This window comes from Pinus tabuliformis, chromosome 1_2 (genome assembly GCF_031772625.1).
Source record: "Pinus tabuliformis cultivar Carrire ecotype Pingquan chromosome 1_2, CPIR1, whole genome shotgun sequence".
Taxonomy (NCBI): Eukaryota; Viridiplantae; Streptophyta; class Pinopsida; order Pinales; family Pinaceae; genus Pinus; species Pinus tabuliformis.
Window position 1 is genome coordinate 1,063,334,111 of NC_142298.1, and position 72,089 is coordinate 1,063,406,199.

Below are 72,089 nucleotides of genomic sequence, written 5' to 3' on the forward strand. Positions count from 1 at the left end.
GAAAAAGAAATCTAATTGAAACAACAAGAAACTAAAAATGTCTTAAACTAACTCATTCATTCAAACAACCATCAATCGAGGATATAGTAGCAATAGCTCATTCCTCTAGAAATTGATGCAAAAGGAATTAGAGTATGGATCATGGTTCTGGGAGCATAATAGCGTCTGCTATGTCTCACAACAGCCTTGACCCTCCTCCCACACTAAAGCAACAAAGGCAAGTAAATCAATCAGCAGAAAGTAAAATGGAATAGCGAAATGGAAATAGAACAGCAGCAAATGAAACAGCAATCAAAAGAACTAAATCTTGCGAGTCAAAAGTAAACTTGAACCAAACTCACATTTTGCAATGAAATAAGAATCTTCAACAGCAATTTACTTTATGAGGCGATATTCACAAATGAATTATGGAACAGCAGTTATCATATATACAAAGCACACTAATATAGTAATCTGAGATGAGAACTACGTTTCCAAATACAACATTACTTCCGGATTCCAATAATCATAACTTCAAATAAATCTTGTGATGGTAACGTTTAATACAAAAGCTCTGTAATAGAAATACCCGATTCAGATTGATACCATGAAATCAATTCTGGAAAAGAATTAATAATATAACGCAGAATCGCCACAAGGAATTCAGAAAGAACATTAATGAATTAATGATCACATAGTATTCATGCATCAGATTACTGAACAATAAAGATAGCAAACCACGCATAAAACAAAAGAAGATACTATACAGTAGTAGCAGCGTATTCCGCCATAGGCTGGGCCCTTAGCCGCCAGCGGATGCTGCGGGATCACTTCAGAATAAGAAGAATGAACAGCAATTCCCAATTCATTTATTAATCAGCCAATTGGAATCATTACAACAGCAAAAGCTACAGCATGAATAATCCACCACCGTTGTCCATCATTTCTCTATCATTCTTCCATCATCACGTCTCCCCCCCATCTCCGATCTTGGGTTTCATTTAAATAAAGAAGATCAGAGCATGGATAATTACAATCATGATTTCTCTTACAAATTTAGGTTGATTCTAACCCATTGATCAACAAGAACAAGGCGGATTTAGGTTTGCAGCTAAGATTTGGAGGGCGGCCACAACAGCAAATCTCAGAAAATCGTGCTCAAAGAACCCTGCGTTTCTCCCTGTACAAGCCGAATTTGGGCAAACTGTTTTCCATGAAGATAATTGGGCCCGTTCTGGACAAAACCCATGTTCCGGATTTTCCAAATTCGTCTTCATTTGCTCAGAATCTTAACCGCAAAACTGTCACTCCTTAAACCAGCGAATTTCTGAGTTGGCTGATTTAAAAATCAAATCTTCAATCTGGAAGTTACCTTGTAGGCTAAAAATGGTGAATAAGGTTATAACCAACTTATTAGAACTATCATTGGTAAAATAATGCATAATAATCAATTTATTAAAAATAAAAGAGAATAAATAACATTCATCCATGAGAGCATAAATTAGTTATAAAATGGATTTAAATGATAAATTATAATAAATGTCATGATGAAGAATGGTGGAAATGGGTGGAATAAACCTTCTCAAGTGAGAATAATCATGGCATATTAACGACCCCACACACCCCCACACTCAATACGTTGCATGTCCTCATGCAACGAAAACTGAATATATTGCATGTCCTCATGCAACCCAAAGACAAAAACCATGTGTTAACCAAGCAATAAAAAATATGTTCCTCTCAGCTCATGAAATGGATAGAACAAATGAATTCTTCCTTCACTTTTAGTAATCTTGATGAAGGCATAACAATTTTTACATTGACATTCAACTATATGTATGAAGTTGCAGCAAAATATGATATAGATAACAGCAAACTTCATTAAGCATTTTCTCAAAACTACAAACCAGATTTTGTTGAAATGTTGCAAGTAAATTTACAATACATGAATGTCTCTATGATCCAAAAATCAAATCGTTTTGATGCACGGATCATGAGATATAAACAAAATGGCTGTAGGTGAGAGTGCATGATTTCCGAAATTTTATGAACCAATATTTCGTGAATTTGTGTGGTTTTGTATTAATGTGTTTTCCAAAAATTACAAGTTTTAAAAATATGGGAAATCAATTTCTGCACTGAAATTGTATGCCTTAAAGGAGAGAAAATAGAAAACATCCATCAAGCGTAGCAATTCCTCCCCCTCTCTGAAAAATTAGCATGTCCTCATGCGATGCTAGAAAACAAATAGAGGTGGTTGCTACCAGCTGTTGAATTCGATGCTTGGTGTAAAACAACATGAAATAAGGGAGGTGTTGAGAGTGAATAAGAATAGCAATGGATGATAAAGAAGATGAAAGAAATGAATAAAAGGAACACTCCCCCACACTCGAAAATGATATGCTGCTGAAAAAGGGGAAGTGGGAAAGATGTTGAATGAAAGATGACAAATAATGCTCAAGATGGATTTTCATTAGATTCTCCTAAATTTATAATAAATTAGAAAACTATGCAATTTTACCTCAAGTTTTACCTCCAAAAAATGTGGAATGACATATAAAGACTAGCAGTTGTTGAAGCTGATGTAGGCAGAGTTGGTGCTGAAAGTGATGCAAAAGGTGGAATCCAGGTAAGCACATAATGTCTGAAGAGTTGTTCATGTTCGCAAGTTGCTCGAGCCGCGTCTATTAGTTGCAATAGTGTGGTCATGCTGTGAATAGAATTTTGCCCATACTTGTTGTTCTCCTGTAAACAAAGCACTATTTTGCATACAATGTGCTTGAATCCATAGTGTTAGCTTTGAATAGCAACAGATAAGATGCATGCAAAATTGCAATTAGAAAAACTCAAATCAACAAGGTATGGCAAAGTGCAGTAATCATATCGCATGCAATCCCATAATGCATACATTCCCCCCTCCAATTGGAAAATGGGTTCCATAACCATAAAGCATATGAAAGGGGTGGTGCTGACGGCAAGGCAATGGAATGAACAATATATCAGTAAGGGAGGCAGAGTACACTTATCAATGATAGGACGGTGAAAGTTATGGTTATATTGAGAGCAAAGTGTGTAAATATAGTTATGAATAAGAGATAGGACGTTTTGGATTGATGATAGTTTATACAAAACGAAAAAGGACAACAATATGCAAAAAAAGATGCTTTGCTGACGGTATTCGAGCTGAAAATGATGTGATTGATCATAAAACAATTTCTCATGCATAAAGGTTCAAACAGGGAAAAAAGTTAAGGAAATAACTTCTCTGATAAAAAGAAAATAAGAAAAGGGTATTATAATAATAATTGACGAAAAGATATAACTTCAATACCATAAGCAGAGCCTCTGCTGCCAGCAGACGTCCATAGCCTCGGCAGGGTTGCTTTTTAACCCATATGAGCCAGGATCCTCAATTTAGAAATGGAGAGTTTTAGTGTTGTTCTACAGAAGAGATCAGTGTGCTGGCGTGGTAACCAGACAACCACACTGCCATTCACTAGGAGGTAGCAAAAGTGATCAGGCCGGCTCGTGATGAGACCTCCTGTTCCAAGGATAATTTGGCTATCCAATGGATCATAACCCTGGTGTGGTGGCCATAATGGGAATGTCACTTTGTTACAGCCTTATGAACATGGTAGGCTGGCTCGTAATGAGACCCCCTATCCTCCATCTGCGAACAAAATTTTGTTGTTATTTCACATTTTTATGATAAAAAGAGGGAGACTCAGTACTCCTTAAGAGCAGGGATGGCGGAAGAAGTTGAACATGTCAATATAAAAAATATACCCATAATCTCATTTATTACAGACAGAGAAGATTATAACCAGGAAGGGTGGAACCAGCATGGTATTAAGATGATCAATCAATATCATGTACAGCAGAAAACAATGCAGTAAAGGAATATATAAATAATTGTGTCCCTTTTAAAAAGAATCTATCATCAAGGAGCTGTCCTTTTAAAGATCATAACGTGAATAATATTAACTTTGCTTCAAAACAATCCATAATTCCTGTCCTCATAAAAGTAGTGTACTTCATGCCATGAAAGAGAATCAGGAGAATGTGGTTGAGCTGAACTATGAATAATCCCACAAGAGAAAGGAAAGGGTTACCCTCAAAAATATTCCCAAAGTGTTGCTCTTTTGAATGAACAGCAAAAACACTCAAAAAGTGGTGTTCCGTGTAGGGAACATCAAAGAAAATGCACACCAAAAAACAAAAATACACACAGAAAACGCGAAAATGCAAATGTCGTTTATTTTGAAAGAGAAGAATCCATGCAAGAAAAAAAACTCGAATTGCTGTTCCTTTTGAAAAAGGAACAGCAAAAACTCAAACTGATGTTCCTTTTGAAAAAGGAACAGCAAAAACACGAACTGTTGTTCCTTTTGAAAAAGGAACAACAAAAACTCAAACTGCTGTTCCTTTTGAAAAATGTGGTGCGATAAAAAGGTGTCTTATGAACTCCTAATTACCTCACATTAATTATCAACCCAGGGACGACTTTTTATTTCAAGAGTGTACTCTGTCTGAGGCGGCTATTTACTCAAGAGTAATGTTTCGCAGTATAATGCTTAAAACCCAAAAGTAAAGTAAATGAATGCTTGAAAAAGAAATCTAATTGAAACAACAAGAAACTAAAAATGTCTTAAACTAACTCATTCATTCAAACAACCATCAATCGAGGATATAGTAGCAATAGCTCATTCCTCTAGAAATTGATGCAAAAGGAATTAGAGTATGGATCATGGTTCTGGGAGCATAATAGCGTCTGCTGTGTCTCACAACAGCCTTGACCCTCCTCCCACACTAAAGCAACAAAGGCAAGTAAATCAATCAGCAGAAAGTAAAATGGAATAGAGAAATGGAAATAGAACAGCAGCAAATGAAACAACAATCAAAAGAACTAAATCTCGCGAGTCAAAAGTAAACTTGAACCAAACTCACATTTTGCAATGAAATAAGAATCTTCAACAGCAATTTACTTTATGAGGCGATATTCACAAATGAATTATGGAACAGCAGTTATCATATATACAAAGCACACTAATATAGTAATTTGAGATGAGAACTACGTTTCCAAATACAACATTACTTCCGGATTCCAATAATCATAACTTCAAATAAATCTTGTGATGGTAACGTTTAATACAAAAGCTCTGTAATAGAAATACCCGATTCAGATTGATACCATGAAATCAATTCTGGAAAAGAATTAATAATATAACGCAGAATCGCCACAAGGAATTCAGAAAGAACATTAATGAATTAATGATCACATAGTATTCATGCATCAGATTACTGAACAATAAAGATAGCAAACCACGCATAAAACAAAAGAAGATACTATACAGTAGTAGCAGCGTATTCCGCCATAGGCTGGGCCCTTAGCCGCCAGCGGATGCTGCGGGATCACTTCAGAATAAGAAGAATGAACAGCAATTCCCAATTCATTTATTAATCAGCCAATTGGAATCATTACAACAGCAAAAGCTACAGCATGAATAATCCACCACCGTTGTCCATCATTTCTCTATCATTCTTCCATCATCACGTCTCCCCCCCATCTCCGATCTTGGGTTTCATTTAAATAAAGAAGATCAGAGCATGGATAATTACAATCATGATTTCTCTTACAAATTTAGGTTGATTCTAACCCATTGATCAACAAGAACAAGGCGGATTTAGGTTTGCAGCTAAGATTTGGAGGACGGCCGCAACAGCAAATCTCAGAAAATCGTGCTCAAAGAACCCTGTGTTTCTCCCTGTACAAGCCGAATTTGGGCAAACTGTTCTACATGAAGATAATTGGGCCCGTTCTGGACAAAACCCATGTTCCGGATTTTCCAAATTCGTCTTCATTTGCTCAGAAGCTTAACCGCAAAACTGTCACTCCTTAAACCAGCGAATTTCTGAGTTGGCTGATTTAAAAATCAAATCTTCAATCTGGAAGTTACCTTGGAGGCTAAAAATGGTGAATAAGGTTATAACCAACTTATTAGAACTATCATTGGTAAAATAATGCATAATAATCAATTTATTAAAAATAAAAGAGAATAAATAACATTCATCCATGAGAGCATAAATTAGTTATAAAATGGATTTAAATGATAAATTATAATAAATGTCATGATGAAGAATGGTGGAAATGGGTGGAATAAACCTTCTCAAGTGAGAATAATCATGGCATATTAACGACCCCACAACGGGCCACCCTACAAAGGAACCTCCTGAAAGGTCCTGGGACCCCAATCACATAGTGTTGTAGCCTAAGAGGAGTGTCATCTATGCTGGTCTCTGGAATGTCTGTTGTCAATCGCTCTAATGACTCTCCAATTCAGCCAAGGTCTCTGCTGATTCGTCCTGTGGGACTGGTGCTGCTGCAGCTGGTTGTCTCCTCTCATAGGGCCGGAGAGTGGCTGTTCGCCTTGGACTTGCATTTGCATTTGAAACTTTTACTATCAATTTTTGGACGAGATAAAAATAAAACAAAATTTTAATTAGAAAATGTTGGAAATTATTTTACCTGAGTCATCCCATTGCTCTCCTGGTGGAAGAGCCATGTCTGGGTCACCACGAAAATCTACCCCAGCATAAGGAAAGTCATGAATATCAAAAACTTGGTTCTCCAACTAATGGAAATACTCAGGAGTGAATCGAACGACTTCTGCCCCCTCCTCAGGATGACGGGCCATAACTGCAACCCATCACATCAGTTCGGGCCCTCGAGGAAGTCCAGCTCCAACGTTAAGATGCTGTGGGACCAACATTGGAACTCTATCTAGACCAAAGCTCACGACTAAAGTGCCATATCCAAAGGTCTTCAGTTGTCCGTTCTTTGCTCTAGTCAGTTGGCCTTTTATATTAGCCAACACAGCATCGCACCAATTGAAGATGGTGCCTCGAAAAAAGTCTACTACCATCCGCATTTGGGATCTAGTGGCTATATGTAGTGTTGCGCTTCCGTAGAGCTTGGTAACAGTAAATGCAATCACTTTTAGTTCAGGAAGGGATATGGTGTTTATATCTATCCCTTTGTCTCTAGTCTAGTCATTGCAAAACTCTAGCTGGAGGCTATTGACAGACTGGCCACTTGGTCTAGTCCCGAATAGAGTCAAGTTTTCACCTCTCTTAGGCAAACCAGTGAAGAAGTAAATGTCTGCTGACTCCATTTCGAGCTGGTGACCACCAATGAAGAAGCACTGGTCCTGTATGCTCCACCTGTCTACCAGCCACTGCAAAAAGTCCACCTGGGCCCTCGTGCCAGGTATGGCCCAGAATTTGTATAAGCCGCATGCCTTCAATGCATCAATCGAAGGTTGATGATTTATCGCGGCAATATCTACATCCTCGTGCTCCCATTCTCACCAATCAAGCATGATATATACTCTACATTCAATAAAAAGGCGAATTAGAATATCTAAAAGCAAAATTTTTGGGTGAAATTTGAGAAATTTAGGTTTAAAAACCCTTGCTGCGGGACCGCACCCTCTCTGTTAGAGATAGTGCATGGGTCCGCACTTTGCCTTCATGGCAGGTGGGGAGCCCTGACTATTTTCCCTTTACGAAAAATTCGGGGTCCGCAGGTTACCTGTGCTGTGCCTGCGGACCCCCGCGCGCGGGTTCCTAACCTAAAAATCCCTTAAAAAATGAAATTAAAGTCTAAAAACAAATTTGAAACGGATGAAATGAAAGAGTAGGATGATGTAGATTACCTGGAGGAGACGACATTCGATTCCAACAGATGGATTTTCTGCAATATTCATGGGAATTTTCTGACCAAAAGCTCTATTTTCTCACCCAGAACTCAAACAGTAAAAATGAATTTACAAAAGCCCTTTTATAAGTTTTTTGAATAAATGAGTTTTTAATTTGTTTATGTTTCACTTTAAAGAGGTAACGTTTGAAGCATTTTTATCCATTTTAAACAGGTATGAGTAATGTTTGAGTTTTTGTTCAAGATAACGGATTTTTCAGGTGAAATTGGTCATTTTCAACGAAAAAATATTAGAGTCACCCTCTTTTCTGACTCCTAAAACATGAAAAGATCACCAAGTTTTTCTTTTTAAGCTCGTTAAAATGGAACTAAAAAGACGGTCCACTTACAGCTCTTTTCTAACCGTAAAAACATGAAAAGATTGTCGGATTTTTGTCGTTTCAAATTTGATATTGGTTATAAAACGACGTGTCATTGATCGCTTTTTTACTTTTTTGGATCAGAGGCACTAACTATGAAAAGTACTCCTTTGTCGTAATGATCAAGTGGTTCTATCAAGTATCATTTTATACTTTTTCGGGCTTGGGAGACACAAATTTACTAAAAAGGACAACCGTGGGGTTTTCTTAAGTTTTGTCAGACTCTCTAAAATTGAAAAACGCCAAGTTTCTCCTATACTGGACTTGTTAAAATTTAACAGTAAAGGACCTCTTCAATTACAAACAGGAACAGACCACTCCTTCTTAGGGTTCGAATTTAAACTAAGTTGGACTCATCCGAAGGATGAGCTTATAATCAAGCAAATGTTATCCTCCTCAAGCTTGTCAAAAATAAAGAGGTACTTGCTAGAAATGGTGGGGGAAAAGAGAGAAAAATGAGCCTGTTTGTCATACTTTGTAACCACTCTTGAACACGACACTTTTATTCACCTGGGTTGGGAAATCCTTTGCCTAACAGTTGATCAAACCAAATTGAAAGTCTTCAGCTAGTTTCTGGGTATTAACTTTGGGTCAATTGTCACCAAACCATGTGTTGTGTCATTATGTGTTCAAGAGGTCAATGCAAATAAGCCATTAATCTGCAAAATATCTGTCATCCATCTTGACCATCCCTGAGTTAGTCCTTGCAACTAAATTTCTTCAAACTTGATCTATGATTTCGTGTTGTGGGCTTGCCTACAACGGATCGCTTTCTATCGACTTCAGCTCATTATCTAGAAAGATGATCTAAAAATCATCAGTACCTTGGGATCTGCATGCCTCAATGGCAAGTTTCTCACCTTCGACGATAGGTTGCATCATTGACCTTCGATCAAAGGATTCCGTGACATGTTCGACATCAACGCATCTATTCACATCTCATGGATTGTACTGAGTACTTTGTGAGCCATTGACATTACTGGTGGTTTCTCTCACACTTGTTAACAGTTTAGAATCGTACTATTTCGGGAAGTAGAAATGAAGACCCTGGATCTAGTTTCCACTATCCATGCTACGAGGAATTTTGTATTCATTATAGAGTGGACTATTCATAAACAGATGGTTGCGTCCATACTGTGTCTACATGTGTCTATACTTATGATGTATTACAAGATCATTCCTATACCAGAGCAGTAGTTAGTTTTCTAGTCAGTTTTGATTTGAGTATGGGAATGCCTACCTCAGCGATGATATGATCTCATATATATATATATATATTGCATTGAATGTTTTTACAGGTTCCAAACAGGCTCTGCACAAGATGATCCTCGAAATGATAAAGTACTTCACTCTTCCTAGATGATAAATGAAATCCTCATCTGCTACAGACTTAGCACTTTAGGGGGCAATATGTTACACAAAATATTGTCACCATGACTATTTGCAGTCAGTATGGGTCTATCACCATTCATACTGTCCTCCTAAGCAAGTCTCAAACCTCAACTCTTCCTGTCAAGCTTTGAAAATGAGAGAAAGACCTTAAAAATCAACAGAGCTCTGGTTTCACACTTTCTCTCACTGTTGCCTGCGATCCCGCACCCCCTGTTCATATTACCTGTGGACCTACCCACTCTGTCTCTAAAGGAGTGGGTGCAGACCCCTGTGAAAGTAAAAAAGGCGCAAGTTTATTCTTAAAAGCTCACTTTGGGTTAATTCTAGATTATTCTAGAAGGAATTTTGACGTGGATGGTGCGCTCCTAGGTGGTTCATGCATCCCAAAAGAGAATGAGCTAATCCCTTGATGAGAGGAGCTTCATCCCTTTGAAGGAGGACCTAGTAACTTCCCTCCATTGCACTATAAATTAAGGCATTGGGATGGTTGCTAGAGAGGTTAGAAGCTGAACATTTTTTAGGGTAAATTCTGGTGGAATTGGGACTTCCTAGTTAAGCTTGAGAGGAGAGATCACATACCTTTTGGCTTCATTGGGAAGAGAGTGAAACTTGGCAAAGTAGAGGAGACTTCTTGCTGGACCCTGGGAGGAGCATGTACAGCATCAAGGCACAGGTTGTAAAGTTCTTCTTTGATTTAAATTAATACAATCGAATTCATTTTTCTCAACAAATTGTCTTATGTGATTTGTTTCATGAATTCTTTGATCATCATGATAAGTATTCTTTATTATATTGGCTTTTCAGGTGCTATTTAATTTGTGTGCTTGTTTGTGTTTGCAGATTCTCTACAGAGGAGCTCATTTGGATCAACAGAGCGAGGCTTCCACAAACTTGCATTGGACCCAAGGTAGGCCTTAAACACTTGATTTCCTTTGTTTATAAATTGCATATTTAGAGAAATATAGAATTTGATTGGTTTGTTTGTCGCTAGATATCATTAGATACTAGGGAGGTCGATCTTGTCCGCAAGAATGACTCATTCCCTGTGACATAAGGGATCCATGTTTATATCGCCAGTATTTAAGGGTGAGGTTGTTGCAAAGATCATTTACTTATATTAATTATTTGCACATTCCAAGATCTCATAATTGGTTAGCTGATTCTATCGCTAATCAAGCATTAGACTGGCACATCAATCATTCATCACAATAAAATCAAGCATCAAAAATTCGAACTGTATATATATATATATATATATATAGAGAGAGAGAGAGAGAGAGAGAGAGAGAGAGAGAGAGAGAGAGAGAGAGAGATATCATAAAGCGTCTCGAGTGTACATATGTTTGTCCAAAAAATATACAAAATTGGGACTCAAATGCCCATAATCATGTCCGGCATATCTAATACCCTAGCTCAGGATGAGCGGCTAAGTAGGTAACTATCGCATTGGCCACACGCCGAAAAGTGCAAACCCAGTCAAGTGGCATGCCAACCACATGACGCTGCATATCCTTAGGAAGGTACTCTATGGCAGCCATCGGTACTCAGCAACTCTGTCTCGCCAAGTGTTGCTTGACGTTATGTAGAGTTCGTTCTGTATCAGCAGCTGCCTCTTCGGCTCCTTGGCTGCGCCGTCCATGCCACAGGAACCCATCTGGTCGTACCAGCCCAATATCTGGAACATGATCATCATATTAGTCCCATCAAAAATATTTTTCAAAATTCATTATTATATTTGAAAAATCCAAAAAATCATAAAATCAAAAATTCTCACCAATGTTGCCCCATGCTGCATTCGGTGGTAATGCTAGATCAGGATCTCCTCATAAATCCAACCCAGCATAGGGGTAGTCATCTACGGCGATGATCTGTTGATCCCACTAGGTGAAGAAGTCATCGTCAAATGCAGTCCATGGGACCTCCCCACCCCCTAGATGTTTCATCAGGTCAGCCCACCGACCCATGCGTGGATCTCGTGGGGTGCTGATGGAAACTGCTACCCTAAGACAGAGAGCGGGGACCTTCTCGAAAAAGAAAGAACACAGGATAGTCCCATATCCAAAGTTTTTGCTCTGTCCCCTCTTGATAGACGTGAGCTAGCTCTTCATGTTGGCCAGAAGAGGAATACACCAGTCAAATACAGTGGTGAGACAGTCAACTGCAACACTTATGGTTAGCCGTGATGCCTGATGCAGAGAGGCCAACCCGTTCACTCGAGCTATGGTGAACAGAATTATCCTCAGTGATAAAATCGCCACGTGTGTGATGGAAATCTGGCTCCTAGCCTTCTTGGGATGTCTCAGGCAATATATTTGTACGTATTCCTCGATCGTGAGACTGCTCCGTGTCCTGCTCCGGCAATGTACTACCTCTCCCCTTCAGGAAAGGCCTATGACGAAATAGATATCCTCCACTTCTATCCTGAGTGGCATCTGGTCAATCATAAAGGCATCCTCCTCGACATCCCAATAATCAATGAGCATCTCAAGCAGACATGTGTTTGCTTTCATATTCGGCAGTTTGAAGAATTTAAGGAAACCACATCCCCGTAGGGCTTCCAAAGCATTAGGATCGTTCATGACTTCATTATCCACTGTTGCATGCTCTCTTTCTCACTAGGTAACCGGCATTCTGAGCAAAAAATGATTTTCAACCGTTAGTTTTTTGGTTAAAAATGTTCACGGTGTATACGCGGGTCCCTGTGCACACAGTCGCGTATAGGGCCCGCGTGTATGTGGGCTTCAAATTACCAACCCGCGTATACGCCACGGTGAAATTTTTGGCAAAAAAATTCAACGGTGAAACATCAATTAAAAATCTTAAAACCAGTCACAATCAATTGCAAGATAAGTATAAGAGTTACCTGGAGGTTTTTGAAGAATTTAAACGGTTGAATTTGGTGTACGAAAAGTTTGCTCCTTTTGCTCCAACTCTTTGCTCTCAAACTCAAATGGTGAAAATGGTGAGTGCAAAATCCCTTTTATAGGTTTTGAAAATGCAATTTTTTTTCAAAATTTTATTTTGTTTGGCCTCATGTGACTTTTAACTTGGGAGTTTGCAATGTCGAGAATGGTTTGTTTTTCAGGACATTTTGGACGTTTTTTCGACAGTTTCGAGACGGTTCCATAACTGCTGACCTGTCATGGCAGGTATCATTTTCTCACTGGCATATAGGTTAGGGACACCATTTTTTCCATTGCATTATGCATACTAGCCTCCATTTGTCGATACATCTGCCATAGGGTCGACCCCATCGTGTTATGGTTCGTAAGCCATATTCACTCGCCAATTCTTTAAATCATGACACAATGGTAGAGCCATCCTCTACATGGGCATCGTAGTTAGCACCTCACTAACATGAGTAGGCTTGGGATTCCACTGTAGTCCCGCCATGAATTATGCGTTGAAGACTCATTCCTCTTTATTTCTTCGCTTCGTTCTGGCCTTATACCCTAGAGGCTCCTTTGTGTTGAGTTGTACTACTGCATTACATGTTGACCACTTGCACCTTTTGGCCTAGAGCTGGCTTCACTTGGACTCGTGTTTAAGCCAACTTTTGACCATGACGACTGCAAAATCAACCTTGCATACCTTTGACCTCTGTAGCTTGACACACCTTGACCCGTGGAAGGAACGCACCTTTGAGTGTCACTGACCAGTTTTCACCTCCCTCCATTGAGCATAGGAATGTTCCATTCCCAGGAACTAGATCATTTGTTTCACCGACACTCGTTCTTTCCACTATACCATAGCGTTCTTTTATTCTTTTTCAAGCTTAACAGAAAAAGGAAAAAAAAATAAATATTCCAAAAAAGAGTGGGAACGGGACAATATTTCCATTTATTGTTGGTAGCTAGAGTCAGTTGTGTCGCCCTTGAACAAAGCACTCAAAGCAAAGTCTCCTCCATTTGGGTGGAATTTAGTTTGACTTAGGTATGCCTTAATCTTGTTATTGAGTCAGTTCTCCCCCGATTGGTTATCTCTTCCAATCATATGGAGGGTTCACTCATGCCTCCTGCATGACGAACTTATACAGAGTCATGCTTTTGTTCAAGGGAAGTTAGCCCGAGTCGGCCTCTCTATGGTGTCTCTTGACTCATTTTTCAGTCAGCCATCCCTGGTTGTCAGTATCATGTCTATCATCACATCAGCTATATTGGTCCTTTACTCGTGCCGGTTTGAGAAGGTCTCCATTGACTTCTTGCTGGCAGGTCTTGTCCTTATCAACAACGACACCTTGCTCTGAGGACAGGCCTAGAGCTGCACCCTGGCCCTATTTTCATTATTGATAGGTCACCTTGTGCTCAGCATCGATTAGTATCATGGGTCTTTGACTGAGTGGTTTCCCTTGTGTTCGACATCAGCTTACATTATCACACATTGGGATTCATGCAATACCTTGGTTTCCATTTGACCCTATTGGTGGATACCTCGCCTCTGTGTTAGCTTCCATTATTGGTTAGTTCAGAGGGTTTCTGATGTGCGCTAGCTACATCTTGTGTATGTTGGAAACGTACTTCGGTTGGGTTACTACATCTCTTTCATCCGATTCCTTCCACATTATTGGCCTACGGGTTACACTCGCGCTAGATTGATGAAGGATGCCTTAATGCCTTCCTTCTAGCAGATCTTTCCCTATCGACTCTGACTCATTGCTCTGGGGCAAAGATCTAGAGTCCATTTGGTAGTACCTTGGGGTTCGCAGTCATTAGTGGCAAATCCTTCGCTATCGACAGTGGGAAACCATCATTGTCTCCTGATCGATAGATTTTTATAGGTGTTCGACTCCAGTTCATCTATTCACACTTTTTAGATTGTACTGGGTACCTTGACGCTCATTATCATTATCGGTGAGTAGTCTCGCATTTGTTAACAGTATACATCAATGACCGGTAATCAAAAAATTTCTCACATGGTTGACTTCAAATCATTTATTCCCATGGTGTAGAAATGTACCATGGCGGTCGGTGAAGACCTCAGGTTGTCTCAGCATTCGTTGGTTCACTTGACAGTTGCTCCTATTGCTGCTAGCTGATACCACTCCACCTTATATGTTGCAGTCAGTCATGGTGACATTTTATATGCAGGCACCTGAGTTTGCAGTGTAGTACCATCCTATTCCGTCATGTTTAGCTGGTACCCTTTGGGATCAGACTTTGATTTCAATGATTTGTTGCATCTTTTGGCATCATTGACAGTCTTATATGTGATATTCAGACATGTGCTCGTTCGATCATGATCAGATGATCCATTATGTATTTTCCAGTCATTTATACTTGTATACTTAGTGGATCCTCTTGTACTTGATATGTGGACATGGTTTACTTTTCTTAGTGGTGGGCTCCAGTATTGTAGCAATAATGCTACAACTCCTGGAACTCCCTTCTTTAATTTTATCAACCTGGTAGTTCGTAACAAACTTGGAAGCGACGGTGCTGTATGCACAAGTACTAGCTCTTGCCGCAGCTATCACTTGGTCAGCTGGCACAAGTCCGCTAGGAGCTTAAGCCAACTTCTATGAGCTCTTAGAAGAAGCTTTTTAATTGATGGATGAAAGCTAACTCGAAGGAAGCTAATCTAATTGCAAAAAGAAACTGAAAGCCAAAGAGAAACACAAACCCTAGCAAACCCTAATTCTAGCAGCTAGTCCTATTGACACAAAGGAGAGCATGAAAACTATTGAAAGAGATGCCATTACTTCTATGAAGTTAAAATGCAAATGTCTAAGCTATCACTATCTGAAGAAAACATCTTTTTTTATTTTTGATTAAGTTGTTGGAATTATCATGCATGTGCTTCTAACTGGCTTTTCACTGTGCAGGGATGGATCAAGGAGGAGGAATGCTTGGAAAAGGTTGGGATGGTACAGAGAGGGTCTAAGGGATCCCTAACATTCTTTCCGAGAGTTTCACAAAGTCTGGATGCTATGCAACCGAGGTTATGGACTTCTACAGGAAGTATGCAGGGGTTTCTACAGGATGTTCTATAATTCTTCTACAGGATGTTTCAAAATGGGATTTTGGAGCATGGATGGAGGGAAAAAGATGGAGGAATGAGTATGAAGGTGAAATAGGGGTGTGAAGAGGTCTAGGACTTAGTGGATGAGGCTAAGGAGCGATTGGATTTGTTCAAGGATGGATGAAACGATGTTGCACAAGAAGATGAGAATCATGGCAAAGTAAGCGGATGAGGCAAATGTAAGGTAAGGGTTATAAGTGAAGGGTGAAGCAGGTAGGTTGGATGGAGTATGGGCAGGTAAGGAAGGATAACAGGTACTCTGCAAGTGGTTTTTCAAACTGAACAAACAAAGACATGCAAGAAAACAAAGATCTAGTTATAAAACCTATGACCTAGTTACTTCACTCTAATCTGACCTAACAGCAAAAGGAAATGAACAGAAGTTTATTTGCAGTGAAACCATGTGAAACAACTATGAAACTAAGTGATCATAAACCTAAGCATGCATCCAAACTGATATCAAGTTCTACGAACGAGATTCAAACACTAATGATTGCATGGTGAAGCAAAGAAAGTGTTTTTGTTTGGGACAGCACGGTTACTTCAACTCCAGCCCCTGATCCAATAAGGAAGAGGTGAAACCAAAAGCGTTTGCTGACCCTTTTTTGGGGCTTTTTCCTGTTATTATCCTACCAATATATTCTAAACATAAACAGCTACTTTAACCATCAAAAGAAATCTAAATAACGAAGCAAGATCTAAATCTAAATAGCAGATTTTATTTTAAGAACGCAGCAAACACATAAAGATAAACGAAGGAGGTACTGGGCACTTGAGATGGGCCCAACCCCAAGAGCTACAGCCTCCCAAGAGAGATTTAGAGCTGGTGCAAAGCTGGATTCATCTTTATTGATCAAGAAATGAAGAGTTACATCAAAACTGTCCACAAGAAGGACTTGAAAATGAGCTGAAAGAAAAGCTAATCTATTGCATAAAAATTGAACTACAAACTAGCTAACTAATGGCTGCAAAATGACTAACCACTAGCTACTATCTACTGGCTAACTAGCTAACATCCACTGGCTAACCAAAATGAGGCCCTAAGCCTTCTTATTTATACAATTTGAGGACCCAACAGTCCTCCTAAAATTTAGGGACTCGACTTCCCAAGACTTGTAGTTAACAGCAGTCCTACTTGACTTGCTTGGCTGCCCTTGTGTTGATTGATTCGGTGGCCCTTGAACTCCGAGCTGATGGTGGAGAATTCGAGGTAAGGGCCCATAAATGAAGGGGACACCTTCCTACAAATCCTCTCCCTTGTCTTCCCACGAATTTGGCTGCCAAGTGCTCATTAAGACCTTCAATTTTGTCTCCAAATTGACCAAAAAGGCTACACAAAGCACCCATTAGACTTGTTGGCATAATGACTAACCAAATTCACTCTATTAGCATAAATATAATCAAAAACATGCAATGAACTAATGAGAATGGTGGATTAAGTCGAATTAGGAGGTTGAATGAGCCCAAATAATTGCCCATTTTTGGGGCTCATCATCACCCCCCTACTGAAAGTGTTGCTCATCCTCTGAGCAACCAATCTCTCTCCTCATCTTTGATGGCCCTGGTGGCCTCCCTAGCTGAAATCTCGGCCGATTTCTCCTTTTGCTTCCCTTTTCCAAACTTCCTGTAGAAAGTCCTGTAGCTACGTTTTCTGGCTTCCTGTAGAAACAGACAGCACCACTGTATCTTGCTTGGCTGTGGGCGATTTTCCTTTCAGCTGGGCTGTGGCAGCCTTCATCTTCTCCCCCTTTCTGCTCTTCTTCCTCACTGTTAGAAGGACTGATATCTTTGGCCAAAACTCTTCATTCATTTTTGTCCAACAGTTCAGTTCACCATTTATTCCAACACATATCATGACAACATGTTCTTGTGTCCTTTCATCACTGATTTTATCTGATACAAATTCAGGCATTCCCTGAGTGTCAACATCCATAGAAGTGTTTGCAACACACTGTTCTGTCTTTTCAACTTTAATTTTAGCTAATATAAATTCTGGCATTCCCTGAAAGTCCCCCGGAGGAACTTCTGCCTGTAGAACCTCTGTAGTCTCGATGCTTTTATCCAATAGTGATTCTAAGATCCCTTGTGCTTCTATTGATTCCTTTGACTTCTGAGAAGGCTGTGAAGAATCCTCAAAACTACTAATCTCAATACGTTCATCCACCAATGGTCCTGGACATCCTTGCAAGTTAGCCATCACGACATCCTTCCCAGCAGCATAGTTTCCTGTGTCTTCATTGCAGTTCTCATCCAATGAGGATGCTGATGGTCCTTGCATTTCTGGCAAAAAAAAAAAAGCATCCTGCTGAGTAGCCTCTGTTACACATTTCCCTGCATGGTCTTCATTTATTTCTCCCAATATTGGAATTGAAATAGGCTGTTTTGACTGTCCAGAATCAACATGTGTTTCTTGAAAAGATGCAATAACAGTTGTGTTTTGTCTAGCATCATTGTCTGACAACACCATGTCCCTTGGATTTTCATTCATCCCACCTTGTCTTGTATCCTCCATCTCTGTCAGACTGCTCCGGAAGGCTATGCTGTACTTCCTGTAAAACGTCTTCCTGTAGAATGCTAGCCGGATTCTATAGGATGTCTCTGCGCCTCTGCACGTTCTTGGTATGCGGGAGAATTTTGAACAGGCCAAAAAAAATCAGCGAAGGATGATAGGTTAAGCCGATTGTGGAAGCAGAGGATGTATACTTCAGTTGAACATGTTGCAAGTGCAAGTTGAATAACAGTCTATGAATTTCAGCTGAGCGCTCATTGATTTCTGCGTGATTTTTGGTGGAGTGAGGTGGCAAAGACGTGTGCTGGCCCATGCAAACTGTTGTGCTATCATGAACTGCAGTGGTTAACTATTTGTTCTCTGCCTGTAATCACTTACCATTAGTTGCACTGGAGTTTAGAATATCCACACTGTCTGTGTTTTTTAAATCTCACGTGCATGACTGATCCATGCATGCTGCGTGATTTTCTCGTGAGTGCTAGAGAACTGGATGTCAAGTTAACCTTCCTATATTCGTGGCTTAATTTCACCATTCCATTCGTTCATGCATTTCTTGAATTAGATTCATGCAATAGAGGAATAGGTTTTAGTCACGTACCTGAAGTCAAATGGCTGCTGTGAAGCTTTTTGCTGCTGCATGCTCATATTCTGCTGCTGCATGCTTGGATCCTTTGGTTGCATGAGGGCTTGGCTGATGATTTTTGATTGCTTTTCCTTGTGCAGGTGTCCTCTGACCAGATCTAAGCTGCATGCAATTGTTTCCACGTTCAAATCTGCATGTTCAAGCTGCTGCTGCTGCATTGACACAGAACCAGAACTTGTTTTTGCCATTGCTCCCAAACGGTAAACCGGATTGATCTGAAACTTGCTGAGCATGTTCCTATCATCATTATGCATCTCCCATAGCAAAATCATGATCAATGGATGCACGGATTTCGAGAAAAATGGAAAATGGCTGAAGATTTCAGAGATCGATTTCTCGGAAACCGTACATCAGAATCGGCTGAAACTGCTGGGGTAGGCTACTATCACCCATGTGCATCTCCCCATGAAACATGTTTTAAAATGGATGCACGGATATGGATAAAACGTAAAAATGGCTGATGGCGATGGAGGCTGATTTCTTGGAAACCGTGCACCGGAACGACATGAAACTGCTCAGGCATGTTGTCATCACCCTTGTACAATTCCCCATAAAACAGTTTGTCAAATGAATGCATGGTTTTCAAGTTATGGCAAAAACAAATTTTGTTCCATGTGTTTTTTTCTTCAAGGCATTTTGCAAGTGTTTGCATGGAAGGGAAAACTGAGCTTGGGCTGTGATGCAAGTATGGAGATGATGGAGGAGGAGTTGGAAGATTTCATGAGGGCTTCTGAACCCTTGAGGAAGCTACCATGTTCGCCAAACCACTTTTTGAAATCCATGTCTAGTTTCCCACAATTTCTACAGGAAGTTCCTGTAGAAGCACAATGAGAAGCACAATGAGGTGGAAAAAATGATGGAGAAAGGCAAGGGATGGCCACACAAGTGCTTGCAGGTCTAATCAACAGATTCCCACCATCGGATTCCATTTTGAATTTGAATTTGGTTTGTCCAAAGGTTCTACAGGATGTTTCCTGTAGAAATACAGAGCTTCCTATAGAAGGCACAAAAAAATTCCTTTGACCTTGATTTGAGTGCTCCTCCTGTCATGAAACGTCCTTCTTGCAACCTGCAATTAGCCAATGGAAATTAGTTTTATTTTTCTTTTTATTTTTCTCTCTTCTTTTTTTGAAAAAAAAACAACTAGGGCGCCTCATGGAGGTTTTCACCCTAATTGCCTGCCCTGGGCGCCTCCAAGGGAGGTTTTCACCCAGAGATCTTATTCTCTTTTCTCTTTTTTTTCCCAACCCATTGACCACCTCATGGAGGTTTTCAATCAATGAGCCAATCTAAGGCACCTCCGAGGAGGTTTTCACCTTAGATTTCTATTTTCCTTTTTTTCATTTTTTCTTTTTTTTTTCTCTTTTTTCTTTTTTTTTTTTTTTTCTACCCTACCCTACTTGAAAAACAAAATCGTTCTCAAGTATAAGAATACTTCCAATGGAGCCATGTGCACATCGAGATTAGAGAAAAAATGATGTGAAGGCTCGAAATGCATGCTTTGATAGGTATCCAGATCTCAGAGACCAAATGATCTGACCTTGAAGGGATCAAACATAGCTGAGGAAGAGAGTACCGCTGCAACTTAGTGACCGTCTGAAACCATATCTCAATATAGCTCTGATATCCTTGGTTCTTTTGCTGATCTGGATCATGTTTCATGTCACCTTCTAACATGACTTTCTCATCTTCCTCTTTTTGCTGATCTTTCTCTTGAATACATGGAAGATTTGATGGTAACCATGAGGAAGCTTTCTCGATCTCTAATTCTGATCTCTTCTCTTCATCAAGTGCAGCCCATGGTTCTTTGATCTCCTCTTTTGAATCTTATTTTGCTGGATGCGGTCCTTCAATGCTTGCAATATAGTCTCTGCTTTGCAACACTCTTCCTGAGCTATGGTGAAGATCATTGAGCTCAAGAGGAGTTGTTTGCATATGTTGTGCCTCAGATTTGCAATGGGGTTGAGCTGCTCCATTGTATGGCTTTGGAAATGGTACGGGTAGTTGAGTGGAGGTGTGAAATTGAGGTGGAGATGGATGGCATTGTGGTTGGGTAGGCATTTGGGGTCGCCTTGGTGGAGGAGGAGGCGATGGTTATGGATGAGCAGGTGGTGGAGGAGAATAAGCGGGATGAGAGTTGTACTGGGGCCTCCACTCCTGATAAGGTGCATTCCACTGAGGCTGTGGCTGAGCATAACAGTGAAATGAATGAGCAACTGGTAGGGCATAATATGGATCTGTGAAGGAACAAGGAGAATATGACCAAGGAGGAGGTGTAGACCAGGAAGGATGAGCAGGGGGACCCCAAGAAGGCATGAAAGTGGCTTGATAGGGGTCATAATAGGTCTCAGATGTCCCTTGCACTTCCTGTTGATAAGATCTAGGTTCATGTGGCCTCCTTTGGTTCATATAATAGAGTGATTCAGCGGCTCCTTTGGCTCTCTGGTATGCAGCTTTGAGTCCAGGCAAGGAAGGGCACTGATTTGTAGGATGGTATTCTTCACAGACGAAACACACTTCTAGAGAGTGCATTGGACATTCGTTCCTAGGATGCTTTCTAGTGCACCTAGGACAAAAAATGGCCAAAGCCCTCTTGGCTTCTTGTTGCTTCTTTTGGATCCGCAAGGTACCTAGTTGCATGGCAAGAAACTGCCTCATGTCACTCTTGAAATCTTCGATCTGATTTGCAAATTCATTTTTGGATAAGGTACTGCTCCCAACGTTTCTTCTTGTAGCCATTTGCTCTAGAGGAATGTTTTCTTCTTCTTCTCCCCTTGAGGTTCTTCAAATGTGTCTTGCTGTCCACCTAAGGGTTCTTTAATCACAGCCATCGAAGAAGAGAGAGAAGGTTGGTTGTGTGAAGCAGTGGGGGTGCTGTGCAATCATTTTTCTAACTTATCTCTACTCCTACAAGGCATGAAATGAAAAGACTTTTGATTGCTTTCATTTTTTTTTTCTCTGGTACCTGCAAAACTAAAATAGATTGAACTACAACTAACTATCTTGCTGAAATGAAAATGCGGAATTGAAATGAAAGCAGGAAAGGACTAATCTATTTTGCTCAAATGAAATTGTAGGAATGAAATGCTAGTCTACGCTTGCGGAATTTAAATGCTAATCTACGCTTGCAGAAATGAAATTGCGGAATTGAAATGCTAATCTATGAAAGCGGGAAATGCTAATCTACTTTTGCATAAACGAAATTGCATAATGGAAATGAAATAAACTACTTAGCAGAAGATTGTAGTGGAAAATAGAAGAAAAGCGACAATCACCAATACTCTGACGCTTCCCCGGCAACGGCACCAAAAAGATGGTGGGCCTCAGTATTGTAGCAATAATGCTACAACTCCTGGAACTCCCTTCTTTAATTTTATCAACCCGGTAGTTCGTAACAAACTTGGAAGCGACAGTGCTGTATGCACAAGTACTAGCTCTTGCCGCAGTTGTCACTTGGTCAGCTGTCACAAGTCCGCTAGGAGCTTAAGCCAACTTCTATGAGCTCTTAGAAGAAGCTTTTTAATTGATGGATGAAAGCTAACTCGAAGGAAGCTAATCTAATTGCAAAAAGAAACTGAAAGCCAAAGAGAAACACCAACCCTAGCAAACCCTAATTCTACCAGCTAGTCCTATTGACGCAAAGGAGAGCATGAAAACTACTGAAAGAGATGCCATTACTTCTATGAAGGTAAAATGAAAATGTCTAAGCTATCACTATCTAAAGAAAACATCTTTTTTTATTTTTGATTAAGTTTTTGGAATTATCATGCATGTGCTTCTAACTGGCTTTTCACTGTGCAGGGATGGATCAAGGAGGAGGAATGCTTGGAAAAGGTTGGGATGGTACAGATAGGGTCTAAGGGATCCCTAACATTCTTTTCGAGAGCTTCACAAAGTCTGGATGCTATGCAACCGAGGTTATGGACTTCTACAGGAAGTCTGCAGGGGTTTCTACAGGATGTTCTATAATTCTTCTACAGGATGTTTCGAAATGGGATTTTGGAGCATGGATGGAGGGAAAAAGATGGAGGAATGAGTATGAAGGTGAAATAGGGGTGTGAGGAGGTCTAGGACTTGGTGGATGAGGCTAAGGAGCGATTGGATTTGTTCAAGGATGGATGAAACGATGTTGCACAAGAAGATGAGAATAATGGCAAAGTAAGCGGATGAGGCAAATGTAAGGTAAGGGTTATAAGTGAAGGGTGAAGCAGGTAGGTTGGATGGAGTATGGGCAGGTAAGGAAGGATAGCAGGTACTCTGCAAGTGGTTTTTCAAACTGAACAAACAAAGACATGCAAGAAAACAAAGATCTAGTTATAAAACCTATGACCTAGTTACTTCACTCTAATCTGACCTAACAGCAAAAGGAAATGAACAGAAGTTTATTTGCAGTGAAACCATGTGAAACAACTATGAAACTAAGTGATCATAAACCTAAGCATGCATCCAAACTGATATCAAGTTCTACGAACGAGATTCAAACACTAATGATTGCATGGTGAAGCAAAGAAAGTGTTTTTGTTTGGGACAACACAGTTACTTCAACTCTAGCCCCTGATCCAATAAGGAAGAGGTGAAACCAAAAGCATTTGCTGACCCTTTTTTGGGGCTTTTTCCTGTTATTATCCTACCAATATATTCTAAACATAAACAACTACTTTAACCATCAAAAGAAATCTAAATAACGAAGCAAGATCTAAATCTAAATAGCAGATTTTATTTTAAGAACGCAACAAACACATAAAGATAAACGAAGGAGGTACTGGGCGCTTGAGATGGGCCCAACCCTAAGAGCTACAGCCTCCCAAGAGAGATTTAGAGCTGGTGCAAAGCTGGATTCATCTTTATTGATCAAGAAATGAAGAGTTACATCAAAATTGTCCACAAGAAGGACTTGAAAATGAGCTGAAAGCAAAGCTAATCTATTGCATAAAAATCGAACTACAAACTAGCTAACTAATGGCTGCAAAATGACTAACCACTAGCTACTATCTACTGGCTAACTAGCTAACATCCACTGGCTAACCAAAATGAGGCCCTAAGCCTTCTTATTTATACAATTTGAGGACCCAACAGTCCTCCTAAAATTTAGGGACTCGGCTGCCCAAGACTTGTAGTTAACAACAGTCCTACTTGACTTGCTTGGCTGCCCTTGTGTTAATTGATTCGGTGGCCCTTGAACTCCGAGCTGATGGTGGAGAATTCGAGGTAAGGGCCCATAAATGAAGGGGACACCTTCCTACAAATCCTCTCCCTTGTCTTCCCACGAATTTGGCTGCCAAGTGCTCATTAAGACCTTCAATTTTGTCTCCAAATTGACCAAAAAGGCTACACAAAGCACCCATTAGACTTGTTGGCATAATGACTAACCAAATTCACTCTATTAGCATAAATATAATCAAAAACATGCAATGAACTGATGAGAATGGTGGATTAAGTCGAATTAGGAGGTTGAATGAGCCCAAATAATTGCCCATTTTTGGGGCTCATCACTTAGCATGGGTATGCCCGCCTCAGACAATGTTTCTTTCTGATCTCCTTTTGTGGCTTGGCAGGCTGGATTCTGGTGAAGTCCTCCTTGGTTTCTGATAGATTTCCTTTCCATGTACTTGCTTAATACATCTCGACCATCATGTACCCCTTTTGACCTCATATATTAGGGGGCATCTGTTATAGCTCCAAATCTCACTCTTATAGTTTGTGATGCTGCACTCATGGCCTAGGGCAACCCCTCCTTCCAGACCTGGTCCAAAAATTTAAAAAACAGTGTTTTATCCCTTATATGCGACATTGCCCTGAGTTAAACGCGTGTATACACGGGTAGGCATATACCCAACCCACGTATATGTATTAAAACACTTAAAAAAATATAAAACTCCTAAATTTTGGGCTGAGATCGTGGGTTTTACCTCCTGATCACCTGTTAGTGCCCGTGGCCCAACTGTTCCCAACCAACTCCCAACTAAAAACTACTTTGGGAGAGGTATAAAAAGACCTCAATGGGAAGGCCTAAAGGAGGAGAGAAGAGAGAGAAAGGTTATTATGTTGAGATTTTTCCCCTGACCAGGTCTGAAGAATCTTGCGCCTCCTGCACTTCCCCCATTTGTACAGGAAACCTTTGTTTCCTTGTGTGTTGATGTTCATCCATTACTTGTGACATCATGGAGTAAGTCATGGAAGGAGTTTTGTTAAAGGCTTGAGGCTCGACGGATCTAGAAGAAAGCTTTTCTTGGAGCCTGCGAAAGGTGACTCAGGTGAAATTATTCCTTTTCTGTACTTTATTTGTCTATAATAAAAGAAACACATGTCTTGGTTCCTGATATAAATGTTCTTTATGTTTATGATATTCATGTTAGAATTCATATGTGAATGGTTGTTTATATTTCATAACTAACTACCTTTCTTTATAACATGAAGATGGTTTCTTTATAAGGTTTTGTCCATATACTGTTGTGTTCTCCGAAATTGGTTGTTTTGCAGGACAAAGGAGCAAGAGGAACTGGAAGAAGGGTTTGGACCCTAAAGGACCTTCTCAAACGTAGGACCTACGGTACACCCCCTTATCATATAATTTGCTTATAATAGCATAATGGCTGTGTGAATGTGTGTTTCTCTATATAGACAACTTTCAGTCTGCTAGGGTTTCAACCCAAAAACCCTAGGGGAACATTTCCCTCAACACTGAGCACATGCAGAGTCTGCAAAAAATTATTTTTCAAAAGAATAACATGACTCTATAACTCAACTAAGTGAGTATGACCTTCCTATCACCAATGACTCATACATATATCCATCTCCCAACCAAGTGGGAATATACCAAGTTTGACTCATCCACCCAACCAAGTGGGGATATACCAATTGTTTATAGATGACTAAAATAGAAATTATTACATCATCCTTCCCATGCAAAGTGGGGTTAGAAATTTGGTATTTGCATGACCTTTGTGTCAAATTATATACATGAATTTTATAACAAAGACCAACAAACTAAACAAGACCATGATAGTCATCAACAACTATCATACACCATATATGATCTACACCATAAGCATCTGTCAACAGCATCCAGACCTGTAGCCTACAATACCATTCTCCTGTCCAACCAACAATAATATGCCACTTAAGTGATCATCCATGAATCTGATCTGAATACCAAAAATTTGACCCCAAGTATCATAGCAAGATGTATCATTTAGCCACATAAGCATCATCACAAAGACTTTTAACCATAATGCCAACAATGCATTATTCGAAGCATATGCTCCCCCTAAACCTGTTCCATCTGTTAACTGTCAGATATGATCATGCATATATCAACAAGAAGTATCAAGTAATCATCATCAATCAGATATACATGAAGTTAACTTGTGAGGATCAAAAGCACTTCTAAATAACATCTTATGAGTGCCAACACATTTTCACACATCATCAACAAATTATAACCATCATCAAACAAAGAAAATAATTGATTGAACCGTATCGGACCCCTTTTCTTGTGTCTGTCCCACTTCTTTTCCTCAAACTAACATATACATGCTTGTGCAGCTTCAAACTCGCGTATATATGCGACTTGTCTTCATGAAACTTGCATATGAGATTTAGAACACCGAAGTTTCACACTTTCGTCTCCCTCTGAGTCTGTCATGTCTGTATACTCCGCTATGCCACATCTTTCTGACTGTACTTCGTTTTTCTTCCATATCTTTGAGTGTGATGATGTTTTCTCCTTTTTGTATGGTGGCCAAATTTTGCTCATGCATTCCTTTGCTTGTTACAAGTATAACATCTTATATGTTTCATATTCCTTCTATAGCAGTCAATGGCTTTGTGACCAAACATATTGCAAGCAAAACAATATCCCTTAAAGTACCTGGAACATGATGATCTTTCTGTGTGACAGTCTTGAACCATTCTACTTTTGCATCTCAATACAACATGTCCAAGATTATGACATACATAACACTCAACATTATTCATCTGAGAAAATAACTAATTATCAGTTCCATAGTTTGGAGTAAAATATTTTCTTTGAAGGATTTCTTTCCTTGGTTGTTGACGGGGTTGACATTTTATTTCCTTGTTGAGCATCTCAGCTTTTTCATTAGAGTTTCTTACCTTAACTTGTGAGCTAGATTCACCTTCACGAAAACCAAAACCAGTCTTTATAATGGGTGAACGCTGAACTTTGAAGATTTCATCTAACATTTCTGATCCTTTAGCAAATCTAAGATTCAGAGTCTTTTTCTTTTCAAGTTTTTTTCTTAGACTTACTACTTCACATTCTAACACTTCATTGTGTTTGTCCTTTTCATTGAGTTGGTGTGTTACTGTGTTTATGACTGTATCCTTTTTGCCGAACTAATTTTAGGTTGACTGATTTCTTTAAGGAAATCTTCCGTTTCTAAGCCATTATTTTCATATGCCACAAGTAGTTTAATTTCTTGATCATATTCATCACTATTGGAAAAGCCATCACTATCATCAAGAGTAGAATAACTCTTATTACCTTCTTCAGACATCTTTCCTTTGTTATGAGAGCATCTAGCAACGTAATGACCAACTCTACCATAAGAAAAACATTTGAAAGGTAGCTTACCTTTGAACCTTCTAGTACCCCGTTGAAGCTTCTTGACAAAATTTACCTCATCTTCTTCTTCTGAAATATGTCTTGATTCATAGATTTTTTATTTTCCCTTTGTTGATGCTTTAAATGTGGCTTCTCTCATATCTAATGGTCCTCCTCTTCTCATCTCAAAGGCAGTTAAGATTCCTTGAAATTGCGTCATAGTGATATTTTGTACATCCTGTTTTTCTTCTATGGCAGACACTTTGGGTTCAAATTTAGCATACAAGGATCTCAAAACTTTCTCAACTAAGGCAACTTCCTTAATTTGTTCACCCAGATTCTTCATAAAATTGACAACCTCATGTATACATAGGAAGTAGTTGGCTATGCTTTAATCACTATGCATCTTAAGAGTTTCATACTGAATTCTGAGAGTTTGAAGCTTAGCACGTTTTACCTGAGAGTCTCTTTCGTAGCTTAGAATGATTTTGTCCCATATTTCTTTTGATGATTGGAGCTGCATGATTTTGACAAACTCTGATTTTGAAAAACTTCCCAATAGAATAGTGACAGCTTTGGCATTGGTTTCATAATCCTTTTTACCTATCGTACCCGTAGGGATTGCTATTGGAAATGTATATCCTTTTTCCACAATTTCCCAAACATCCATTCGAAGAAATTGTAGATAGGTTGTGGTTCTTATTTTCCAGTAAACAAAATTGCTCCCATCAAAGATTGGTGGTCTAATGTATCCCATTCTCTCTTGATTATTCATTTTGATGGATCTCCCTTCAAGTGATCAAGCTTCTTCTGATGGACCTGCTCTGATACCAATTGTTGGAAATAATATTGAGGGGGGGGGGTGAATCAGTATTAGCAAATCAATAACATTTTCATTTCCATAATCAGATTTATATATGCTACTTCAGTGAAGGGAACTTGCCTATACATGCAACTGTATTAAGGGCAACTAGCGTATATCCAGGAAACTTATGATTCATTTAATTCATTATGTTTTGATCTTTAATCAGTGCATTAATACTTCATTAACCACATAAACAGTAACAAGGTGTGGTAAAAATAGAATAGGCCATCACACATAAGAAACACACATGAACACCAATATTTAAGGTGGAAACCCATTGCGAGACAAAACCCACCTGCTGCTGTCTTCTTTAATATAAGAAAAACCTATTTACAATATTGTAGTGGTGTAGACTCATACCAGTACGCAGGCCTCTACCTGTAGAAGGCTAAAACATTCTCTCATTCTCCAGCTTCTACTGGAAGGGAGCTACAACCCCCTACCTCTTGTACTAGCCGATATGTTTACTCGCATGTAAGCACCAACCTACAGAAGGCTACAACCTTATCGCTTCCTGCAGGGACCACGTTTAATAAATTTTTAGACTAAATACTTCTGGGACACATCACCATAATCTGAAGGCCACGTTTCATCCAATTATCATATTGGACCCATCAACAACATTGAAGCTCAAAATCAATCACCGTTGCAAAAAAACTATCAAATACAACTGCATCAACTAGTCACTGAAACTCAATCATCAATCTCTAAATCAAACACAACTGAATCAATCAATCATTGACAACCCATCATTACTGAATCAAATCACAATCAACCAATCTTAACATTCAGAGTACTGTCATCATCACACAGTCACCAGAACACAGAGCAAAACCTAGAACTCTGCAACAACCACTAGAACCAACTGCAAATTCAAATATCATATTTCATAATGTATACGCTACTTTGATGAGCCAAACCCACGTGTATACACGCTTTTAGCAAAGCAAACCCGCATATATGTCTGCAAGTATTAATTCATAATTTTGTAGCTATTCCCGACTTCAGTCAGACTCAGATCATAACATTAACATAAAAACACATGCATCATTATTCAGATCTATACATGATCAAACCACATAATGATAGTTCATTCTCTGCCTTAAGATCCCAATCCATCATTAGATCTAATCCCTCATCACGCGCTAAGGTTCATCCTTGGTTCAGATCCAGCAATGCACCATAACCCAATAACCTGCATACTAGATCTCACACTTCATCAGATATTTGATACTTGCACACATTGGCCTAATGATCTTCTCCTCCTTATATAGTTTTAGGCCTTTTTCAATACCATGGACGAAAACCACTTAGGACCAATACCTTGGACGAAATACCTAGGGTCAACACCTCGGACCAGATACCTTGGACCAATAACATGGGTCAAAATACCATGGACGAAAACCACTTAGGACCAATACCTTGGACGAAATACCTAGGGTCAACACCTCGGACCAGATACCTTGGACCAATAACATGGGTCAAAATACCATGGACTGAATACCTTAGACCAAAAACTTAGTTTTCCAACATGTGCGCGCTTTCCCTCTTGTGAAAGTGCGTGTGTATGTTATATGCTCCTTTTGTTCTGTTAACCCGTGTGTATACGCTTCTTTGTCAAGGTGAACCTGCATATACCTCTCTTTCTTCATTCTTTGTAGTCTGGTCATTAATTCTTTGCTATTGACCTACTACACTGTGATCTATCATTTGAATAAGTTGCCATCAAGGACAACACCTAAATCGTAATGCCAACAAATACTACCAAAAATGAGCAGTCATAAGTGATCGAACTAAAAACGACTAACATAAATCACTAATTTAGTCAAAGGTTAAAATATCTGACTAGCTAATAAGTAATACAACTAAAAATCACTAACAAGAATGACTAATTTAGTCTAAGAACAAAAATACAACTACCTAGCAAATAGTACAATAATATGAATCAGTTTTTTATGTTAGTCATCTTAATTTCATCAAGCAATCGAAACTTACAAGTGATAGGAGTTTGAAAGGTTGTTAAAGATTGGTTGAAAGGTTATCCTTCCTTAAACACTTATTAATCCTAACATGGTGTATAGGTGAGCCAACTTTGCACTATGTATCTTTAATAATTTGTAATTTTAAAAATATAGTTTTTAATAAAAAAAAAACTAATTTATGTATTTCTTAAAATCTATTCTTTGAATCTAATTGGATCTAGTTCTAATTTGAAATTAATTTAAAGGAAAATTTTAATTTTTAAGACTATAATATCATTTGTTGAATTTAAGCTTTTGTGATCCATAAGTTTAATTTTTTTTCCTTCTCGTCTCTCTATTCTCCTTCACTCCCTCCAGATACACACACACACACACACACACACATATATATCTTTTTATAATTGGTTTTGTTTTATTTATAAATAGGAAAATTCATAGGTTTAGGTCATGTGAGTTGTTCCCTTTTTTAGAAACTAATTTACATAATAACTAATTAACTACTTATATATTTAATTGGGTAAATGATTTAAGGTTTTGTTTTCATAATATACATGTGTTTAGTTGTCCATATTAGCATATATATATATATATATATATATATATATATATATATATATATATATATATATATATATATATATATATATGTATTTGTATATGTATATGTATATGTATATACATATGTATCTGTATATGTATATGTATATGTATATGTATATGTATATGTATATGTATATGTATATGTATATATATATATATATATATATATATATATATATATATATATATATATATATATATAGATATATATATATATATATATATGCATCCCTTTTAGATCATTCATTTGTGTTTTTAGATAGCCTATTAATAGGGCAAGGTCTTGTGAGTTAATTCTTATATTTTATGTCTACAATTTTTTTATTTTTATTTTTACATAATAACTCATGGACTATTTATTTATTAAATTAGGAAGGTATAGTTTTACATATATTTCCTTGCTATAATATTGATGTGTATTTTTATTTCATAATTATTTCACGATATACAAAATCATTTAACTAGTATTCCTATTAGCAATTTTAAGTTAGCCAAAAAACTATCTTCCTTAATGATTTAATAACCATTCATATATTTTTATTATAATTGAGCAACCAATTTTATTAATTCTAAAAAATAAATAAATAAAATTCAAATGCTCATAATTTATATAACAATAATTTTGATAATAATCATAACTTTAATAACTTTTCCTCTCCATTGGTCCAGTCAATTTGGCCTGTCAAATTTAATCGTTTCTTTGTCAAAATAGTTGTTTCCTAGTAAAATATAGCGGTTGTAATATCTTCTCTCCCTATCTAAACTGTAGCCATGATCTGGTTCTTCAACTTGTCCTGACAATGAACCACATTCGTTGGTTCGAAACGCATCGACATAAATACTATAATGTGATCTCTCCCGAAAAATATTCTCATTAAACTATAATATCAAATCAAAACTACTTTAATTTCATATTAACCGACCTACATCCATCTTAACCCCGAATCTATCAAGCATTGAGAGGGGCCCAATCCCTCAAGGTGCAAACATTTTTTTCTAGTGCAAAACTTGAGGAAATGTTTTCACTTCGAGATATTGGATCCCTCTCGGCAATGGATAGTTATAGGTTTAATATAGACCTAGGTTGGTTATATAATACTATATAATAGCTATATTTGTATTTTTGTCTCTTTGTTATTCCCTTTCTCTAACTCACCCCCAAAACATACACAAACTCTGTCTCCCTCTCTTCGCCTTCTTTGTCTATCTCCCTCTTCCCCTTCTCTCCCTCTCTCTCTATATCCTTCTCTATATTCCCTCCTGCTCTCCTCTATCCCTCACTCTCTCTTCATGACTCCCTTTTCACCCCTTCTCTCTCTCTCCACCTTTCTCCCTCTATGTTTTTCTTGTTCCCTCCCTCTCCTACCCCCTCCAAGTCCATCTCTCTCTCCTCATCTCTATATTCCTTCCTCTCTATCCCTTATCTCCCACCTCCCTCTCTCTTTCCCTACCAAATCACCCTCCCTCTCTCTCTCTTCCATCCAACTCTATCACTATCTCCCCCCCCCCCTATCCTTCTCCATCTCTATGTCTCCATCTCTCTCCCTTCCACTTCTCTCCCTATATCTATATTCTCCTCTTCTATCTCTTCCCTCCTCTCCTCTCTCCCTCACTCTCTCTCCATCTCTCCCTTCTCACTCCTCTCTCTCCACCTCTATCTCTTTATGTCTTTGTTCCTTCCTCCCTCTCTCTCCCACTCCAACTCCATCTCTCTCTCTCTCTCTCCTCTCTCTTCCTTCCTCTCGCTCCCTTTCTCCCACCTCACTCTCTCTCCCCCCATCACTCTCTCTTTATCTCTCTCTATCCTCCAACTTTTTCACCTTCTCGCTCCCTCTCTCCACCGGCTCCCAACTCTCTCTTAAATTTAATCACATTGTATTGTGTTTAAAAAATTATCTAAATTAGAAAAACTTAATTGCTTGTAAAATATTAAACCTATATTTTGGATCAATCATGCCAAAGAAAATAAAATAATGAAAAACTTTAAAAAATCATGCACTATATTTAATCTATTATAATTAGTCAATTTGGTTGCTCTCATCCCTTGGATCCTTAGCTATGATGGATCAATGCCAGTTCTTTATATATGTAACATATATTTTGCTACTATTTTTCTTGTAATAATTATAAATAATGAATTCTATGTCAAATTTTATGTTTATGTGTTAATCTTCTTGAATATAAAAATAAGTATTGCACAACTATATTGTAGGCAATGTCATTCCATTACAAAATTATAATTCCATATATATATATATAAAGAACCAGCATAGATCCATCTAAGCTTAATTTTATTAAAACCTTATTTTAATTTCTATTGCAGTATTTTTAGTAGTCGTGAGGATAGAGTGTTTAGATATATCTCAAATTGTAACATTTTACCTTTTAGATTCAATTAAAAAAATGTTGTGAAATTAAATTAAAATAACATATTTTTACTATGGAATAAGTTACGGTATTTTTCCATGTGGTATTGATAATCCATGGTATTGGCCCATGGTATTTTAACAAAGCAGATTTACAGGTTAATATCAATGGTAAAGTGAGGGAAAATATCCATGGTTAACAATCTTGTCATATTATTATAAACTATTTGATTGATAAATAATTTATGTTTTTTTGGGCATGCGGTATTGTTATAAAATATTTTGATTGTGAAATAATTTATGTTTTGTGGGCATGCAGTATTCATAATCCATGGTATTGGCCCATGGTATTGGTTTTAAAATATTAAACCTATATTTTAGACCAATCATGTCAAGGAAAATCAAATAATAAAAAACTTTAAAAAAAATCATGCACTATATTTAATCTGTTATAAATAGTCAATTTGCTTGCTCTCATCCATTGGATCCTAAGCTAAGATGGATCTATTGTAGATTCTTTATATATATATATATATATATATATATATATATATATATATATATATATATATATATATATATACATACATACATACATACATACATACATACATACATACATACATATATATATATATATATATAAAGTACGAGAATAGATCCATCTTATCTTAATTTTATTAAAACCTTAATTTAATTTCTATGGGAATATTTTTAGTAGTCATGAGGATAGAGGGTTTAGATATATCTCAAATTGTAACATTTTCCATTTCAGATTCAATTAAAAAATATTGTAAAATTAAATTAAAATAAAATATTTTTGGTATGAAATAAGTTATGGTTTTTTGACATGTGGCATTGATAAGTCATGGTATTGGCCCATGGTATTGTAACAAAGACCATTTTTTACATGTTAATAATATCTATGGTAATGTGGTGGTGAATATCCACGGTTAAGAATCTTGTCATATTCTTGTAAAATATTTTGCTTGTGAAATAGTTATGCTTTTGGACTTGTAGTATTGATAAGCCATGTATTGGGCCATGGTATTGTAACAAAACCTATTCACAGGTTAATAACAAAATCAAAATATAACAAATTAAATTTTCTTATTTTTATTAATTTAACTTTTTTGTTATTAATTGATGCCATATTTAAATGTTTACACTCATCCCATTATCATTTTTAACTTCTTCTTCTTCTTTTTAATTTAGGGTCTTACCAAAAAATAACAAATTATTATTAAAAATAAAGCATTTAACCCAATTGCAATTTATATATTTTATTTTATGTTATAAATATTTCTTTTATATTTTTTATTATAAATATTTCTTTTATCTTTCATTTCTAGTTTAGCACTGGGTTCAAATAAGATCTTCACAGATTACAACATCACATTGTAGCACTTTATTTTCCTCTCTGCCTTGTCTATATTTGCATGGAAATTTGAGAGGAAGGAAGACCATCAACGTGATTTATGGATTTGGATTTCATGGGATTCGAACACCAAATGGAGTTTGCATGGGAAACACCTTAGAAGAGCATCAATGATTAGATGGAGCAAGGGAAAGGTTTCGTAATTTGTACATGGGTATGAATTTGGACTCTGTTCTTCCTTTTTAGTAAAGAGGATTTTTGTTTGTATGGGTAAATAATATGAAGGGTTTATATGATCAAAGAATAAATTTTATATAGGTCAGTTAGTTTAATGATTATGATAAGGGAAAGGTCATTGGGCATGGATATTTTGGTAATTTGTACATGGGTATGAATTTGGACTTTGTTCCTCCTTTTTACAAAAGATGATTTTTCTTCTTATGGGTAAATAATTTCGAGGGTTTATATGATCAAAGCATAAATTTTATATAGAGTTGAGGGTTTAATGATTATGATATTTTGGTAGTTTGTACATGGGTATGAATTTGGACTATGTTATTCCTTTTTACTAAAGAGGATTTTTGTTCTTATGGGTAAATAATTTTGAGGTTTTATATGATCAAATCATAAATTTTATCTAGAGTTGAGAGTTTAATGATTATGATAATGCAGATCGAGTTTAATGATTATGATAACGTAGATCTTGATTGTGGCCACCAATTCATCAAAAGACAATTCACAAGTAAGCATTTCGGATGTCCTTATTGTACAAATGGTTTAATGATTGTGATAGACAATGCACAAGTAAGAATTTTGCATGTCCTTATTGTAAAAAGGTTTTAATGATTATGATAATGCAGGTCTTGATTGTGACTAACAATTCATCAAAAGATAATGGACAAGTAAGCATTTTCCATGTCCTTATTCTACATATCAGATCGCTCCTCCCTAACTTTTCTAGGGTCATAATGCATGAAATTTTATTTTTTATTTTCACCCTTTTTTTAGTTTTTGATTTTTTGTGTAATGGACTCTACCATTCCCAAATTAAAAAGGCTCAAGTGACGCAAGAAAAATTTATAGTAGGATGCAAATGCTAGACGTTCCTCAAACTTTGTTACATGAAATTAAAATTTCTTGTAATCATGAACATAAAATCTTTTCTGTTTCATCCTTAGATTCTGATCTCAATGCCTACAGTTTTAAACCATGTTACTATATTTTAAGTAGAATATACTTAGATCCATTAAACCTTACAACTCTCCAAAGCTTAGGTTAATTTCAGCTAAAAAGAAGGAACCTGAACGACTTTTGCAATTTAGATTCAATTCTTACAGACAATGATTAAAAATGGAAGAACTCAATGGTCTGATAACTTTTACCCACCCATCAATTTCGAAGACCTTTGGTATTATTCTGAACCTAAACAAAGAGAGTAGAAGAAGAAGAAGAGCCTGGATGAGGTGGACACTAAACTGCTTGATACTTTTCAAATGTTGGCCATGCCCTTGACAAGAAGAAGAGATTGACCAATGTTGTTATAGATGTTGTTTTCGATAGTGCTTTCATTGCTACCATGCATAGGTAGAATCTATAGGTAATTTAGGTTATATTTGTTTGTTATAAGAGGTAATTCAAGAGTATCTTTATCTAGTTAGGAAGTAGCTTGGTAGGGTTGTTGCTCCTGTTGATAACTATTATGTTGCATTGTATTTTTATTTTTTTAGTGATAGCTCTTTTTATTAAATCTCCAAGCACACTTTGTCACCCATGGAAATATCCACTTATTTCAGGATGAAGACCATGCCTTTTGAGAGGACTCTTATTTTTGTAGATGAGAGTAATTTTGTGACATATATTTATATTGAAGGATGAGCTATACCATTTTATGACACCAATCATCTCCATGTCACAGTAGTGGATCTCTATTGCACCGAGGGAACAATGATAAAGTATTCCACTTTAGAGGATTGGTATGTCGGGGACAAGGAATGGAGATGTTGGATTTATAATTTTATTATGAAAAGAGGTTTTTGCGATGGAGACAAATCAAGGATTTCATGGACCTGAGTAGAGACTAGTTCAACAATCACCTGGAAATACTCAAGCATTGTTTTGAAAGGAAATGATGCAATTGGAGAGTTCTATTCTGTTGTCTTCAAAAATAACTATCAATAGGAGGGACAAAGATGATACATATAGGGAAGAATTGCAGGAGTAGGATTATTTCTAAAATTATATCTATATGCAAGTCAAGGGGTTACTGTACAGGATTAGTGCAAGTGCAACCAAATTATCATAATGCAAGGAATTTTTCACACTGTGATTTGATGCTCATCGGTGACTAGGAAGTCGCAAATACTTATCGTTACATTCATGTACAATTGAGTTGCATTCTAAAGTCTCTAATTTCATTTATTGATAGTCCTTCTTGTGTCCTTGTCTCTCTTAATTTCATTCTGGTAGGATTGGAATGGGTTAAAAAATCAAGCATATCATTGTGTCAAAGAGACACACACATGTCACTACATGTCATTGTGCATACTCTTTGTTTTTGATAAAATTAGAAGTGAGCAATATGATGTGTGCACACACAAAAAATCCTAGCATTCATGATGAATCCCCCTCCAGTTCCATTTTCTATGGTGACATTTTATTTGCTTTGTTTATACAGGTCATCTAGCCACATAGTGGCCACTATCGAATGGTGAGGTATATGTCATATAAATCTTTTATAGTCTACTTTATTTTATATTCAAGTATTCATCATATTTCATGTCTTATACTCTGCATTGTATATTCTTTCATTTTCAGGAGAGGAACTCAATATTGATGGTAAGAAGCAACAATTGAAGAAAGAGGAGAACAATAAAACTGGAGCAACAAATGCAAAATGAGAGAGAGAATTCTATCTAGTGATACCCTTAGAGCCAATATCTTGCATAAGGCACACTCATAGAGACTGATGGTCAAGCCTCCAGAGTTGGTGAATTCACTTGCAATGCTTTGGAAACATAGTGATAATGTTTTGAAATGGTGAAACAATATTTCATGTGTAAATTGTAGTCCAACCCATATTAAGTTGGAAACTCATATTGTAATACTTGATATTTTATATAATAAAATTTATATGGTTGAAATTATTTTTATTTGCACTTGATATTATTTAGTCTTGTAATTAACATATGTAACTTTGCATTATCATATTAGACAAACATGCACATTGTATGACATTTTGTTAAAATTTAGTCGCAAAATCATACTAATTAATTTATGGTGATTAATAATAAACACATAAAATCAATATAAAACTACTAAACTAGTAGTTTATATTAATTAATGATGAACACGAATAAAATGAATATATGACTAAATTAGTCATTTATAATGATTATGAATGAAATTAAATGAAATGAATAGAAAGTACTAAATTAGTCGTTTATATAATGAATATGAAAATACGAAAAAAATATAAATGGCTACTGCAAATGAATTTTTTATTATTATTAAATGATGACTAAATTTTTCATATATATGACTATTAGTAGCTACTTTACAACATCTTATAGCATGATTAAAATTTAATCATATTTCTTTGGTCATTAATTGGTTTTCTCGAGGATTCATAGAGTAATATATTTTGTTATATATTTGGTCATTAATTGCGACAATTAATGACGAAACCAATGAAAAATTAATGACCAAATTTATGGCTATATATACTAATCGATGGTAAAATTGAGGAAACCAATTAATGATTAAGCTAAAAATGAATAAAAGTTAGTCACGTTATAAGATACTGTAAATTAGCTACTATTGGTCACCAACTGAAAAATGGTCATTTATATGAAAATTTTAGTAGTTTTTTAATAACTAATTAGTCATTTTGTACTAGTGCATGTTTAACTTAATAAATAAATAAGTAAATAAGTAAATAAATTTAACAATATAATTAATTTCTTAACAACCTTCCCAATGGCTAGCTCTTAACAGCTAGTTTTTAACTTCTTTTTCTTAATGCCTAATTTCGGGCATGTATTCTTCTCTGCTATTTAAACATTTACGAAGATTGATTTTTTGACCTTTGTCCTGAGGATGAACCACATTAGTTGGTTCGAAACGTCAACCAAATCTAAAAATTGTGATTAATTCGAAAGACAATACTATTATCAATATGGATCACGAAAGTCTAAGATCTATGACTATCAAATAGTTCAAGTATGGTGATTGTTCTATATATGAGCATATAACAATGTAGGGTGGAGGAACCCGTAATTCCTACACCACAAATAGATGGAGTTGCAGGTCTATGAGATCAAAAGGAATATAATGCAAGCAAGACTTGCATGCAGTGGTGAATGGAGTAATGGAAGGTGAGGTAATAAGGAACGATTTATAATGGGGTGGTTGCTCTAAGAAATTACCCATCATGACAACCTCTTAAATTTCTTTCATTAATGTAATGAGAAATTGTAATGTTATTCCCTTTAGAGCCTTATTGTTATAACCACATAATGTACCAAAACACCATAGAAAGCCATGAGATTGCAACAAAAAGAAACCAACATCTATACAAAACTCGATGAAATCACTTGAGTAAAGTAATCAATAAAGAGTGAGGTTGGGGTAGGCGGATGGAAAAATAGTCAGGGATGGTTGGTTAGAGTTATTATGTAGATTTTCCTCAATGGTGGAATAAAATATGTAGCAACACTCCTTTGAGGCATGAGTTGCCCGACAAGGCAATGTCTTTCCCAAGTAACTAAGACAACTGTAAAGGGTTTTTGGTAGACTTTGTATATGGAGATCTAGATTCTTCCATGATGCTGACACTAGTAGAATATCGTATGAGCTCTTAGTATTAAGGAGATGGTAACAATATGTTAAAGGGGCTCTTCAACATCCCAGAGACTCTTCTCATACGAGTTTCGTCTCAATGATGCAGGCTGAAACGACATAGTATAGGGGTGCTATGGAGCCGACCAAATCTTATTGTATGGGTTTTGGTGTAATGTGGGGTGAATACTTAGTTGTAAAAGGGATATACAAACATTTAATTAAAATCTTAATTTTTGTAACCTTATGATGGAATCCATTAATCTCCTCATCCAAGTCAGTGTGAATGGGATCAACCATTGAATGCAATTGTTCACTCTATGGTTTCAATTTTCTAGTCAACCCACTTGCATTAAGCCCACACTTGCTTAGTAATATTTTTTCAAAGTAAATTAAAATAAGAAAATAATTATTGCCCACCACATCATTGCATTGAAATTTCCTACGTAATCATTCTAAATATAATTGGAGCATGGGGAAACATGTAATGAATTTTAGCCAATTTTTAGCTTACATGCATGTAATCCTTGATGTGCCATGATAAGACATGCATATTTTGGAGCTGTCTAAACATGCAACCATTCATCGAAGGTGCCTATGAAACAACCATAAAACGAACTATACTACGCTCTACAGTTTGAGATGAGAACTGAACTATTCTTTGCATTTGAGATAGAAACTTAAATAATAGAACTCAGAAGTGGGTGGTGCATGCTCATTTACAAGGTTGGTGCAAGTAAGGAAATGTGTTATATCTTTTATGGTGAGCAAAAATCGCACAACAAAATCTACAGCTCGAAGACAATGATTGTAAAAACAACCTTTTACTAGTACAGTGGTTTCCATAGGAATATGCATAATACAATGTCTTTATTAATCGAGGGTAAGTTCCCAACATATTGCGATACTTTGGGAATTATAAAGTAAATATTAGAGTCGAAGTACGTGTTTTAGCTACATTAAATGAAATGGAAGGTCTAACACATAAGGTCAAAATACAAATACATAATTTCACCAAGAGCACTACCATGGACTATTGTAGGGATGCATGCATCCCGGGTAACATTTAACAACGAAAATGCCTCAATCAGTAGGCAAGTAGAACAACCACTATGAGAAAAAGAAGAAAGGATTAAAAATCAAGAAGGGTACATGAAAAGGGGAAAGGCATGTTAATGAGGACTAATGATTGTGGATCTACAACCTCCTTTGAATCCATATTTATCTAGAGGGTAGGGGAAACAAATAAAGTGTGTGTCAACCCAAGATGCTTATAGGCCTATGAGTTTGGTTGGACTTCACGATAGTTTTTATTACTTAATGGGTAAACAAATATAAATAGGAAGCTTTGGTATTAATGAATAGTTACTTTTTGGATTGCTATTAATTCCTAGTTCGCGTTAGTGGTGCAGTAGTAAGCCCTAGAATGGAAGAAACAAGGTCTAGCATTGTTCTATTTCTCATGTCTACTGTAATTAGTTTGGGATATTACTATCTCTCATGTCTGCATAAATTCTTAACTCTCTTTTTTTGTTCCCATAGCTTCATTGGTTCATTCCTGTTCAGAATAAGAAGAGGGAAGAGTAAAGAATTTATTCATTTTGTTTCTTGTAACGATGGAAAAATTTCCTCGATTCCGTAGGCCACTTTTATAGGTATCCAACGAACTTTCATAGGTATCTAGTTTTTCGAGGTAGTGAATAAAAATTACACTCTGTGATTCTTCAAGGTCTAAAAGACACATAATGCAAACTATCTATGAAACAATTATTAGAAATAGAAAGAAAGAGAAAAATTACACACAACAAAAATCACTCTCATATTTTTATTGATAAGAAAGGATACATATATATATGATACAAATTATTGACTCCAACAAATCTAGATCCTAAGAAAGTGGGTGTGTGATCGGAAATGACACAACTACAACTCAAACATAGGTAAAACAAAATTCTAGATTGACAGCTCGAGACTCACAATGAAAAGATGTGGATCACATCATACACGTGGAAGCATTACTTACAACACCCTCCCTTAATGCTTATATGACAAATATAGAAATATACATTAGAAGAATAAATGAATCTCTGTCAAACTAAGCTTCATTAGCTCTCACATCCACTCTGGAATCTCGCAAACACCACTCTTTCATCACCACATCATCAAGTTGACACTTGACCTCCATTTAAAATGTAACCACCTCTAACCATCGTTGATGAACTTTGCAAGAACAAAAATATTGACAGCTTGGCTCGTTGGGGCTTCTGCGATAAGAGTCATCAAGCAATGAACCATCCTATGGACCAACCACCATCTATCAGATATTTCATTTTCTTCTATCTGTTAGCTGCTAGGATGGAGGTCTAGATACTGAATATGTTCAAAAGTTGATCAAACAACTTGACCTTATTAACACAAAAGAATTGATGTTTTAGACCCCAGGGCCTCCAGTTTAAGAAACATGAACACCTTTTATAAACTGAATTGAAAGTAATAGAAAACTACTTGACAAAGGCATTTCACAACTACAAACTCAGTAATCGTCAAACTATCAACTGTCATTCAGGCATAGACAAGACCCCTTGTCGATCTTTGGCATAGGTCAAAAGTTGTTCATCTCGTTCAATATTTATCTTCACATTTTCTCGTCTTCACAAAGCAGAATTTGTTAGAGTTGTCAATTCCAACAAACTTACATTCACATATCAAGCTAACCAGACTTAGTATGTTTAAAATGCAAACTCTAAAATTTTAGATCGGAAAATGATTGCAACAAAAACATATGACAGAGAGATCTCTTCCCCAAAAAAGCGAAAAATTGAGATCTACCTCCAATTATAACACTTTTAACATATATCACTAACCACTTGAAAATCCTCTGCACCAAGTCTTAGATCCAGATCTTAAGTCTAGATCCATGCAACACCATGTATTGTTCATGGGCACGATTTTTCATATTTATAATATGACACTTCACACAATTTTGAAAAAAACATCGAGGCATGAATTTAACTCCTTTGTAGGTTCTGAGGAGATAAGAACAAATAGAATTTCGTAGATAGTAAGATAACGTAAAGATTCGACGATGCTTGAGGAAGTTGCAAACAACAAACAAATATACACACACGGGATCACAAACAATTTCATACACTAAAAATAAACCCTCACAAATCTATACTAATATGTACATAAACAATAACACTGAGGATCCCTCACATATTCTTGGCTCTCACTTGAGGAGTCAAGCAAGTACGAGCTCTAATACTATATTATAAATAGAAAGAGAGAGAAAAATTACACACAACACAAATCACTCTCATATTTTTATTGATAAAAATGGTTACATATATATAGGACACAAATCACTGACTTCGACAAATCTAGATTCTAAGAAGGTGGATCTATGACTCAGAAATTACACAACTAGAACTCAGACATAGGGAATACCAATCTCTAGATTGACACCTCCATAGTCACAATGACAAATTGTAGATCACATCATACACATGGAAGAATTACTTCCAACAACAATTACTTTATTAAACAAATACTTTAAAGTTGGTGGCGGTATGGCTAAATATATAGATTTGAAGTTTCTAGATTATAAGTCGTTATTAATTGATTAGATTGAATGACAAAGATTGAGGGAATAAAGTTTTTTATAGATTCACTTGTAAATTGAATTCTAAATATTCTTACTTATGTAATCTATATAGAGAAAAAAATGAAAAAATGAACAAGATACCTAAATTAAAGAGCCCAATGCAAGAGCGTTGGAAAGATGTCGAATGAGTCATGGTGTGTTTCTGATAGACTGCAGAAGCTATCTAGAAAGCGACAAAATATCTAATAAAGCATAGATTAATGTCTAAAAATTTGTTGATGTATATGCCTGGGTCAAAAAATAAAGGCATTCCGATTACAGTAGTCGTGATAGGGACTTATCAAGACTAATAAGAGTAAAGTAAAATTTTGATTAAATTAATAGAATTATGGATGTTGTATATTATAATGGTTTTAATGTCTCGATCATGAAATAGTGTAATATATATTAGTAGTAATGTGGTATAAAAATTGTGTTTAGAAGATACAAATATGTTGGATGACTACATTATTAAATCTCCATTAAGGATTTTATTTTGCAGTAAAGGAAAATTCATTATTGAATATGGTTGTAATTGTTATTGAAGAGAAAAATGAATATATTCATATCTTTTATTATTTCAATATATTTCTTACATTGAATATAATACATTAAATCAAATATAAACTAGCCTAGATCCATCTAACTCCGGATCTATCATGCGTGTAGAGGGATTAAATCCCTTGAAGTGAAAACCTTCATTATGGAGTCTTGAATTTGAGGAAATGTTTGTACCTTGAGGGATTCGATCCCTCTTGACGCATGATATATCGGGAGTTAGATTGATCTAGGTTGGTTCTAGTTGAGGGCATTAATGACACATTTTAAGATTGTAATTATTATGAATATATTTGAGATATACTTCGTACTTTGAAATTTACATTATGCTTTCTTTATTTGACATGACCATATTATTCTCTTATTTAATTTTGTTTTTGTTGCTTTCCTTGAATGGTTTGTACATCTGCGCTTGGATGCTTTGAGTGGTTTGTGTGTTTATGTGTTTAGATTTGGATGGTAATATTTGTGAACGTTATAATTACTATGTTATATTTCTATATGCGTGTGTAATTGTCTCTTAGTAATTAGCTAGTGATGACGAAGGGAAATAATATTGTCTATAGTCTGCAAGAGGATTGATATTGCACATATATTTCATTTAATTTTAGGTATCACAACTTTTGGCAATTAATAATTCTTAATAGTGTCCCTCCAAGTATTACTAAATATATTTTGAAGAATATTCTTACTAAATTACTACATCAATATTACTATTGAAATAATTTATTTCATTTCTAATGTTTGAAATAATTTATTTCCTTCAAAATGTTTTTAATGATTTTTTTCTATCTATAGTTTGTTTTGCAAAATTCAAGAAATAATGTAATTTTGAATTTTTTTTTAATCAGTTGCGAGATTTACAAAATATTTAAATTATTTGTTAGTTTTTCCATCTTTTCACATTGATTATATGAAAATGATAGTTGAGATTGTAAACCACTCAATTCTTTAACTCGAACTATTATAGTAAACATCATACCTTGTCTCTCTTGCTCTCCATTATTAATAGGTTGAATTACTATAGCACAAAATCAATGCAGATCAATGCACATTGTTAATCCAATCACTTTCAAGTTAATGCACCATCATACATTGTGTTACATCAAATCATGAATCATCATTTACAATGAAATAAATGCATCTAATGCACGCAATTAAATAAGAATAGAAAACATCTACATTGAAATCAATGAATCTAATGCAAACAATCAAATAAGATTAGAAAACATGTACACTAATATCAATGCATCTAGTGCAAGCAATAAAATACGATTAGAAATCAACATCTACGTTGAAATCAATGCATTTAGTGCAAACAGTCAAATATCATTGGAAAGTAACATCTACACTGAAATTAATGCATCTATTGCAAACAATCAAATAGGATTAGAAATCACTATCTACCATGAATTCAATGCATCTAGTGCAAGAAATATTCTTCCCTCTCTCCCCCCTCACTCTATCTATATCTATATATATATCTCCCTCCATCTCTCCTTCTTTGACTCTTTATCTCACCCCGAAACATACACACTCTCTTTCCATCTCTTCATTTTCACTCCCCCCCTATCTTGCTCCACTTTTCTCTTTGTATGTATTTTTTCTTCCCTACCTATCACCCCTTTCAAGTCCATCTATTTTTCCACCCTCTCTCCTCCTCTCTCTCACTCCGAGTTAAGTATCCCCCCTCCATATTTGTGTCTCCCTCTATCTCTCTTACACTTCTCTCCCTCTCTCACTCCTCTCCTTCTCTCTCTCTTCATTCCTCCTCTCCCATTTCCTTCAGTTTATCTGCTTCAATGCAAGCAATCAAATAGGATTACAAATCACCATCTACAATGAAATCAATGCATCTAGTGCAAGAATTCTTCTTACCTCCCTCCCCCCATCTATATCTATATATCGTTCCATCTTTCCTTCTTTGTCTCTCTAACTCACCCCCCTCCCCAAACACACATGCTTTATCCCTCCATATCTATCTATCTCTCCTTCTCTCCACCTCTTTCTTCTTCCCTCTCTTCACTTTCCTTCTATACATCTATCTCTCTTTGTCTCTCTATATCACCCCCAAAACATAGACACTATTCTGATCTAATTCCTAGCAAATAATTACCTAGCAAACAATTACATCTACGCTCTCGATAATCTCAAACAATCTCAAAATATTCTAATAAACTATAAACATTCTTACTAGTATCCATCTATACGAATCCACTAATAATTATTAATTCATAAATCATAACTATTCCAAATTCATACCTAATAACTTGAAAGTGAATGACCAAATAAACACAATAATAATGGACAAGTCTATATAAATTAATTAATCTAAAAACATTATTCCTTTTATTTAAAAATCATGAATATCTACCTAAATCAATTAATTAATATGGATATCTACGTGAATCAATTAATTAATTAATTAATTATATAAATATATTTACTGTTTAAATAACTTTTATTCTTTAAAAATTACTCATATTCGTTGTTCTTTACATGCTAATCTTCTGGGCCACGTAACCATGTTTCTGAAATGACCACGATCCTTGGTGTCATTTTCTCTTATTGTTCCCTTTATGAGTTCATATTTTGTGAGCTGGTGAAAATATTTTGACAATAGTTTTGGTCCAGTAGGAAGTGGCCAACTGGGGATCACAAAGAATGCTAAGGAGGGCTTGATGTCTACAAGTTCTTATACCCTATATGCAATACTTAAGTTGTTATTGTAAATGATATTTGATTAAAATATCTGGTAAAATTAGTGTTTTTTTGGCAATTAGTGGTAGGACATTACTAATTTATATAGTCATTTGCTTAATTTTGTTGCATTCAGGTTCAGAACATTATCAACCTATAACTGATTTACACTCTAGTTTCGCAAATTATTGCTCACTATAACTCCTTTTAGTACACAAAAATCAGATGCGTATTAAAAATCGTTGCCATTAGACAATTGTATTTTCACCACGAATTTGGCAATTAATTGCTCACTATATCTCTTAGTACAGATAAATCAGACGTGTATAAAGAATTGTTGCCGCTAGACATTGTATTTTCACAGGGAATTTGTAAACCTACTATATCTACGATGGAAGCGTTAAATTGTCAAATATATCTTTGAAAAAGAGTGTTGTAACCTGCTTGAAATTCTGATAGAAGAGGAACATTGACTGTTTGTCTGCTTGAAATTCTGATAGAAGAGGAACATTTTGAAATGCACAGTAACTTGTGAAACTGTGCAACTGGACTTATGCCCTGAATAAGACTATATTTAAAAGAGTAAAAATCAAATCCTAATGGCAATTTCAAAACCCACGGATTAAATATGCGTGGTGTGAGTCGGTAATATTGCACTAACAATCTGAAACGTCTTTTCCTGTGCTTATCATTCCGTGATCACTGCTGATCCTTGTGACATTGACATTTAGGCTGAGGAAAACAACAAAAACCAAGCACATGCGTGGGTAATTATTACTATTTTTCCGTTTTATGGTTATGAGGACGTCAGCTGCATCGTATAAATTTCACTTCCTTATTTCAAATCGCTGAACCAAAACCTATCATTTCAACTTTTAGCTCCCTAATTCGATTCCAATGGCTCTCCTTTCTATCTCACGTTTGGCTTTCAAATCCACCCTTCAGAAACCGCTGACCAGTTGTAGTCACGACCTTAGGCCTTGATCTACCACAATGCCAACTCTTGGAGTGTGAACGTGACCGAAAGCTATGACAGCTTCCATGAGCATATGCTCGAAAACTGCTGTATTGGATGCGCTGGTGGAGCGACTGGAAGAAACTACAGCAATCTCTCAGCAAAAGTACCTGTATATCTTACAAAAAAAAATGCAAATGCCGGGATCGCTTATCTGCTAATATCGACATACAACAGGTAAAGTATCTAGCCTCTGCACCATTAACATGATTAACGTCTGCCATTGCAAAGGCAGTGGGCTCCAAATCATCGCACGTGGTTGAATTATTCCGAGGTAGGTCAGTCTATGACTTGGAGAACACGAATCCAGCAACTCGGCCCAAACAAATCCAGCGAACCCAGCAATTCAGCCAAAACAAATCCAGCGAACCCAAATCTAGCGAATGCTATAAAATAATGATGGAACTGTGTTGGGTTAATATATTTGTAATTGTTTATTTATATAATTATTTGAAGTCTTTTATGAGCTGATATTATTTTGATTATGAAAGGATAGCTTTATAATAAAATGCATTTTTAAAAATAAAAATGAAAATAATAAAATAAAATAAAAATATTTTTAAGACATAATAATTTCTTTCCATATATATAAACGAAAAATAATAAATTAATAATTATAATTATAATTATATCTCATATAATTATAATTATATGTGTGATAATAAAAATCATGTGTGATAATAAAAATCAAGAATGCTTTTGGGAAAGAAAAAGATAAATAAAGCTGATAGAAACAATTTGACTAACCGGACCTAAAGATAAATAGAGATAGATATTCCATAAAGTTTAATTGAATTGTCTAAATTATTTGATAGGATGGTTATACACATATTTAAGGATACTTCAATCATGATTATATAACATTTTGATGACTCTTACTTTAATAGATGTTACTTCACTTTCTGTATATTAAATATTTTTTTATTCTTATTTCTTATAGGTTAATTTACAAGTTAAAAAAGAGATTTTAATAAATTACATTTATAAAAATATTTTATTTTTAAATATAGTATATAATTTTTTTTGCAAGTTAGTTAAGATTATATTTTCATCAAGTTTAATTTTTTATTTGATAGTACAAGATTTGAACTTAAAATTTTTATGGCCATTGACAAAATTGAGCTACTTGAAGCCAACTTATAGTATATAAAATTTAATTTTTATAGGTTTTGGAGATTTTGAAAGTAATTTTTTGGTCAAATTTATTCAAAATCTTGTTGAAATTTGCTAAAATCATAATGTTGATTTCTGAACACTACAAAATAAAAATACCGAGTAAATTTATGACATTTCTAAATCCATCTATATATATGCAAAAAATATTTTAAATAATAAATTATATATATGCAAAAAAAAAATTAAATAATAAATTAAAAAGCTACTTGGTCAATTCCAACTGATTATTATAATAGATACAAAAGTTAAAATAAAACATAATTTAATGGCTTGACTATATATATGCAAAAAATATTTTAAAAAATAAACTAAAAAGTTATTTGGTCAATTCCAACTGATTATTATAATAGATACAAAACTTAAAATAAAATATAAATGAATGGCTGGACTATATTTAACTGATTTTATTACTAGCACAATCACATTTACCAATGTGGATGATATACACCAATAGCCGTATATGAAACATATATACAACCACATTTTCCAATGTGGTTGATATACACGGATAAGCTTATATCAACCACATTAATAATTATTATATGTATTTATTAAACACCAAATATTTATGATTATTAATAACTATATAAATGATAGCTAATTTATTATTTATAGCATTGAGAAAAGGATTAATGGGGGGTGGAAAGCTTACTTTGGTCTTGAAAATAATTGTAAAATGGCAAACATCGTAATGTGGGATAAAAAGAAGTTCCTCTTTAAAACTTTAGTCACTCTTATTATCTTATATGGATGTGAGGTCTCGGGTTGCAGCATCTCTAGAGAATCCTAGAGAAAGATTAAGCAAATCTAGAAGCGTTTTACAATGTATAACCTGTAAATTAAAAGCAATACAGCCTATACTATTCTCCTTATAGAAGTAGGTCTTTCCCATATCAAGGGCCTAGCTATGACTAGGCTTTTGTTGTACAAGCACAAACTCAATAACATAGGAGATCATAGACTTCCTAAGCTAGCTTTCAATTCCAACCAAAACCACGTAAGGCTCAAGCGGGGGTGGTATAAAGACACGAAGTCATGGTTAAACCATTGGGAGATCAACAAGAATGATGCATTGCAAAACATTAATAACATTAAAAATATTGTTACTTCTAAGTTCAAAGAAAAAATGTGGTGTGAGAAAGATTTAGTAGCTAAAAGAAAATTAAGTTATTATAAGAAGGTCATCAACCCCACCCTATAAGATCAAAAGTATCTATCTGTTTTAACTAGCTCAAAGAAGAAAATTAATATAGTGAAGATTAGAACGAACTCTCATGAGCTCCATAGTGAAACAGGTCATTTGGCAGTTCCTAAAACACCATGGAGGGAAAGGATCTGCCTTCTTTGTGAGAATAGGAACATCGAGGATGAAAACCACTTCGTCTTAGAGTGTCCCGCATACAACCACATTAGATCTCAGTTTCATAATATTTGTCGCAATACTGACCTTCCTAGCCTTTTACGATGTCAAAATTATAATGAGCTTAGGAGGCTTCTCTCCAAGCTTTTTGAGCATAGGAATAAAATCTTAAATCAAACTAAATAATTTATTTTTTTAGGTCCAGTAGACCAAAGTTCGGTCTCAGTGGATGATAACCACCATCATCATCATCATCATCATCTTCAACAACAACAACTATATTATTTATATATATTATTACATGATTATTATATTAATATTATAAAAATAATATAAACTCATATGAGACCAAACTTTGGTCTACTAGACCTAAACAAACAAATTATTTAGTTTGATTTAAGATTTTATTCCTATGCTCAAAAATCTTGGAGAGAAGCCTTCCGAGCTCACTGTAATTTTGACATTGTAAAAGGCTAGGAAGGTCAGTATTACAATAGAGATTTTGAAACTGAGATGTAATGTGGTTGTACAGGGGGCACTCTAAGAGGAAGTGATTATTGTTATACTATTATTATAATAATATAATATATTTATTATATAATAATAGTAATAATAATGATGAATTATTATTATAACAATAATAACTCATAATAATAACCATGAACTAATAATAATTAGAATTGTGATAAGGGAATTATTATGTGTATTTTTTAAAGACCAACTATTTATAATTATTAATAACTATATAAATAATAACAATGATATTCATATATATTTATGATTATAATAATAATAATAATTCTCAGAGTTTATTAATTTAACCATGTTTATTTTAGTATTTTTAATATTTATATTATTGTTTGTATACCTTGGGTTTATAATATTAGTCCTTTTTGTTTAATATTATTCCCTTCGGTTCATAATCCCTTGGGATTTTAGTATTAATCCCTTGGTAATAATAATAATAATAATAATATTGAATTATTATTATTATTATAATATAGTATATTTGTTATATTATTATTATAATAATAATAACATATATTATTACCCAAGGCATTATGAACTTGAAGGAATAATATTAAATGAAAGGGGCTAATATTATAAACCCATGGTATACAAACCCTATGATAAATATTAAAAATACTAAAAGAAACATAGTTTAATTAACAAAGCCTAAGAATTAATATTTTAAAATAAAAGTGTTATAGACATTTTTGGGCACTGCAACCCCAATCAAACATGTCCATAAACCAAGGGCTCCTAAGTCCCTAAAAGTGTTGTTCCATCCCCTAAAAGAACAAGGTCAGCTGATTACATCATCTCCGAGAAGTTCTCCATGAAAAACTACTCAGAACTGGTCAAAACTGGACCATCTCACCTGCTCCATGGTAAAAGTGTGATGCATCCCACCTAAATGCACACGGAAGGTGCGATGCATACTGAAAAACCCTTCTATGGGGTGCGATGGGCGAGAGTGGACAAACGGCAGAGATAGTTTGCGAGGTGGATGATCATTGAATCTTCCAGAAACTTCTCCTATGACACTTGCCTCTCTGAATTCGCCCAAGGATGAGTAAGAGATCATCAATCTCCAAGTGGAATCAAGAACTATTAGAGAGAGGACACTAATGAAACCCCAGAAGCTGACTCACCCCCCTGCAATCGTCTATATATGGATCCCTCATCCCAGAGATCCAGAGGCTGGAATTTTGTATCTTGTAAGGAAGTGTTGTTGGTTTCTTGTTGGAATATCATAGTGTTGGGTGATCTAAGCTTTTCATGAGGTGAAAGAAGGGCTTTCATGCTGGAGGATGATGCTGGGTTAGAACAATTGGTTGTAATCATCTTTGCTATTCTTGATTATTAATAAAGCTATTCAAGTTTTCCTCCACATTCTTGTATGTTTGATGATATATGCATTTGTGTGGTCAATATACATCTGGTCCTATATTGTTTATGATTGTAGATCTCTGTTCTTCGATAGTATTATGCTGCTTTGATCCCATAGGTGCTCTTTGAAGCTGGGTAGACGAAGGAGAAGTGGCAAGGATCTGTCAGAAAGGAGAGGAATCAAGCAAGGAACCAAGTGCAAGACTGAGGTTGGTGTCCTTCATTCCACTCTTATCCACTTCTCATAAAGGAAAACGGAAGTGGTTTTAGTTTGTTTGTTTTTAAGATAGCTACTAGTCTTAGTGGGACTAGCAGATCCGAGTGGACACTAGATTTCCCGATAACAAAATGGCGACTCCACTGGGGAGCGAATAGATTGTTTGTTTGTCTATATTTTTTTGTTTTATAAACTTACAAACGGAGCCTGAAGTCAAGCTAGCTAGCCCTCGAACTGGATTTTCTATGCAAGTGCAAAGTAAATCAATGCTACTTCAGTCTATCTCCGGGTTTTGTTTATAAATTGGACAATTGATTTGCAAACATTCTAATTGCCCTAGTGGTGTGTCTAGTAACCTCATTAGATCAGCCCCGGTGATTTCTATTTACTGTATATCATTTGCTCGGCCTAAATCCCTGAATTGAGTTGCAAACTGTGACCAAGAGACAAGTAAAGTCTCGTCTTGGTACCATCGCACCCTCTCTTCAAGGAAATCTGGATGCATCGCACTTCAAAAAAGGCTAATTTTGCCTCCAGGTTTTGGTTTTTCTTCACTCTTTTCAGCTCTATTCTAGAATTTTGTTGTCTGTGATCAGTATACCATTGTGGAAACACCCTTCCTTTCCATCATTCCACCTCCGTTGTGTAAAGAAATATGAATGTTTTATGTATTTTCTGCCATTTTTAGTTCTCTTTTGCGAAGTAGTAGCATAGTCGAATTGTCATCTTTTGATTTGAAAGTGTTGCAAGTGTCGTTTTCAGTGAAAGAAAAGAATCCTATTGTTCTTGATGGTCGATTGTATAGTTACTCTTGTATTTGATTTGAATTAGTAGTTTTTAAAGTGTCAAAAGCAGTTTTCAATTCGAAATAGTAAAGTGTCGTCATTATCTTCCTTTCATCTTTTGAAGAGAAATATGTTAGTACTGTCGCTTAGAAAAGATAATTCAGATTTGCACTTAGCATTCTTCTTGTCATTCACACATTAAGAAAGCTGAAAACAAATACATGCATGTGCATTTGCATTTAGACTGCTTGTTGGTTTGATTTAGGACAGTGCATCTAGTGTGTGCTCTCTACTCTATGTTGAAAGAATATCGTCTCTCTTTCTTTAGTAGCTAGGATTTTCATTGCAAAAAGAAGATTAAACGATTATTTATCATCTTAGATTGCATTTTAGGAATTGTACATCTACATCACGCGGTGAACCTAAAAGGCAAATTTCTTAAGAAAGATGAACTATAAAATAAATTTAATGAACCTAAAAATTCTTTGGAACCTAATGCACAACATCTAGAAGTCTAGGCTAGAGACGTATTTTGGCATCGTAAAGCCTGGTAACTATCGCTTTCACTGTTGGTTGGGTGATTCCTCCTCTTTGAGACGACAAGTGCCAGTACGGACTTGTGCTCCCACGTACCATCGAGTACATATTGGGAGACCACAATAGGCTATATCCTTTATCCACAGGAAGCCGTGTCTGCCGCCCTATCGATCACAATGCACTAAACAAAGCATTTGGGAAGATTGACTGCCGTACTGTAAAAGGTATTCTACAGTTTTGCGATTGGTTTGGTAATCCCTCTGTCTAGATTTTTAGAGCAGTATCTTTTGTTCCTTTTCAGACTCCTTAAAAGAAAACGCCCATCTGAGCACTTGTCACTTCAGGCTCATTAAAAATCGAAGGCGACTAGAATCATCTTTTGTTTTTTCTCGACTCTTAAAAATTGAAAAAACAAGTTGTGTCAAAGCGTCTAAAACTTATTTTAATTGGAATAACACCACCTTTCCTACGTTGGTCTTAGGTTGAGGAAAATGGAGTCCACCAACCAAGGAGTTTCCCTTGGAGGAAATCCTAGTCCTTTCTCCTCTTGGGGAGATGTTGGTGCACCTCATATGGCCACATTGTCACTTCCAGGATTGACGATTGGCTTACCAATATGGCTCTTCTCGACCTTTGTCGTTCAGAACACCGTGATTCTTGAACAATCAAGTGAGCAACTAGATGATACTAAAGTTACCCCCAACCTTCTACTTCATCCGATTCTCCCTCTCCTCCTTCCTCTTCGCTTGATAAAGCAGGTAAGGCCCAAAACCAAGTAACTAAGAAGAAGAAGGAGAAGAAGAAGAAAGAGAAGAAGAAGAAGGAGCTGAAGACGAAAGGGGGTAGCCATGCGTCGTCTAGCGAAAGTCCACACACTGCACCATCCAGGCCTAAATCGCCATGTGTCATTTGCAAAGGAGACCACTACCACCAAGGTTGTCCCTGCATCCCTCAGATCTTAAGGGACTGGTCTCCTCGTTTGCACAATCTGGTGTCATCAACCTCTGATGATCATGTTGAAAGTACACCATCAACTAGTGAAAATGAAGCACCTGGACAAAAAGGAAAATGTAGATTTCCTTGTAGATTGTGTGAAGGCAATCATGCCCTCCACCGTTGTCCCTTCCTAGATGAAGCTAAAAGAGTTTTGGATGACCATCCGGTTTCACCGTTACGGCTTCCTCCTGGATATAAGAAACTCTTGCCAAGTCCATCACTGGTTGAAAATCCGACTGACACGCCATTGTGTCCAATCAAAGCATCTGTCATTGAAGATAAACCCGCCGAACCCATACCAGACGAAATTCAAAAGGTTGAGGCAGCGGTCAACCCGGTCTTGTCTTCAGAAGGTCTGTCTTTAGATGACACAATCACCAAAGAGAATGAGAATGACACCATCGAAATTCTTTTCATAAACACAGACTCGGATGAACATGGGGATAGTCTACCTGTTCCTTTACCGTAGGAAGGAATTTCATCAGAGTCATATCCAACCGTCTATTTGGTCCCACCTCCAAGCAACCTATTTGTCTCCTTCGATTGGAACCTACTAGGCAGACCCCATTTACCGGCTAGTGTATAATTCCAAGTCATTGCACAAATATAAAGAATGGTCATGGCCGGTACCATCATAGATGAAGGGGCTTCTGTCAGTATCCTTTCCTCAACTGCTTGGAAAGTGCTTGGTTTGCCATCGCTTTTGCCTGAGATGAGAAATTTGACAGGCTTCGACAAAGGAACCCGTCGACTGTTAGGGATCCTTCCCAATGTGCCGATAACATTGAGAAAGAAAACCGTTCACCTGAACGTAATGGTAGTCCAAGGGCCTTTGGATTATAATCTACTCCTTGGATGTGACTATATTTATTGCATGGGAGCGGTTGTCTCCTCACTCTTTAGAGTAATGTGTTTTCCGCACGAAGGTAGAGTGGTCAAGCTCGTAGACCAGCTATCGTTTCCTAGCTCACACATAGAAAATAGTCAATTACCATCCCTAAATGGTCTTTTCATGCAAGGAATGTCTCATCAATCTCCAATTCGTCCACCTGATGAGCGCGAGTGATTCGGGAGGACATGACTGAATCCCACGGGGCATGCACCCCGGTCTGTTTTGGCAGGAAAACCTTCGATATAGGGTAGGTTTCCATGGAAGATATATGACTAGTCTGACACACTCGTCCATTTAGGAAAATGGGATTAGACAGGAATAATATTCCCTTGTCAAAGTTATGTGAGTGGAGGCGACTGCGCCACTCACCTTTGTCTATTTCGGTAGACATCGCCAAGGAAGCATTTTGTCTGCAACGCAGATGGAGAGCTTTCATATGGTAGCCTGGGAATTTTTCGCTATACCTGGGGGCATGCAAACCCTTTTGCATGCAAGCGAAGAGCGACCATTTATTTTCTTAGTTTGTAGTTTCTCAACCCTTTAAACTCGTAGGATTGGTCGTTCCTAACTTGCATAAAGAAAGGATCCGGGGCAAAGCTTTGTAAGGTGCAAGCTCCATAAAAAATGGCATCTTAGATGAGACATCCTTATTATACGACTGGCACGAGTAGTTTTAACATGGAATTCAAGCTTGTTAAAAAATAAACATAAGCAATGAGCAAATTTTCTCCCAGAGTTTAAGCTCATTAAAAAATGAACCAATTCCCTGTAAATAACCATTGTGAATGCATTGTCATCAGCTTTTGAGCCTTGGTCATGTTCTCATCATCACCTCCACTCTATTTAGCCGATCATTCACCTCCATTTGATTGTTTACACCTTTTGAGGAACATATGCGAAGAGTGATCCTGTTAGCCATCCTCGTGACACTGTCGTGACTCAGAAATTCCAAGCCTTACCTGGAATCAAAGTTACTACCTGAAAATTATCACTCGCTCCCCAAAAATGAGTCTCGTTTAAGCTCTTTTCAACTGACTCGTAAAATATGAAAAGATTGCCGAGAAATTAGCCTCTCCAGCTCGTTAAAGCGACCAGAAGTGCTATCCCTCCTCTAGATTTTAATCTTTTTGGACCTGAGGGATTATTACACAAAAAGATCGAGTGCTTGTCTTGTTCAGCTCGTTAAAATTACTGAAAATTCAACCCTTTTGTATTATTTTATACATTTTCGGACTTAAGGGATTATATGACAAAAAAGGACCATTGGAGTTTCCTTTACGTCCCTTTTCAGACTCTCTAAAATTGAAAAGGACCGAGTTATCTTTGTCTTTAAACTCGTTAAAACCGAATAGCGACAAACTTGTCCACACAGAAAAGAACGAGTTTCACTGTCGCTAGGCTTGTTAAAATATAGCAACAGGTTTGCTCGAAGGGAAAATTATAGAACAAGCATATGTTATCCTCCTCAAGTTTGAAAAAAATAAAGAGGTACTGGTCAGCAATGACTGGGAAAAATTTGGAAGAAAACTTGAAGAAACTTTATTGGTAGCAAGTCGCTCTTGAACATGACACTTTCACTCCACATCCGAGTCGGGTTGGGTTGTTTCGTTCACAGGTCATACTACCATTGGTCCATCACACCATCAACATTTGGGGTTAACGGTACCAATCCATCGTGTCAGTGTCGTCGGTATGTTCAAGAGAAGTCGCTCAGAGAATTCACCTGTGTCTCATCCACTGGAATACATTCACGCTCCATTCTTTCATGACAGCCACCCTGAACCCTGTATCATCAGATCGTTTTCACCTCCAAAATCATTTACTCCGTTCTATGTCATAGATGTGGGATTCATTAAGGCCCTCCTACGGCGAGTCACTTCTTGTCGATATCAGCTCATTATCCAAGAAGTCGACTTAGGAACAACCCTTTCAGTACTTTGAAGCTTGCATGCCTCAATGGCAAGTTTCTCACTTCTGGCGACAGGTTGACAATGATGGCCTTCGACCGAAAGATTTTGCGTGGTGTTCGACACCGCGTCCCTTATTCACACCACGCGAATTGTACTGTAGTACCTTGAGGGTCATCATCATTATCAGTGATTCCTCTCGCGCTTGTTAACAACTTACATCATTGGCTGGTAATTAGGCGATGTCTTTCCATGTTCGACTCCAGAACATCTTTCACATGGATCGACTTGTACTCCGAGTGAAGATTGAATGAGTTTGAAGACCCCGGATCTAGTTTCATCCCTCCAGGCTGCGATATATTCAGGAAAATAAAGACATCAAATGTACATCGTTGCTGCATAGATGATCATCCGAATCAGAGGATGATGATTCTATCAGGATCGTCAGTCTCCCGCACAGACGGTTGTCTATCTTGTGTACATAGAAATGAATTTATAAAGCTGAGCATGGGAACGCTCACCTCAGCTAGATCATGAAAAATATTATGAATATAATGTATTGTATTGCATCTTATTACAGGTCGCCTTCTAGCTCAAAAAAACTTCGGATCCTCATGATAAGGCTTTTCACCCGACATCAAAAGATTAATGACATCATGCTTTAGGGGGCAATTGTTATAGACATTTTTGGGCACTGCAACCCCAATCAAACATGTCCATAAACCAAGGGCTCCTAAGTCCCTAAAAGTGTTGTTCCATCCCCTAAAAGAACAAAGTCAGCTAATTACATCATCTCCAAGAAGTTCTCCATGAAAAACTGGTCAAAACTGGTCAAAACTAGACCATCTCACCTACACCATGGTCAAAGTGCGATGCATCCCACCTAAATGCACACAGGAGGTGCGATGCATACTAAAAATCCCTTATATGGGGTGCGATGGGCGAGAGTGGACAAATGGCAGAGACAGTTTGCGAGGTGGATGATCATGGAATCTTCCTGAAACTTCTCCTGTGACACTTGCCTCTCTGAATTCGCCCAAGGATGAGTAAGAGATCATCAATCTCCAATTGGAATCCAGAACTATCAGAGGGAGGACGCTAATCAAACCCCAGAAGCTGACTCACCCCCCTGCAATCATCTATATATGGATCCCCCATCCCAGAGATCCAGAGGCTGGAATTTTGTATCTTGCAAGGAAGTGCTGTTGGTTTCTTGTTGGAATATCATAGTGTTGGGTGATCTAAGCTTTTCATGAGGTGAAAGAAGGGCTTTCATGCTGGAGGATGACGCTGGGTCAGAACAATTGGTTGTAATCCTCTTTGCTATTCTTGATTATTAATAAAGCTATTCACATTTTCCTCCACATTCTTTTATGTTTGATGATATATGCATTTGTGTGGTCAATATACATCTGGTCCTATATTGTTTATGATTTTCGATCTATGTTCTTCGATAGTATTATGCTGCTTTGATCCCACAGGTGCTCTTTGAAGCTGGGTAGATGAAGGAGAAGCGGCAAGGATCTGTCAGAAAGGAGAGGAATCAAGCAAGGAACCAAGCACAAGACTAAGTTTTGTGTCATTCATTCCACTCTTATCTACTTCTCATAAAGGAAAACGAAAGTGGTTTTAGTTTATTTGTTTCTAAGATAGATACCAGTCTTAGTGGGACTAGCAGATCCAAGTGGACACTAGATTTCTCAATAACAAAAAGGAATAATAAACTAGAGGGATTATTAATATTATAAATCCAAGGAACTAATGAACCCAACCGTTTAATATTATAAAGCAAGGAATTAGTGAGCCCAAGGGATAAATATTTAAAACCTGATGGATCAAGAAGTGCAAGGGATTGATATTACAAACACAAGAGATTAATAAAGTTGACCATGATTGATATTATAAACTTATGTTAATAATAAAACCAAAGGATTATTACTAAAACCCCAAGGGATTATGTACCCAAGGAAATAATATTAAACCCAAGGGACTAATATTATAAACCCAGTATTAGTAAACCCTAATATAAATATTAGAAAGACTAAAATAAACATGGTTTATTTTCATGGTGAGACAATCTTTGTCACAATGTGACATTCAGCCATGGCTGGCTATGATTGTCAATGGTTGACCATGATTGATATTATAAACCTAAGGGAATAATAAACCCAAGGGATGATATTATAAACCCAAAGGATTAATACCAAAACCTTAAGGGATTATGAACCTAATGGAATAATATTAAACTCAAGGGGCTAATACTAAAAAATAATGGTACAATTTGTTTCATAATTTGAGATCGGACCATGATTAACCACAGTTGAACATTTCTGGTTATGGTTGAACATGATTGATATTATAAACCAAGTTAATAATAAACCCAAGGGTTTGATATTATGAACCCAAGGGAAACATAAACCAAATGGATTATGAACCCAAGGGAATAATATTAAACTGAAGAGACTAATATTAGAAACCCAACATTGGTTAACCCAAATATAAATATTACAAACACTAAAATAAACACGGTTTATTTTCATGGTGAGTCAATCTTTGTCAAAATGCGTCATTCAACCATGGTTGACCATGGTTGGCTATAATTTACAATGGTTGACCATCATTGATGTTATAAACCTAAGGGAATTATAAACCCAAGGGATTGATATTATAAACCAAAAGGAATAATAAAACTAAGGGATTAATACTAAAACCTCAAGGGATTATGAACCCAAGGGAATAATATTAAACCCGTGGGACTAATATTATAAACCCGAAATTTATAAACCCAAATGTAAATACTACAAACACTAAAATAAACATGGTTTATTTTGATGGTGAGACAATCCTTGTCACAATGCGACATTCAAACATGGTTGACCATGGTTGGCTATGATTGACAATGGTTGACCATGATTGATATTATAAATATAAGGGAATAATAAACCCAAGGGATTGATATTATAAACCTAAAGGAATAATAAACCCAAGGGATTAAAACTAAAACCCCAAGGGATTATGAACCCAAGGGAATAATATTAAACCCAAAGGACTAATATTATAAACCCAACATTAGTAAACCCAAATATAAATATTACAAACACTAAAATATACATGGTTTATTTTCATAGTGAGACAATCCTTGTGACAATGTGACATTCAACCATGGTTGACCATGGTTGGCTATGATCGACAATGGTTGACCATGATCGATATTATAAACCTAAGGGAATAATAAACCCAAGGGATTGATATGAGAAACCCAAAGGAATAATAAACCCAACAAATTAATACTAAAACCACAAGGGATTATGAATACAAGGGAATAATATTAAACCCAATGGACTAATATTATAAACCCAACGTATATAAACCCTAAGATAAATATTATAAACACTTAAATAAACATGATTGACCATCATTGATTTTCATATTGAGACAATCCTTATCACAATTCCATTATGGACCATGATTGACATCATAATAAACCATGGTTGATTGGGGAATAATAAACCCAATAGATTGATATTATAAACGCAAAGAACAATAAACCCAACGGATTAATACTAAAATCCCGAGGGAATAATATTAAACAAAAGGGACTAATATTATAAACCCAAGGTATAAAAACCCTATGACAAATATTAAAAATACTAAAATAAACATTTTTGAATTAATATTTTAAACTAAGGGGATTAATAAACCAAAGGGATTATTAATATTATAAACACAAGGAACAATAACCCCAAGGGATTAATACTAATCTTGCAAGGGATTATGAACCTAAGGGAATAATATTAAAGCCAGGGGACTACTATTATAAACTAAATGTCTATAAACCCTAAGTGGGGATAATATTTTCCATAATGTGAGATCGAACAATGATTGACCATAGTTGACCATGGTTGGTTATGGTTAACCATGATTGATATTATAAACCCAGGTTAAGAATAAACCCAAGGATTTGATATTATGAACCCATGGGAAACATAAACCCAAGGGATTAATACTAAAACTCAAGGGATTATGAACCCAAGGGAATAATATTAAACCGAAGGGACTACTATTAAAAAGCCAACATTGGTGAACCTAGATATAAGTATTACAAACACTAAAATAAACAAGGTTTATTTTCATGGTGAGACAATCCTTGTCACAATGAAACATTCAACCATGGTTGACCATGGTTGGCTATAATTGACAATGGCTAACCATCAATGATATTACCTAAGGGAATAACAAACCCAAGGAATTGATATTATAAACTCAAAGGAACTATAAACTCAAGGGATTAATACTAAAACCCCAAGGGATTATGAACCCAATGGAATAATATTAAACCCAAGGGCCAAATATTATAAACCAAACATGGTAAACCCATATATAAATACTACAAACACTAAAATAAAAATGGTTTATTTTCATGGTGAGACAATCCTTGACACAATGCGACATTCAACAATGTTTGACCATGGTTGGTTATGATTGACAATGGTTGACGATGATTGATATTATAATCCTAACGAAATAATAAACTCAAGGGATTGATATTATAAACCTTAAGGAATAATAAACCAAAGAGATTAATATTAAAACCCTGAGGGATTATGAGCCCAAGGGAATAATATTAAACCCATGGGACTAATATTATAAACATAACACTGGTAAACCCAAATAGAAATATTACAAGCACTAAAATAAACATGGTCTATTTTCATGATGAGACAATCCTTGTCACAAGGCGGCATTCAACAATGGTTGACCATTGTTGGCTATGATTGACAATGGTGGACCATGATTGATATTATAAACCTAAGGGAATAATAAACCCAAGGGATTAATAGTAAAACCCTAATGGATTATGAACCCAAGGGAATAATATTAAACCGAAGGGACTAATATTATAAACCCGACATATATAAATCCTAAGATAAATATTATAAACGCTAAAATAAACATGATTAACCATCGTTTATTTTCATATTGACACAATCCTTATAACAATTCCATGTTGGACCATTGTTGACATCATAATAAATCATGTTTGACTTAGGAATAATAAACCCAAACGATTGACATTATAAACACAAAGGAACAATAAACCCAAGGGATTAATACTAAAACCCAGAGTGATTATGAACCAAAGGGAATAATATTAAACAAAAGAGACTAATAATATAAACCCAAGGTATACAAACCCTAAGATAAATATTAAAAATATTAAAATAAACATGGTTGCGTTAATAAACCCTAATAATTAATATTTTAAACTAAAGGGATTAATAAACCAAAGGGATTATTAATACTATAAACCAAAGGAACTAATAAGCCCAACGGTTTAATATTAAAAACCCAACGGATTAGTGAACCCAAGCGAAAAAACCTAAGGGATCAGGAAGTGCAAGGGATTGATATTACAAACACAAGAGATTAATAAAGCTGACCATGATTGATATTGTAAACCCAACCGATGGGTTGTTGGGATAGCAGAAGGGGAAGAAGAGAGGGATTTTCTTGGCGATGGGCGCGGGTGAATAGCTACGGTTACAGGCTTTTGTAGGGGTTGTTCCCCATGGAAGGACGTAAAGGAAAGAGCTCCACTCCCTCCTACAAGCAGGCTGTGGGCAGCAGAGGTAAGAAACCAATAGTAAATGATAGAGGTCCTTCAGAAGGAAGGAAAAGGAACAATGAAGAGGAGCAAGATGGTACTAAATCAAGGGAGAATAATAACACAAAAGAAAATGAGGAAGAAGACAAGGAACAAGGAACAAAAGACAAAGGGACCATGTAAATCCAAAGTTGCGATTACACCCAGAGTAGTTTTAAATGATCCTACTCTCGACGCACACAGGGACCACATGCAGACATATGCAATCATTTGTAAATTCATGGGAGTATGGCCTAGTAAAAAATCTTTACAAACTTGGATTAAATACCACTAGAAACCAAAAGGAAGCATAGACCTACATCTTGGATCAAGGGGATTCTTCACTGTGGTCTTTACAAATATTGAAGATAAGGAAAGAGTGTTTGAAGGAGGGCCCCACTTCTATGCAGCAGCAGGCCTTTACATGCAGCCATGGATTATGAATTTTGTCCCGGAGTGTGAGACTTTTACTTCGGTCCTAGTTTGGGTAAGACTCTACTCTCTACCTCTTGATTATTGGCAAACGGAATTGTTATCTGCCATAGGAAATAAATTAGGACATTTTGTCAAAGCTTTTGAGGCTACAAGAAGGGGAAAATATACTTCCTTTGCAAGAATATGTGTGGAGATGGACCTCTCTAAAGCTCTACCAGATGAGGTAATCTTGGAAGTTTTTGACGAAGAATGGGTGCAAATAGTAGATTATGAACATATTCCATTCAGATGTTGCAAATGCCATGAGCATGGGCACCTATTCAGAGACTTCCCTCTAAGTAAAATAAAGAACAAGAGTAAAGCTAACACAATAAAAGATACTGAAATATTTCACAAAGTGGTATATAAAGGAAAAGGAGGCAAAAGGGGGCCAAAACTACATCAAATAGAAGGGCAACAGGCCAGTCAGAATAGGTTCCAAGTACTCAAAGAAGAAGAAGTGATAACAAAAGTAGATCAAGCAAAGGGAGGAAGTCCAGTGGAGGAGGAGAAGGAATAAGATCATGAACAAACACAGGATATTAATAGAGAGAAAGAAACTATGATGAGTGATGCAAAACTGGAGATGGACTAGGAAATGACCCACAATGAGATGGAAATGAAGGACCATGAACTACAGGATATTCTTGATAAAGAACACCTAGATCTGGAAGGATTATTGAAATAATGAACCATGGAAGGGGTAGAGTTGTTACCTCAAGAAGAGTTCAATAGAGTACAACAACTGTTTATATGGAAAACTCAGGCCAAAGGGTTGGAGAGGCAAAGAAACAATGAAAGGCAGGGTAGCAAAGGTGTGAAAACTATGAAAACCACACCAGGATTAGCACCTAGAAACCCAGGAAAGGAAATAGGCAGGAAGAGGTAGAATGAGCTACTGATGGAATGTCGAAAGCTAATGATAGATTCAGGTAAGATGAAAGACCTAACTAGGTACTCCTTTACAAATCTTTAATAATGAAGTTCACTTCCTGGAATATCAGGGGTCTAGGTAGTAAAAGAAAACAAAGATTACTTAGTAATAGAATGAAACAAGCAGCTCCGAATATGATCTTCATCCAGGAAACTAAATGTTCCATTCAAAAAATAAAAGAAATACATAGCAAATGGCTCAATAGATTTGAGTTTCTGGAAGTCAAAGCAGAGAATACATCAGGAGGAATACTCACTCTTTGGAACCCCCAAAAAATTGGCATAATAGATGCTGAGGCATCTAGGAATTATTTATCAGTGGTTATTCAGCCTGTGGGAGATAGTGAGACCTACCTAGTCACGAATGTGTATGGCCCCCAAAGAATGGATGATAAACTCAAGTTACGAGATTCTCTAGTGGATCTCAGAGATAGACATGCAGGAATACCATGGATCATGGGGGGGGGGATTTCAACATGATCAAATCACTTTCGAAGGAAAAAGGGGGAACTGGAACTTTAAGAAAAGGCTCTTTAGCATTTCAAATTTTTATAGATAATATGAAGCTAGTGGACATTGTTACGAGTAATGGTCTCTTTACTTGGAACAATAAAAGAGGAGGAGAGTCTCAAGTAGCCTCAAAATTAGATAGATTCATAATCTCAGAGGACCTTATGCTCATTGACAAGGAAATGATAGTGAGAGTTCTCCCCTTTGGAGGCTCAGATCACTGGCTGGTTCAACTAGAGGTTCAGGGCATTGGTACCCCCAGGAATAGACCTTTTAGATTTGAGAATATCTGGCTCTCCCACCCAGATTTCATCAGCAACATTGCCAACTAGTGGTCAAAAGATTTGAATATTAAAGGCACAAGAATGTTCCTTCTTCACAAAAGACTAAAGCACATCAAGCTCAGGCTCAAAGATTGGAACAAGAATGAATATGGTAATATTTTTGAAGCAAAAAAATCTGTTGAAGGTAAAATGCAGGAACTCAACCAAGCCCTTATCATGGATGGCTTTGATAAAGTCAGAAGTGATCAAGTCACCAAATATCATCAAGACTGGGAGAATGTATGCAAATAAGAGGAAATATTTTGGAGACAAAAATCTAGAGTTCAATGGCTAAAATAAGGAGAGCGAAACACTAGATTTTTCCATAGATCCACCATGACAAATAGAGCTCATAACAGGATTTCTTCAATCAAGGATGATGGAGGGAATCTTCTCAATTCCCATGAAGAAATAGAAGTTGTGTTAGTTCAAAACTTTCAAGGTATGGCAAAGGAAACCATTTCAGATATAGAACATTCCATCAGGGACTTAACAAGACATATACCTAGGCTGTTGTCTAGAGAGGATAATTTCAACCTTAATAGGCCAGTGACTGAAGAGAAGGTTAGTGAGGTCCTCAAAGAAATGCAGAATGGTAAAGTGCCAGGCCCTGATGGTTTCAATGCAAATTTCTTTAAAGCTTGCTGGAATATTGTCAAACAGGATATTCTAAATGTAGTGGAAGATTCCAGGATGAATAGAACTATTTTGAAGGTACTCAATACCTCCTTTATCTCCCTGATCCCTAAACGGGGCATTTCTCAAACTCCTAACAAGTTTAGACCCATAGCTTTGTGCAATGTGGTATAGAAGATAATTTCCAAGGTTGTGGCCAATAGACTCAAACCTCTTCTTCCTACACTAGTTTCTCTGGAAAAATCTGGTTATGTGGAAGGTAGACAAATTCTCAATAACATCATTCAAGCACATGAGGTGGTGCACTCATTGACTAGCAATAGGAAGGTTGGAATGATGATGCAATTAGACATAGCCAAAGCTTATGATACATTGAATTGGACCTATATCAGGAAAGTTCTTATTGCTTTTGGGTTTGATCATAACTGGGTTAGATGGGTCATGGCCTTGGTAACTTCTTCCAGCTTTTCAATTTTGGTTAATGGTTCTCCCTTCGAGACTTTTATTCCTTCAAGAGGCCTTAGGTAGGGAGACCTTCTCTCTCCCTTTCTCTTCATCCTCATGATGGAAGGACTAGGTCGGTCTATCAAGCATGCAAAAGACATTGGTAAGATTAAAGGTCTACAACTTTCTAACAATGGACGGGCCTTGACTCATCAACAATTTGTTGATGATACCATGCTGCAGGGAATCCCCATGGTCAAAGAAGCTCTTGTGTATAAACAAATACTCAGTGACTTTGCCATGGCTATAGGTATGGAAGTTAATCTCTCCAAATCTAATATTTTTTTCTTTAATACCAATATTGCTATTCAGAGGAATATCTCCAGAATTTTGGGCTTTCAAAGAGATGTCCTCCCTTCAAAATATTTGGGGGTTCCTCTAACTGTAAACCTTTGCACAAGAGCATTTGAGAGCCGGTGATTAATAAGATGCAAGACAAAACCAGGAAATCAACTATTAGATCTTTAAACTTGGCTAGTAGGTTGGGGCTCACAAAGGTTGTTCTTCAATCAATCCTAGTTTTCATGCTATCAGCACTCCCAGCACCAAAAGGAGTCTTGCAACAATTTAGATCCATATAAAGAGACTTTCTTTGGGGTAAGGGGGAGGAAAGAAAGAAATGGGCCTTGGTTGCCTGGGATAAAATCTGCAAACCTAAAAACCATGGGGGTCTTTGATTGGATGATCCAAAGATTCTAAGCAAGGCTTTAGGGGAAAAATTATGGTGGTGCTGGGTAAAAGACCCAAAGGCTTAGTGGGCTAGTATCTAGAAAGAAAAATATGCCAGCACTTGGAAAAATAATGATCACATAAGGATGTTTGTAAATATAAAGGGCTCACACATTTGGAATTAGGCCTGGGAGAATAGGGGATTAGTACAAAAAACAGCTTCTGGGAAATCAGAGAGGGAGATCTAGCTTTATGTTGGGAGGATAAATGGCAACAAGAAGCCATATTGTTAACAGAGAAATTTTTGGATCTCAAGGAAGAGACAGAAACCAAAGGGTTATCTAAGGTAAAAGATTTTTGGGATCAAACCAACAGTGCAGGAAAATGGAGAACCTGGAGGAACATTGATTATAGGGATGACAACCCCTTGAAAGCAAAAGCAAAGGAACTTATGAAATTGTTAGAACAAAGGAAGATATTAGTGATAAGAGGGCATGACCAACTTCAATGAGGGTTCTTTCAATCTTAAGGAGGAAAAACGCATAGTCCTTGAGCTGGACTCCCATGTTCCAGATAGGATTTGGTAGAACCTATCAAGGCATCAAGGCTGGATGAAGATCAAACTCTTCATGTGGCTATTTTATCATAAGAAAATTTTGACTTGGGATAACATACAGAAGGGGGGTGTTCTAGGGCCTTCCAGATGCCAGCTCTATGAATCCCAAGAGGAAACAATGGAGAACCTTCTCAATAATTGCAGTTTCACCTCCTTGTTGTGGGATACTTTTGCTTCCATTTTCCAACAGACTGATAGGGACCAAGGGAGTATTATCAATACCCTAATCAATTGGAGACGTAAATTTTCTGATTATGAATTTCTGGGCACTAATTGGGCTCTTATGCTAGGCTTCATTATATGAAATGTCTGGAAAGAAAGGAGCAATAAAATCTTCAAGAATGAAAAAAGTACCTCCCTACGCCTTTTTGAGCAAATCTTAAATCAGCTTAAGGAGACGGTTGGCATAACAGTGTGGAATCCCCCTAAGAACCCACCTTTAGATGTTGAATTATAGATTCTCCATCAGCTAGGTATGCAGGGGCTTATTCCTGAGGACCTGGATAGGAAGGTAATGAAAATGGATCATGAGCAGGATTTCTGGCACCCTCCCCCTCAAGGTTTTTTGAAATACAACATTGATGGGGCTTCAAAAGTCAACCCAGGTACTATTGGCTTTGGAGGGGCATTAAGGGATGAAAATGGAAGCATTCTTTTCATATTCCATTGCTGTTTATGAAGAGCCACTAACAACATGGTGGAATTAATGGTTATGAAATAATGTTTAGATTTCATGAAGCAGGATAACCACTAAAATGTGATTGTCGAAGCTGATTCTGAGTTAATCATTAACTCAGTTAAGAGAATCAGCTGTGGCATGGCGGTAGAAAAAGTCTCAAAACACTAGAGGCTGATCCAGGTCTTTCAATGGATTCAGCTTCACCTCCAGTTCCTTCGCACAGTAAGTTTTAATCATGTGTGAAGAATGACCAATAAATTGGTGGATATTCTGGCCAATCAAGGAGTGATCTATACCGAGAGCAAGGTCACAATGGGGTGGCAAGGAATGCCTCAGAATAGATTAAAGGTGTACTGTCACGACCCAGCAGATGAAGATAGGATGGTGTTTCAAAAAAAAGCCATGGAGGTGGGGTCTAGATGACTTGGATTCATTATGTATCGCTGCTATTTTCATAGTTTGGTATTTAGTGGGATGCAGGTCACTATCAGCCTCAACATCCCAGGTAAATATAGATACAGATACACCAGATGGAAGCTGCTCAGAAGACGTTGTTTATCAGATGGTTGGCATAGAGGGAATAGCGCAAGGGGTTGGAATCCGGGCCTTCTCGGCGGCCTTAATACCCCTAGTTCTCTTTCAATGGATGCAAAACCACTCTCAGGGTGGTATATGGTTTATCACATGCATTTTGAGCAGGAAGTAGTTTTTCTGAAATGGGAGAAATTCCACTCATCAAGCTACACGTGGCCAAGGGGCAGGACTAAATACCGCCCTCATCGCGTGCTAATGTTTGGTGCTTTAGATCCATGCGATATGAGCCTATGCCATCGGATTAAGCAAGGTGGATCTATGGTTAGGAATGACGTGCATGTAGGGTCCAGGGGGTTAGGCACTGTGCTTCTAAGTACCACGAAATCTTCCACTGCCATTGGATCGGGCGAGGAGATTTGACGGTTGAGATTAAAGATGCAAGTCTGGATGAGGAATATATTCTGTACTTGTTTTGTTTCATGGCGGGAATTGATGATTTTACCACATTCAACAGGTTCGTGGGTTATTTCCCTAGGTGGATCTGAAATCCTTTCAGATTGGTACCTTTTTTCTCTTCAGGTCCAATCTTAAATGTAAAGTGTGTGCTTGGTGCCAGCCCGAATTGTATCTGATCCATCGAGTTTCTGTGGGATGATCGTACGGTCTTATCATTTTCTGTCTTTTGAGAGTTTTGAGGTTTTGTAGGTAGGGTTCGAGGTTTTTGCCTTTAGCTTGTTTCTCTTGGCAATAAGAGAATAGTTTTTAGTTGGTCCACGATTCCTCGGGGGTTGTTGTATTTTATGTAATTTATTCTCCATTTTAATGAAATAGAAGGTACGACTCTTGCTTCAGCAAAAAAAAGATATTATAAACCGAAGCTAATAATCAACCAAAGGGATTCTAAACCCAAGGGAATAATATTAAACCCAGGATACTAATATTATAAACCAACATTGGTAAACCCAAATATACATATTACAAACATTAAAATAAACATGGCTTATTTTCATGGTGAGGCAATCGTTGTCACAATGTGACATTCAACCATGGTTGACCATGGTTGGATATCATTGATAATGGTTGACCATGATTGGTATTTTAAACCTAGGGGAATAATAAACACAAGGGATTGATATTATAAACCAAAATGAATAATAAACCCAAGGGATTAACACTAAAACCCCAAGGGATCATGAACCCAAGGGACTAATATTATAAACCCAACGTATATAAACCTTAAGACAAATATTATAAACACTAAAATAAACATGATTGGCCATCATTATTTTTCATATTGAGGCAATCCTTTTCATAGTTCTATGTTGGACCATGGTTGACCATTGATGGCATAATAATAAACCATCATTGATCATTGTTGACATCATAATAAGCCATCATTGACTGGGGAATAATAAACCCAAACGATTGATGTTGTACAATGGTTGATCATGGTCGAACATGGTTTTTTATTGCTAACCATTGTTGAATAATACTAAACCCTAGGAATATGAACCCTTAGATCAATAAAACTAAAGGATTTCTATTATAAACCCAAGTGAATAATAAAATTAAGGGATAAAAATTATCAACCCAACACATACATGACTATCATAAACCCTAAAAGAAACACGATTGACCATGGTTGATTTCCATGTTAGATTAATCTATTGTGATATTGACATAATCATAAATAGTTTGACAGATATTTAACCCTTAATATTGGGGTTTTATAAAACCAAGGGATTATTAATATTACAAACCCAAGGCATTAATATTATAAAAACAAATGATTAATAAATGCAAGGGATCAATATACCAAAGGAATCAATAAACCCAACGAGCTAATATTAAAAACCCAAACGATTAATAAACCCCAGGAATTAATATTTTAGGCTTAGGGGATTAATAAAACCAAGGGATTAAATGATAAACAAAAGGAATTATTAATATTAAAATCTTGAAGAGTGAAGAAAGACAGACATTTGATATTGTAAACCTAAGGAATTAATAAACCAATGTGAAAAATATTAAAAACCCAAGGGAAAAATTGCAAGGGGTCAATATTAAAAACATAAGGGATTAATAAAATGTAGGAATTAATATTTTAAACCCAAAGGATTGATCAACCCATGTGACTATGAATATTATAAACCTAAGGGATCAATAAACCCTAGGGATTGTTAATATTATGAAAGCAACATATTAATAAATTGAAATGATAAACATTGTAAACATAAGGGATTAATATTAAACCTTAGGGCTATTATTTAAACCTTAATATTGGGGATTAATAAACCAAAGGGAGTAAGTTATAAACCCAAGGAAGTAATAAATCCAACCGTTTAATATTATAAACCCAATGAATTAATCAACCGAAGGGATAAATATTAAAAACCTAAGGGATGAATAAGCACAAGGGATTGATATTACAAACACAAGAGATTCATAAAGCCTAGGAATAATATTCTAAAAACAAAGGATTGATAAAGTTGCATGATTATTAATATGATAAACCCAAGCGATCAATAAACCTTAGACATTGTTAGTGTTATAAACCCAAAGAATAAGTAAGCTAAAGGGATACAAATTATAAAACTAACGAATTATGAAACTAACAAATTAAACAAATCGAATGCATTACTAATATTATAAATAAAAGTGATGAATAAACCCAATGCATTTCTAATTTTATAAACCCAAGGTATTAATATTATAAAAACAAATGATTAATAAATCCAAGCAATTAATAAACCCAAGGAATAAATAAATTCAACAAACCAATATTAAAATCCTAAACAATTAATAAACCCTAGAAATTAGTATTTTAAAGTCAAGGGATTAATAAACCCAAGGGATAAAATGATAAACCAAAGGAATTATTAGTATTATAAACTCATAGAACAAATAAACCCGAGGGCTTAATCTTATAAACCCAAGAGAAAATTATTATAAACCTAAGGGATCAAAAAATGCAAATGATCAATATTAAAAAGGGAAAGGATTGATATTTTAACCTCAATGGATTAATATTATAAATACAAGTTGTTTAAACCCTGTGATAAATATTATAAATCGAAAAATAAATATCAATGACCATTCTTAACCATCTTTTATTTTCATATTGAGACAATCTTTGTTACAATGTGATGTTGAGACATGGTTGACCATGATTCACGATGCTTGATTATGGTTTTCTTCTCAAGACATTCTTTGTTATAACGCAATGTTCCACAACTCTCATGATGATTGCTTTTGAAAATGAGATAATATATGTCATATTAAATATTTTAAAACCCGTAAGCCGTAAATCCATGGCATCAATATTATAAACATAAATAATGCTATAAAGAAAACAATAATAAACAACATAAACCCCAACCAATATAAGAACGGCATTGTAAATCATAAACCATTAAAACATGATAAATCATCATCACATTAATAATAACACATTTATATCACTATATTATAAACAATCAATAAATTTTAAGCCATAAATACACTGATATCAAGACATGAATGTATTAATTGTATAAATCTCCAGAAAATTGATATAAACAGCTAGAAAATGAAAGCCCAACAATAATATTATAAATGTAAACAATATTTTCATTATGA